The 72,089-nt window shown below is 40.6% G+C and overlaps 1 protein-coding gene across 1 annotated transcript; it reads left to right on the top strand.

Moving 5' to 3' along the window:
- The first annotated feature begins 12,047 nt into the window (after nt 1-12,047).
- On the top strand, nt 12,048-68,191 carry TMEM86A (transmembrane protein 86A). The gene is made up of 3 exons (XM_042476561.1): nt 12,048-12,172; nt 56,613-56,877; nt 64,705-68,191. Exons 1-3 carry the CDS (start codon nt 12,152-12,154, stop codon nt 65,130-65,132), a joined length of 714 nt encoding a protein of 237 aa, XP_042332495.1. The 5' UTR covers nt 12,048-12,151; the 3' UTR covers nt 65,133-68,191.
- Nucleotides 68,192-72,089: the final 3,898 nt, after the last annotated feature.

The following is a 72,089-nucleotide window of genomic DNA, read 5'->3' as shown; positions in this document are numbered from 1 at the left end:
GCACACAAATAAACAAATAATTCTATCAGAGTTCTTTGATTGCCAATAACAATCAGTAGGAGGTATGAACCTATAATTTTTGAATCTCAGCTCAAATTCATGACCTAGATTGAATCAGACAGTTGCCAACTCAGTTTGACCTGAATTAGGCTGTTTTCCAGGGCCTTAACTAAATCTTGTAGTCAGTGTGCAAATTTACTAGATATTGTTTCTTTATCAGGCGCACAAATCAGTTGTATTTCCACCTAGGCTATTCAAATTTGCTATAAAGTAATATTTGGGTTTAGGGTTATACAAGCCTCCCTAAGCCAAATTAATGTTTGGCTGACATTCAAATTAGGTCTAGCTCACTACTTTTTGCCAAATTAATTTAGTTGGTTTACAATACATGATCTTAATTTGGGATGTTCTGACGTGGCATCTGTTACCTTTTGGTTTCAAATGATCACCACATAGAATCTCTACGTTGTGTTCACAGGAGAGAGAAGCAGGGCAACAAAAGGAAATATCACTGTTGGGGCAAAGAACAATCACCTTAGCCAGCAAAAACCTTAATTACAGATATACCACAGTTATTGAAGTAGATGTGTTCCTGGATATTACTTCTTCAACAGAACATTTGGTACCAGAGGCAGACGTAATATGGAAAGAACATAGAGAGAGGTTCCTGCATTATAAAAAAAGAAGAGCCGTTCAATATGTATCAGCAAACTTTTTATTCCAAACTAACAATTGGCACTTGAATTTTTCTTCCAAAATGTATCCAAGGATAAAGTTTTCTTTATTTCCTAAGTCTCTATTTTTGTAATAGTTTTCATTTTGGTGCCCATACTTATAGAGCTCTGCTCTTTCAACATGCCAGGAGAAGCTGGTGAGATAGGCTTATCCATGTTCTTCTTTTGCTTCAGTTTTGCTGTTCACACATGCTTAGTAAGGTATTCTGGAAGCAGCTGCTGTTTACCTTGCCTGTTGTAGACAGGTCAACACAACTATAGTAGGGCCAGCTACAGTACAATCCCACTCTTTTCCAGCTCAAACTTTATTGTATGATTTACTGGAGACACACTGCTACACCAAATACTCAAAGTCTGTGTTGCGCCAGCCCTCCTTCACCCATCTCCTAGTGCCAATATTGCTAGAAAAACTTCCAAATAAATGCAGGATAAAGAGAAAAAGGTTGGGGCTGGACAGGTATAAAGAGACTTTCTAAAACATAGCTTCTTTGTCAGTCTTTGTTAAATGAGTTGTACTATGGTATCACTTTCCTAGAATAAATAAATTTATGAATAATTTTAGAATAAAATTAAATTTACAAGTAATAGACTTGATTGTCTTAGTAGCTTTATATTTGTGCAAATGAGACACAGACTGAATTAATACAACTTTGATCTGCAACCACCCAGCAGGCTGAAATCTACAGACTTAGCAAACCAGTCCATCCAACATTTTTCAGTGTATGCCATTTCACTCGTGCACTCTTGGGCACACTATACCAATGAACAGTGCAATTACTTGCATTGAAAAATGTGTGCATTATGTGTCCTGGTATTTCCTCAGCAAATCCATCATGCATAAAAAATGTCAAAGATATAATCACAGATGTAATCCCATTGCCACTTCTAGATAATCACTGCAGCTCTTCTGGAGCAATTGTTTCTAAGCTTTGAACTACAACTAGGTTAGAACTTTTTTATTTACTAGCTCAACAACTCTAGCTCAACAATACTTTAGAAGTTGCATATCATGACTGCTCTCCTCCCAGGTCTGTAATCAAATTTGATCTGATAAAAGTCTATGCCCCTTAACCTAAAAGGACATGCAACTACATCAGGTTACAACATATACAAGAATCCTGTAACAATACGAAGCATCTGTTTTGGCCGTGTGGCAACAAAAACCCAATCTGTGCCCTCATTTGTTTTTGTAACAGAAATGTCTTGATTTGCAATGATAAAAGTAGAGATGTCTTTGTGGTGTTGCAAAAACCTAGAATTGAGATTCTTTCTAAGTATAGACAGGACCTAGGTGTCTGAGTCGGCTAAGTCTGCTAAATGAATATGTAATGTGATTGGAGCCAGACTGTACTGAAGCTCTAGAATAGTGTCACAGTTCTCTGTTACTATGGAAACTAATCTGTGAGAAGACATTGATAAAAAAAATAAAACAAATTTAAAAGGAGATCTAAAGCACCAGTCTCCTTCCTTCCTTCCTTCCTTCCTTTCTTTCTTTTAGGTAGTGTTCCCATGGAGACAGTTGAAAGGCTTATGGATAGAATCATGAGAAAAGTCTAGAAGGGCTCCATTATATATATATATATAGAAAAAAGTATAGGATCTCACTTACCCACAGCTGAACAATCGGCAGTATTCTTTGATGACAGTGAAGAAAAATGTGTCACAAAAGCCATTAAATTAGCTGAGAAAGCTCTTCCATGCCAAAAACAATACTAATGCGGACAGTTGGGATACTAATAAACCTAGTTCTCCATAGTGCAGAAGGAACATGGTGCAGTTTGTTCCTGCATCAATTATCTGACTTAGCAGGAAATGGTACTCCCAGTAGATTTATGGTTAGTTACTAGGATGTCCTGGAAAAAAAAGTTTAAAGAAATGCAAGAAAAGCCATACTGTCTGTACTACTGATAGTGCTCACACTGTGTTACCATCTGTGAATGTTAAGTGACGGACTCAAAGTACTAAATGAATTACAATTAGTTAAAAGAAATTGTTGTTGTCATTGCTGTTATTCAGATGCTGGTGTTGGTAGGGACTGCTTTCTTAAGATTAGGTGGACTGCTGTTAAGGAGATCTGTATTTATGTCCATGTGCTTAGCAGGCTATCAATTCAAATCCAGCCAACACTGAAGTACTCAAAAGAGTTATTTTCCTCTTGACTGTGTGGCAATAAAGGGAATCTGTTGAAAATGCATTTCTTTCTTTCTTTCTTTCTTTCTTTCTTTTTGCCCATCACCTCTATTCCTACACAGCTGGAAGAATTAACATGATCTGCATGGACCACAAATTCTGGCTAGAATCCAAGAACTCAACTAAAAGACCCTATTTGCTGTGATCCCCTTAATTGCAAACCCTTGTTGCTGTTATGTTTTTCAAGTTGACTCAGACATATGGTTTCTGTAGGATTTTATTAGAAAGCGTATTTAGAGGAGGTTTACCATTGCCTTCCTTTAAGGCAGTGGTCCCCAAATGTTTTTGGGTTACCACCCACTTTCTTCTTGGGAGACAATTCTAGTGTCCCCTTACACATTTCTTCATATTAGGTCTACTCTTTGTGCATCAGCCATCCATCCATCCAACAGTACCTAACTCAGCCATGCCTAGCTCACCACTGCCTCTACCTCTCTCATGTAAATACAGTGGTGGTAATGGCCCACGCATGCTCTACCCTCTCACTTGCACTGGCCTTACATCAAAAGGAAGGATGGCTGGCTGGCTGCCTCGTTGCAGCTCACAGAATGATTGGGTGCATCATGAGCCAGGACCTGAGCATAGAGACTGAGAACAGGGGGTCTTGGAGAGATCTTATATATAGGGTCACCATGGGTTGAAGTCAACTGAAGGGCAGTAAACAACATAAATGAGCAAATACAGCAAAGGTCAGCATGGGCAAGAGGCTGGTCAACTGGCTGCTCAGTCACTGCTCTATTTGTTCTGCATGGGCAGTGTATAAGAATCTGTCATACAGTACCTGGACTGCTAGCATGGAACGAAAGCAAGTTGTTAAGAATCATAATCAGCATTATCAGGAACATCTGAACAATATGATACAACACTATGTATCATCATAATTGATTAAATGGATCAGCTCAATTATGAGTTCCATTTAACTGATGATGATAATGATGATGATAATTATATCATATAATAATGTAATAAACATATTATTATTATACTTTATATAGATATAGTTATACAATATATATATATATATATATATATATATATATATATATATATATATCTCATAGACACATTACTGGATTATATGCATCACAATTATGACGTAATTCATACAGAAGATTCTGATTTCTGAGGCACCTAGGCGATGGGACTGATAGATAGGGTTAGATATATGCTGATGTGTCACATCAGATGAAGTGAAGCATGATCCTTTCCAGAATATGGAACTGAACATCAGATGAAGGAAGGAAACTGATGTAAGTGATGGAGATAACAGGATGCCCAAAGTGTGGCTGAACTGAGATGTCAATTGTACAGAAGCTCCTGTAATCAGATAGCAGTTGTTATGTGCTTTCAAGTTGTTTCTCATTTATGGCAACCCTAAGGTGAACCTATCACCTTTGGGGATGAGAGTGTGTGACTCATCCAAGGTCACCCAGTCAGTTTCCATGGCGAGTGGGATATCAAACTGTGTTCTCCATAGTTGTAGCCCAATGCTCAAACCACTACTGCATGATAGCTCTTGAGTACTGAATGTGAAACCAGTTTCATTATTTTGAATTAAGGGGTTTCTGTGGAATTTGGTGGAACAGGATTTAGTTGCAATAGTTTCTTGAGCTTTATGACTGAATGTGACTCATTTGTCACTTAATATTCTTACTCAAAGTTTTCAATTACAGTGGTGCCTCGGGTTACGAAATTAATTCGTTCCGCGGCACCGTTCGTAACCCGAAAAGCCTTCGTAAGCCGAATTGCCATAGGCGCTAATGGGGAAAAGCCGCGGTTCCTTTTAAAATAGCGCCGAAGTTTTTTCGTAACCCGAAAAAACATTCGTAACCCGGAACAATTATTTCCAATGGCATTTTTTCGTATCCCGAAAAATTCGTAACCTGGGTATTTCGTATCCCGAGGTACCACTGTATATAACTAAGATGTTGACTAGGGATATACTAAAACTGAGTTTTAGTGGTGTAGAACTTATCCAGAATGAGACAAATATATGAAACTGGAATGCTAAAGGTACCAAAGATCAGAACTTATCAAGTCACTTTTTAAAAGCAGTTAGTTCCAAGTATGGTTCTACAAACCATCCTACCATATTCATCAGTTTCCATTATAGTTATGGGTTTAAAAAAGCAAATCTTTACATTCCAGTTTCTCAGACCTAACTAAAATAGATAGTTCTTGCTCCTTTAAAAAAAAAATCTGATTGCTAAAAGCCATTGTCCTATGATAACAAAATACACTATCTTCCCATTCTACACTGCCTCAACACAACAGAGTACTACAAGGCAGTAGCATCAAGTACACCATGGGCCAGTACTTGATCCATAAACCATGTAGGATTTCTCCTCTACCATTAACTAAGGCCACATCCCCAAAAAGTAACTAAAGTGAACTTGTCCCTCCTAAAGCACAATTATTTTCTAATATAAGTTGTACTTTTATTATTGGGAAAGAAGATTGTTTACAACTAACTAGTTATTTCTGACTCAATTACTAGTTATTTCTAACTAGTTATTGCTTACTGTTTTAAGCTAGTTACTTCCAAGCTCTGCATATGTGTTCTCTTTTATGAAAACTTTCTCATAGGCACTGTAACCTACCCCTCTATTTACCTTCTAAATCCCCGATTTGCCATTGCCATCACTTCTTCCCATGCCATTACCATCATCGTCATCGTCATCATCATCATCATCGTCATCGTCTTATCCTTCATTCAATTTTGTCTCATAAAATGTCTTGGCATTGAAGGCTTCCCTGAAGCCCAGATCAAATTGCACCTGATTATTTTTTTGTTGCAGGTATTTAATGAAACAAATGTAGAGGAGAGTTAGCTGCTGTATCTTGTCAAATTACACAATCATTTTTCTTTCTTTTTCAATGATTCATTTATTAGGAACTTTGATATTAACAATTACTGTCAATTTGTGAAACATACTCACTTCTCTTTGATGTCACATACCATAAGAAGGAATTGTCATGTTCTATCAAATGGCTGTGAAGCTATTCAGGTGATCTGCAGCAAGATGGTGTCATTCAAAAGTACAGAACACACAGGCAATACTAACTGTTGTTGTGTACCTTCACATCATTTCCCACTTATGGCAACCCTAACTATCCTAACTCTAACCCTAATCCTAATCCTAACTATCACAGGTTTCTCTTGACAAGATTTGTTCAGAGGAGGATTGCTTTTGCCTTCCTCTGAGGCAGAGACAGTGTGACTTGCTTAAGATAACCCACTGGTTTTCTATAGCTGACTGGGTTCAAACCCCGGTCTCGTAGAGTCTTACTTAGTCCAACACTGAAACTACTAAACCAAACTGGCTCTCCAGGCAATACTAGAGATATTGCCAATTTCATGTAATATGAAATTTAACTATAGAGTTGGGGATCCACTTGGGTAGGACCTGGTGCAGGATGAGTGGGCCATACTGGAATCTACGGAAGCATCCGTTTGGCAGCTCTGTCTACATTAGATGCTAAGTGCCTCTGCAAAGACTGCAACCTCCATAGGGTGGACTGCACTGTTTCTGCCATCCCTGTTGACTAATCCAGTGGAGAGAGATTAGAAAGGTGTGTCTTTGCCATTCAGGCCACAGGATTGTAAACACTAGTGTGCATATAGGCATTGTTCTGGGCAATGAAAACTTCACTTTCCCTTGAGCAAGGGTGGGAATCATTAAACCCTCCAAACAGTACTGAAGTCCCAGCATCTCTAGTCAGCACAACCTGTGTTGCAGAATGCTAGGAGGTGCCTCCAGCACCACCTGGAAGGCCACATGATGCCCACCCCAGTTTAGTATCACCACAAAATTCAGAATGAGGTTACCAGTAACTGCAATCTTCCAAATTCAGCTGCTTCCCCTTTGTGACAAATTCAGTTTTCAGAATTAATTCTGAATAACCCTGCTCTCTCGTTGTCTCTTCAGGGGCAGTCCTGTTGACTGTGCAACAAAATAAAATGAAATACAAAGTCCACAAGTAGTGATCCCTCTATTGGGCCAACTCTAAAGCATAAAATTCATTATGCAAGCTTCCAAAACTTCACTGGCTTCTTTGTCAGGCAAAGATGTTAAAAATCATACAGGAGAATAATGGAATAATGGTGATGATGTTAAGATTTACAGGCCTACATTCTGTTTGTTGTCAGCTATGATTTCAATGCAGGCAGAGTCCACTCCCCTTATTGGCCATGTAAGGACTAGAGACAAAAAAGAAATAAAAGAGAAATAATAACATTTCAGCTTCATTAGCAACAGAAGAGATCAAGATGTCCTTGTCCTGTGTGAAGCTAAATGATCATTTCTTAGGCAGAGAACATTAATTTCTCAAAGAGTCTCTGTACTGTTACATCTGAAAAACTTTGAGGTGATATATAGGTAAAATATGCCAAATTGTAATCCCAAATTATAGTCACATGAAAGGGTTTTTATCTTTTTTGGAGTAACCCCCCCCCCAAAGAGTTAAACGCCAGTCCTTTGGTTCCCTCTTGTTTAGGATCTTCTAGTCCTCACACAGCCAATATATGGAATGGCCTTTGCCTGCACTGAAATTCACCAATATCATCTTGACTGACAGCATCTCAGACAGAATGTAGTGATTTTAACATCATCACCATTTCTCTCCTGGGTGATTTTTAGCATCTTTGCTTAATGAAGAAGCCAGTGAAGCTTCAAAAGCTTGCATAGTATATTTTATGCTTTGGAGTTGGCCCAATAAAGGTATAGCTGTTTTTTAGTATCAAAAAGCAATATTGGGAAGGTCATGAGAATATTGTCATTTAACTTTTTTATTGGTTTGTTGACACAATTTATATTGCACATCTTCAAAATACATATATGTTCTGAGGAGAATAACAAACTAGCAAAAGGCACTAGCACTACAATTAAAAATGACACGGGTGACACTGGTGCATTCTCAGGGGTGTGGCTATGGAGTCGGAGGGACAAAATGGGGGGATTGCCCCCCTAAGAATTGTGCCCCCCCTCTCGAGTCTCTCCAGAAATGAGTTCCCACTATCTTTTACCTTGATCGGGGTAATTTACCCCTCCAAAGTTCACATTTGCGGTACCAGTTTAAAATGAAGGCTCCTTTGCTGTCAATCAAATTCACTTCCACTTTTGTCAAAGGTGACATATCCTACAGCCATTGGCCAACGGAATGGGTGCTTTCTCCCCTCCTTTTTAAAAAAGAAAAACTGGCAGCAGTGTGCACATATTCTGTCAAGTTATCAAATTTAAAAACCTCCAGGTGTGTGTGTGTGTTGTGTGCATTTGGGTCAATACAGATGATGGCAAACCTAAAACGACCCCATCCTGGGGTTTTCTCGGCAAGATTGGTTCCGAGGAAATTTGCCATTGCCTTTCCCCTGAGGCTGAGAGAGTGTGACTCCCCCAAAGTCATGGGTTTCCGCAGCCTTCCAGTCTCCGCTTCCAGCCCAATGCTCCAGCCCTTGCCTCCCCCCCATGCCATGCCATCCCGTTCCTATCACAACAATAATAATAATTCCTCACCTCAGAATGCCATCTCTGTATCCTCTTGCTTTGTTTTCCCTCCTTGCGATCCCAGAATGCACACACATACATATGTAGCACAAGCATTCACATATTGTATCAATTTGCCAAACTGAAAGGGAAACATTTGTAACATTCGCATTATAGCATTCGCATATTACAGCAAGCAGAAAGGGAAATGTAGCACAAGCAGACACATTCTATCAAAATGTATCACCCTGTAGCAAAAAGCATTTGCATAGTCTGTCAAAAATAAAATACACAAAAAGGGGGGGGGGAGAGAAAAAGCTGCCTGCGAGAGGGAGGCTAGTTCCATTCTCTGCCCTCCCTCTGACCTAATCCCTCCCCTGAACTTGACCCTTTGTCCTGCTCCTTCCTCCTCCTTCTCCTTCACCCCAATTCTGCCCTCCAAGGCTCCCTTCCTTCCTCCTCCTCCTCCTCCTTTGGCCCGATAAAGGGGAGGCATGTTCTGCCCTCTGCCCTCCACTGACCTAATCCCTCCCTTGAACTTGACCTGATCATGACTGGGGCGAAATTCATATTTGCCGGACTCGGTTTTTCTGAAAAGTTACAGCTTAAAGACAGGCGCCAAGGGGCCCTGAATGGGTGTGGAAGCCTCAATTTCGCTTGTGGAAGGATCGGGGCCAATATGAACTTCCTGTGGTCAATCCGGCTTCTGATCCAGTGTAAAAGGTAGTCTGAATGGCACCAAAGTGTGAATAACCCCTGAAGGTGAAAATAACCACAGTAGAATGTGGGTTTAATCTTTGTTGTTCCCAGGCATTTTCGAATGCACCCAAGTAAGTTTGGGTGTATGTGTGCGGCAAAACCCCCACTTAACCTGGAATAATCCTGTTTTTTCTCCTGAGTTTTCCTAAAAGATTCATATTTTCAGCTGAGTGAATAACTGATGCAAATAGACCTGGGATAAACCGGGATAAAACTCTGCATGCTTTGAATGTGTTTGGAATATATTGGCACCATTGTCTCCATCTTTATTCACAGTTCTGAGACATGTGAGCAACAGAACTTGCAGAGATGTGCATAGATGCGGTGTGTGTGTGTGTGTGTGTGTGTGTATATATATATATAGTGTGAACAACATAACCAGAATGTGTGAGTGAGATTAATTGGATAGTTGCACTAAAAAAACAGCAATGTCTGAATAACTCCAAAGTCATGTGTACCTTGCAAATCTTTTCCAGCTCCTCCTCTTAACCTCTTCTCCCAGGCTCTGTCAAATATGTCAAACCATGGATTGATTTTTTTCCTTTTCCTAGTGCCAAAGATGGAAGCTTCTTGTGATGCAATTTGCTGTTGTCAGAACAAAAGTATGTTGTGGAATGAGAACTGTGATTGCAGGGGCAGTGTTACATCAGAGTGTTTGTTATATGCACATTATAGGTGCTGGTGCTGAATATAACCTCTTCTAACTTTTCCCTATATAGCTGATATTTATTTTGAAGGCCTTTAAAGTGAGATTTAGGGTAAAGACAAGCAAACCCAAACCACTGCAATATTTCAGTGAAAACATTACTGTACATACAATTACTCAGAAGCAATTGCTCTGCTTTTGAAAGAGATCTTCCCCGGAAAGTGTGCCTGGGATTCCAACTTTAATACATAAATCACTGTGTGACATATTTTGTGACATTTCTAAACATATTTCCAGTTTTTAGGCAAAATGAAAGTATAATGATCAACTTGGTACCTATGTACAGTGTTAGGGCAGCATTTTCCAGGATGATGTGGGGAAGCAGCCATTATTTTCCCCTCTAATGTGCTAGAGGCTGGCACTATATTTGTGTCCATTTCTGAAAACTTGCTAGGGACCAGCAGCAGTCATGGAGCCACCATTTTGAGCAGCACTGGATTAGGGGAGGAGAAAGGCCTAAATATAATCTGAACTTGGAAGCTAAGCAAGGTTAGTCCTGGTTAGTACTTGGATGGGAGGCTGTAAACCAGGTGCTGTAGGCCTTAGTTCAGAGAAGGAACTGGCAAAATCACCTCTTGAGTATTCTTTGCTTAAGAAAATCCTATGAAATTCATAAGGCTGCTATAAGTCAACAGGTGACATGAAGACACATGCATACATACATCTATGCAGTGCCATTAAACACTTCTATTATGTGTTTCTTGAGAGTAAGCTCATTGAGCTCAGCAAACATGAATACAAGTGGTAGTAGTCCTGTGGTCCTTCAAATGTTGCTGGATTGCAAATGCCAGCATTTCTTAGCAATGCCACTGTCCAGGGCATGTGGGAATTACAGTCCAACAGTCTCTCCAGAGCGGCATGATTCCCATCCCCAAATTAGGCTGTTAAAATACTGGGCCATAATATTATCCTCTCCTCCTTCCTTCTCCTGGTCAAATGTAAATAAAAGATCTGCTTGGCTCAGAAACAGGAATGGAGATAGACCACCCAGCTCTAGGGGGAATGTGACCAGGTGGCTATCGAAATGTCTGGCTATCTTCTTTCTTGCTGTTGATTTTGCGAGGTGTTGGTACCAGACAACTGGTTTGCAAGCGAAAAGAAAATAACGCCAACAACATAGGAAACAAAATACTGTGCAAATTAAAAGGTGAGATTTGGAGCCTGGAGTAAAGAACCCAGAAGGTGGTTAGATCATCCATAGATGGCACTTATTATGTCTATGGCTCACTGGGGGTAGAGGGCTGCTTCCCTCCCCAGAGAGGGAGCTGAGCTTTACATGAGGATGTTCCCATAAATTTTTGTTGTTGTTGTTGTTGTTGTTGTTTTTGTTGTGTGCTTCCAAGTCATTTTTTAAAAAAACCTATGGCGATCCTCAAGTGAACCTATGATGGGGTTTTCCTGGCATGGGGGGGGGGGGGGGGTTGCCCTTTCCATCCCCTGGGGCTGAGAGAGTGTGACCGAGATTGTGTGACTGTCATAGGATTTTCTTGGCATGATTTGTTTGGGGGGGATTGCCATTGCCATTCTCAGGGGCTGAGAGAGTGGGGCTGAGTATGTGTGACTATGATGTTTCTTTGGGGGGGCATGATTTAATCAGAGAGGGTTGGGTGGTTTTTTTTTTTTTTTTTTGCCATTGCCACCCTCTTGGGCAGAGACAGCGAGCTTCAGAGCGCGTCGTTATCATGAGGATTTCTTGGCATGATTTGTTCAGAGAAGGGGGTTGCCCTTGCCATCCTCTGTGGCTGAGAGTGTGGCCGAGAGAGTGTGACTCTGATGGGGTTTTCTTGGCATGATTTGTTCAGGGAGAGTTGCAATTGCCATCCTTTGGAGCTGAGTGAGTGTGACCAAGACATCTTGGCTATCATGGGGTTATCTTGGCATGATTTGTTCAGAGGGGGACTGGCATCCTCTGGGGCTGAGAGAGTGTGACTGAGAGTGTGTGATTATCGTGGGGTAGTTTTCTTGACATGATTTGTTCAGAGGTGAAGTGTGCCCTTGCCATCTTCTGGGGCTGAGAGAGTGTCACCTCTCCCTCTCCAGAGAGCCAGCAGAGCAGGAGGAGAAGGAGGAGGAGGGCGAGAGGGGCGGGGACCCGGCGCCTCCAAGGGCCTCCTCCCATTCGCTCCGGCTATTGTGACGTCAGGGCGTTCTAAAAAAGAACGGAGAAAACAATCGGCATTGAGAAAAACAAAGCCACTCCGGAGGGAGCCCCGTTGCGCTGGGGCTGCAGGCAGGGAAGCAGCAGCCGCCGCCGCATCCGCATCCGCATCCGCATCACCATGGTGTCGCCGGTGACAGTGGTGAGTCCGGATGGGGCAGGGTGGGGGTCCTCACCGCAAAGGAGGACAAGGACCTCCCAGGGAAAAAATGGAGGACCTTCTATTAAACTCCCTCCCAGGCATATTCAACCCATGCTGCTGAGTCCTGCTGACAAGGGAGGAGGTTCTGGCATTTGGTGGAAATGGAGGACAGGTCTTGGAAAAAAAGGGCATGTCTCCTAACCCTCCTAAAAAGGAGGGCATTCCAATAAAATGGAGGACCCAGACACCAGGTAAAAGCTAAAAACACACTCATGTGAAATGTCAGTCCATGCTGCATAGCCAGGCTCCAAATGGAGGACATTTGGGAATTCCTCCTGGACAGGAGGTTGAAATGGAGGACGGGTCCTGGGAGGGGGAAAAACCCCAAAGCAGGAGGCCCTCTGTGCCACGGTGACCAGATGTGTCCTCACTGAAAAGGAGGGCAAGGCACCGCAGCATGTAGGACCTTGCAGAATAAATGGAGGACACGACCAAAGCGGAAAACACTCCTACGAAAAACATAGATGCTCAGCAGGGAGGGCATTTGGGAACTCCTCCTGGAGAGAAGGCTGGGATGGAGGACAGGCCCGGGAAAAGGAGGACGTGCCTGGTCGCCCTGCCTGTCTGAACCACGGCCCACCCTCCCCAGGCTTTCGTTCCTCCCCTTCCCCTTCCTGGGCTGCTTCTGCTGCTGCTGTTTCCCCCTCTCCTTCCTCCCAGATGGAAAATGTGGCGCCGGTGGCCTTGGAGGAGGGAGGAAGAGGAGGGGAGGAAGGCATCCCCCCATCGAGCGAGAGGGTTGCACTACGTCTCCCTTCCCTCGCGTGGGCCGGAGAAGGGGAAACCCCCCCATCCATGGGATGAAAACATTGGGGCATGTGACTGGGAAGCCTGACTTGGTTGATATCTCTCTCCTCCCATTGACAGATGGAGGCAGGAGGGAGGGAGAGAGGGAGGGAGGGAGGAGAAAAGGAGGAGAAAGGGGTTGGCTCTTCCCCAACCTGGGGCCCTCCAGAGGTTTGGGACTGCAACACTTCCCATCAACCCTTATCCCTTCAGATGGGAACTGGAGTCCAGCAACTTCTGGAACTGGAGGGAGAGGGAAGGAGGCTGTGTGTGTATATCCCTCAATCCCATCATCATCATCATCATCATCATCACCACTATCATTCAAAGATATAGTGTTAGATTGTAGAATCAGATGATCAGGGTGGATGATGGTGTAGAATCAGATGATGATGATGATGATCATTATCATCATCATCACTGTCATTCAAAGATATCGTCATGTTAGTCTGTAGAATCAGCATGTAGAGAGATCTTGCAGTACCTTTGAGACTAACTAAAGAAAGAAGTTGGCAGCATGAGCTTTCCTAGGCTTTAGTCTATGGACGCTCATGCTGCCAACTTCTTTCTTTAGTTAGTCTCAAAGCTGCAGGATTCCTCTACTACATAATATCACTATCATTATTATATTTATTTATATGGTCTCAACTTGGATTATTTCTGTAGTGTGTTTTGGATCTGGGACTCGGAGTGGTTTACAAGATTAAAACAGTACTATTAAAAACATAGGGAAGTGTTACACTGAAACAATTAAATTATTAAAATATTAAAACAGATTGCATGTCAAAGAATAAAATATAGTTACAAAGATAAGCATTTAAAATACTTTAAAAGAATATAGTTTTCCTCTCCCTTTCTTTCTTTCTTTCTTTCTTTGGGGCAGGGGTTCTTCACTCTTTACCTTTTTGGATCCCAAATGGTGAAGCTTGAGGGGACTCCTTCAGAGACTCATGTTTGTAAATGCATAAAATGCATAAAATAATAAAAATACATATTAGTATTGCCAAGGGAGCTAATTATACTGAAATACAGTTGAGGAAAAAAAAGAAATACAGTGATGTTGTTTTAAAAAACTAAATTTATGATCAATAGTGCATGCACATCTTTAGTAACTCATTAAATAATGCATTAATACATGCAATATCTATGATTTTGGTTGGCAACAAAGCCACAAGTCCTGTTACATGGTGGACTGTATTTATAACTGAAGGCTTGCCAAGTTTCAGTCAGAGAAGGCAGTGAAAATAAAAATGCCATTTTCTCCCCCCTCCATCCAAGTCCATTGTTGTTGTTAAGCATCCTCTAGTTGATCTCGACCTATGGTGACCCTGCGGATGAGACATCTCCAAGATCCCTTGCCCTCCACTGCTCTGCTTAGTCCTGCAAATTAATATCCCTGAGTCCATCCACCTACTGTGCAACAGCCTCTCTTTCTTCAAGTCCATGGACCTCCTGAAATCTATTCACAGATCCCTTGGGAGACTGTGGATCCCAGGTTAACCCCCCCTCTCCTACTTTAGCATCTCCCAAAATTTGCATTGCTTCAGGAAGGATTTCTCAGGAATGTTTTGGCAACAGTCAACAAACATCTCCATGCTTTGAGTGCCACACAGATGTATAAAGAGTATGCCATCTCCATTAAAAGATATCCCATTCTCAGGCAGGTGCCCTTTTGCTGCCATCAAGGGCAGGAAAATCAGCAAGGTTGGTTTTTTGGCTCTCTGCTGCCTTCCTCCTCCCTCAGTCCTGCAGCTGATAAACATCTTTAGAGTCTCAGTGTGTGTATGTGTGTATGTGTGTGTGTGTGTGTGTGTGTGTGTGTGTGTGTGTGTATATATATATATATATATATAATCTGAGAAGATGAGAGAAAGACTCTCTCTGAGGCAGCAAGTTCCTGAATAGCTGTTTAAAACAATAAATAATAATAATAATAGACATAAATGAATGTAGCTGTATTAGACAAATATGCCAGGAAATAATAACTGTTGACCAGTGTACCAGAGTAGGTAGAATAAAAGATGGACAAAGGAGACCCTGCGTTCAAAGCCTTGGTCACTTATGGAGCCGGTTGGCTTCTGCTTGACAGAACTCTAAGCTGCCTTGGCTCCCATATTGGGAGAAAGCCAGGATACGTGTATATATGAAATGAAATGAGCTATTGTGAGGCTGGGTTGAATTTGTGTAAGTCATTCTAAACTCCCTGGAGCATCAGACTTCACCCCTTCAAGTTTGTGTATCTTTACCATAGAAAGGTAGGAGGAGGAGTTCAGTTGAAGTTAAAATTGTATAGTTACAGAATTAACAGCAGTAATAGGGCAATTTGAGCAATTCATAGTTAATCCCCTTCCAAAGCTCCCTACCTCATCCTCTGATTTGGATGAGGAAAGTGGAGGTGGACAGGGAAAGTCTGTCTGCCCATTAAAAGAAACTCTTTTTTTTTTTGGTAAAAAATAATGACTTGCTTCAAAAAAGCAGCCTGAGGGGCTGAGATCTCATAAACCTGCTTCAAGTTACCTTGTAGGGTTGTTGTTGTTTGGTAAGTCACTGATGGACATTGTGTAGGCTCCTCGACAAGATTTCATTCCCAGTATTTTCACTTTGTTGATGGGAGTTGCAGTCCATCAATATTTGGAGCACTATGTGATTCCTACTCCTGGTGTAAATTCAGAATTGCACTATTGAATCTTCACTAGATCTTCTCCTTGTCCTTCTTCTGTGCAGATCTCCAAGCTTTCCATTTTCCAGCTTGCTGGAGCAGGTTTGGATGATGGATCCTGGTCCGGCTGATGGAAACCACTCCACTAGTGGAGTGAGAGTGTCCACCCATTATATTATTTTTCTTTCCCCAAAAAGATACAGTTGTATTTCTTTTTGCTTGCTGGCAGCCAGCAGCAGTGAAAGAGAACACTAGTTGCTTATTCATTTAATTAAACTCTGCATTTAATTTAAGATTCATTAGCATTGGTTTTACATAAGGAAGATAGAAGCAGCCAGTTTGAAATTCAGGAGATGTTTTGAAACTGAGAGAAACGATCTGATGAGCAGAACAGGTCAAGAGTGGGTGATTTTGGGCCCATGAGGTCTTGTTGAACTGCAACTCCTATCAGCCCTAATCAGCACAGCCAATAGTAAGGGGGGATGAAAGCAACTGCAGTCCAGCAACATCTGGTGGGCCACATTTTCCCCACCCATGCACTGAGTGGACAAATCAGTTTTCTAAGTACAATCTGGAATTTCCTTACCGAGTGTATCAAGAGAAAGCTGAACAGGCATTTTCTAGGTAGATTACCTATATATATATATGAGAGCAGGTTGGTGGGATAATGATAGTGGTTCATAAAATTTACCACCATTGACCATGAGAGACCTATTGCAGTAGTAGACCAACAATAATTCTTAACCTTTTAGTGTTCTAACCATATCACAAACATTATCTCAATAATTATTAGGACATCCATGCATGATGCATAAACATCACAGCAGATGGGGGTTGAATATGAAGAGATATGGAGCATAGGAAGTGTGAGTCAGTGTTGCACTATTGTATACATCATGGCTGAACAAAATTAGGCCCTTCAGATGTTGCTGGAATGTAGATCCTATCAGCCCTGTGGCAAGGAATATTGGGAGCAACAGACCTCCAGTATCTAGAAGGCTACACTTTGCCTACACCCCGATCTACAAAACCTTATCTACTTTGACTGGCCTCAACTTTCTTGAGTATCAGGCAGGGGCCTGTACTCTTCCTCAAAGCACCATTGTTCTATTCCGTTCAGAGACCTAGCCCTCTATCTGCAGTTATTAGAAGCCTGCCTAACAAGGTAGGAGCCAGTGTGGTGTAGTGGTTTGAGCATTGCACTACAGCTCTAGAGACCATGGTTTGAATCCTGGCTCAGCCATGAAACCCACTGGGTGACTTTGGGCAAGTCACACTCTGAGCCTAAGAGGATGACAATGACAAAACCCCTCTAAAGAAACTTGCCAAGAAAACTCCATGATAGGTTTGCCTTGAGGTCACCAAAAGTCAGAAACAACTTGAAGGCACACAACAACAACTAACAAAATATTTGCCTCTTATACTCTTAACCATGTGTCAGTGCTATAAGTGCTGTGATTCATGTATGTGATCTATTCTCAATCTATTATAATCGGAAGATCATAATAATAATAATAAAATAATAATAAATAATAATATAATAATAATAATATGTTTTATTTTATTACCGCTATTCCAAAGATCAGCGGTGAACAGCAAGTAAGCTAATTAGCAAGTAAGCTAATTTGCCCCCAACAGTCTGGGTACTCATTTTAGCGAACTCAGAAGGATGCAAAGCCTGAGTCGAGCTTGGGTCCTTTGCTGGTCTCTTGAACTCGCAACCTTGTGGTTTTGAGTGAATGGCTGCAGTAGGCATTTAAACCAACTGCGCACCAGTCAGTCTTTGGCTTATTCAGCATAGCCTCTATTCAACATGTGAATTGAATAGGCACACACAAACTTCAGTTACAAAATAGATGTGTTCCTGCCTGGATGTTACTTCTTAACAGGAAATTTGATACCAGGGAAGAAGAAACTAGGAAGAACAGAGATAGGGTTCTGCAAACAGAAAAGAAAAGCCCTTCCAACTGTTTTCAGCAAATGTTTAATTCAGAACTACAAATAAGCACATTGAAATGAAACAACCAGATCAGGTAAGCCTTCGTACGTAAAAGGAACAAAAACATTTTGAGCTTTCTACAGAAAAATTTGATGGCTTCTTCCAAAACGCATCCAGGATTGACTTACTTTCACCAGCCTACATTTATGGATTTCCAGTTCAGTGGCCAAATTTACAGATTTATGCTTTTTAAAAAACATAGTAGGAGGTAGGCTGGCAAGGCAGGCTTATCTGCTTTCCCTTTCCCTTTTCTATTTGTTGTTCATCCATGCTCAGTAAGGGATTTTGGAAGCAGTTGCTGCTTACCTTCCCTGTTTCTTGGCAGGGGCACAAGGCTAAAGTACTACTCTTTCCCAGCCCAATCTTTGTCTGTTGCATTGTTTATTGTGGATGTGGTGCTGCTGCAATGTGACACTGAAAGTCTGTATTTCTCCAGTCTTCCTTAACCATCTTTATCATTGCTACTAACAATCTTCCAGCCAGAATAGAGGATAAGAAAGAAAAGGGGGGTGAAGAGAGTATGAAAAAGACTTCTGTGCATTACAGTGTAGAATAATGCAGTTGAAAACCAGTTTTTGCTGTAGCACCAGCCTATGGAATCCTGGGGATTGTAGTTTTACAAAGTCTTCAGCCTTCTTTGCCACAAGGGTGCTGTGGCCTTACAAAACTTACAAATCCCAGGATTCAGTTGGATGGGAGCCATGACAGTTAAAGTAGTGTAAAACTGCATTATTTCTACATGTAGATGCACTTTAGTAAAAAGGAGCTTCACTGGCAGAGGCTTTGTTAACTGAGAATTATCTGTGGTGTGTGTGTGTGAAGAGAGAAAGAGAGACTGTATCGATATTACAAAAAAAATCCCATTTGAACACTCTGTCAGAGGACCTGGTCTGGTGTCAAGAAAACTACAGTTCCAGAATTCCATAGCACTGAGCCATGACAGTTAAAGTGGTGTCAAACTGTATTATTTTTGCAGTGCGGTGTGACCATATGCTAGAACTTGTGGAGACCCACTGAAGCTGAAGAGTAGGAGATAAGACAGATAAAAGGAAGTACTTTTTCACACAGCACATTGTTAACGTGTGGAATTCACAAACAGAAGGAACAGGGCCATCAGTGGGCTTACTTCATTTAAAAAAAAATCTGCCTAGCATCAGGAAGAAAACTGTTGAACAGTTCTTATAGTGGAAGAAATTCTGGTGCCACTCCAAACTACAGTTCTCAGTTCCATAGCATTAAGCCCTGACCGTTAAAATGATGTCGAACCAGATATTTTGTAATGTGATGTGGCCAGAGGGAATAAAATTTATATAGTTTCTTTAGCAAAGTTCCATTTTAACTAGCCTGTTTGGGTTGAAATCTGGGAAGTCAGGCCTGTGAACTCAGTGTTACTTCTAAGTAAACATTCACTGGATCCAGCTGCAAGGCTTTCATCTACCACCAGGTCAATATATACGATAGCCCTTTGACTTGTAGCTGGTCACTCTTGCCAACTAACCGCTGCCATTCTCTCTATGTATTCAAATACAGGACTGAGTTATTAAAAAATATGACAATAAAGGAAAACCTAACCTATTGAATGTTGAAAGCTCAGGGCTTGTTCAAAACTGGGACCATGTTAATCCTGCTAAGTCTTAGTCATTCAGGCATACTTATAATATTACCTGTTGGTTTTATTATCACATAGAAGACTCTACTAAGAAATACTGCCTTGTTGCTTTTATCTCTTTATTCTGTCTTGTTAAAGGAAAGGTACTGAGACAGATATCTCTGTTTTGAACTTTCACTGCACACTTGCTGGGAGCAGACTGAAGTTTTTTTTCCCTATCATTTGAAACTAATGTCAGATGATAAAACACTCTTTCCCCTGGACATATTAGGGTGGAATCAGATGTTTTGCCTCATTGCTTTTATGTCGTCTTCACTGTACTTTGCTTTCCATCCTGCTGATTATTTTATCTGCTAATGGATCACTTGTTGTATAATTTCCCCTGAGTATGACAGAATGCTTCCATCTAACATTTAAACTGCAATCTGAACAGATGTAGTAGGAGTAACTTTTCTCAACAAAGTGCAACTTACTTTGGAGTAAGCAAAGCTCCTTTACACATTTAGCATCCCATAAATTTATGGCAGTTTATGATGCCCGATCTCAAAGTTGTACAAATGGTTGCAGTGGGCATTCCAGCCCTGCAGAATGGCCACTTAGCTCCCTACCAACCAAGTCAATAGTGAAAGAGAGGCTGAGTGTGTGTCTGCTTTTGAAATGATTGGTTGCACTAGGGGTTGCATTGCATAACATCAGAAATAGAACTTGCACAACTACTTTTATACTAGTGTTAGTGCCCCCATAGGATTCCAACTACTGGATTGCACTCTGTATGTTATGTCAAAATGGCAGTGGGTCTATTTGTCCATAAATCCAAGAAGATAAACTGAAAAAAATGCATGTGAAAATTAAAGAAGTGTTGTGACAATTTAAAGGTACATTTTATTTGGTATAAGCTTGCACGAACAGCACCTTCCTTTATCAGATGCATGGTGTGATCCATGCCACTAACCAAATAGGCTGCTTTCTACAAAAGCTTAGGCCAAATAAAACTTGTAGTCTTTAAGATGCTACAACAGTTTTTGTTGGTTTGGCTACAGTGGGCTCCTGGGTTCTCAAACACCATTTATACTCAACTATATGTCAACCTCATGTACAGTATAGGTCAGGGCAGGTTTTGAGGCCAAAACTATGGATTTTGATATGACCCATATCAAAAGTCAAAGGAAGACTTAAGGGCATGTAACAAAGGATCTAGGATAAAGCAAAGGAAACAATGCCAAAGAAAAATTCAAGCAGGCATAACTGTTTGTGCTCACACTAAAAGCTGGATGGATGAGAGAGCAGAGGTCTGTTTTCAGGACAGATTACACTCTTGCCTTTCACCAGGGGATGGTTTCCTTTTTTTAACAGTTGAAGTACAGAACTTAGATTGACCTCTGTGTAAGTTGACTAGGTTTTGGGTCAAATTTTTGACTAAAATTTCTAGACTTATACATGAGTATGTACAGTACACTTGAGTAAGTAAATAGTTAACATTAACCCCCCTCCCCACAACAAGGATAATCTAGCCAAAGAAATAAAAGTTAACGTTAGATCATGTTAAAATGATAACAGCATCAATGACAGTTGTTGTCAGTGGTATTTGGGCATATTTGACATTATAGGAGGGGCATTCTTCTACTATTTACTAAAAAACAGGGTTGTTTTCACTGTAATATAATGACCTGAGACATTGCTCTTCTGGGCACAGTTGGATAATGGAGTTAAAAGATTGTTTGTCATGACATTTAATGTTAGTTTATTTTCCTAGAACTCTGGGCAATACCTTCCTCCTTGGGCAAGATCTGGCCAAAGTAAGTTCTTACATTCTCTCTGCCATTTTCCTTTCCTTTCCTTTTGGCTCTTATAATAAAAGAATCTCTTGCATCTGAAAAATAATGCTTGTCAGTTTATAATTTCATACTTGCAGTGATAAACACAGAATAAAATAAAATAAAAACTTACTGCTTTGTTTGCCAAGAGTATAAAACGGACAAATTAATAAGCCCTCTAGAGGCATAATACCCTAATGGTACCAGATCCCATCTGATCTTGGAAGCTAAGCATGGTCAGCCCTGATTAGTGTTTGGATGGGGAGCTGTTAACAATACCCGGTGCTGTCGGCTATATTTCAGAGGAAGGAACTGACAAAACCACTTCTGAGCATTCCTTGTCTAGAAAAAACAGGTGACAGGAGACTTGAAGGCATGTACATGCACACACACATATATAGAGGGCTGATTTATTAAGGGACAATTGAGTATGCCATGTAGCACACAGGATACACTAAATTAGGGGAGCAGAAGTTGTTTTATGGAAACAGATAAAGAGGAAGCTACATAGTAATGGGGCAGTAACCCTACCCCGCAAAAAAGCTTGACCGTATAAGACAGTGCCATGAAAAAACTACTGTGTTCCAAAGATTTCCATGTTGTATTCTTGTTCTTTTCAGACCTATTTGTATGTCTTCAATAGGTCTGAAAAGAACAAGAATACAACATGGAAATCTTTGGAACACAGTAGTTTTTCATCAATGCCATTGCAATCTCTATACAAAACAGAATGATGTTCATTGTGGAGTGGGGAGGTGAAGGTAATGCAGAAGTGATATTGGACTCTGTCAGGGAAAGGCAGTGCAGAAGCAATATTGGACTCTGTCAAGGAAAGATAAGAGAAAGGTCATAGATATGCTGTCCGAGTAGAAAATGGTTGGTATCAACCACTTCCCTCACCCACTGCACACTTAATTGAAACCTTAGATCTACTGCAGGGATGTCAGAAACAGTTTAGCTGATCTCTGTTCCCTTGAGGATGTTTGTGGAAACAAGAAATCTCCAAGGTCCCTTTAAATGCATTGCTCTAATTATTCTGAATGAAAGACTTATTTCTTAGATTCAGTAGACCAAGTTCTTCACATCACTTTTCCAGGATCTCTAAGAGTGATCTTGTCCAAGGATCAATCTAGGTGAAATATAAAGTGCATCAATTGGAGCATCATGCTTGTCTTCTTATTTAATAGCCACTCCTCTCTATGTGTGCTTGTGTACATGCATGCACATGCATGAGTATGTGTGCATGTGCAGCAGATGCACAGAGAGTGGAAGGTAAACCTTTTCTCTCCTAAAGTGATTGTGATGATTCCCTTTGGGCAGTGGCCTGGAAGGCAGGACAGTGTTACAGTTTTCATTAGGACAGCCACAGGACTTCATTTTCAGTAATGCATTTTGTGCAGTATCTCATCTGGTTCAGCCCCCAAGATGCTGTTTTCAGAAGCCAGCCTAGAGAGTTTGGATCCCTTTTCATCTTGTAGGTTTTTCCATTAATGTCTCTTTTCCCCCTTATTTTGAATCTGCAGACTTTAGTTCCCCATATTATCTAATTTCATTGAATTGACTGTGCCCTCCTTGCTTCACCAGCAGGCACTAGTGAGGATTCTGTATACTCTAAATGCTGCAGTCATATCTCAGAAGGATTCTTGTGACGCAAAGTGTCTACTTACTTCGGATGCCAAAAAAAGACAGCAGAACTATTCAGTACTGCAGTGTTCCTAGCCACAGTTAGAAAGATCACTGCACCTTTGTACTTCGGTATTTTTTTGAGATTATTAATGTCAAATTGAACAATCATTTATCTATAAAAATATCCAAGGTTGCAAACTTTGTAAATTGTGCACTTTAAAATGCATTTATTAATGTGAAACTTCTGCAAATTCCAAATGTTTCTGTTAGAAGAACCACATTCATTATGGACTCATTTGATAATGCACATTGCACATTGCTGCCTTTTGTTCCATTTGCAATATAATTGGAAAATTAAGCAATTTCAAGTCCCATTAATTTCAGCGGGGGAAGTATGAGTATATGCATATTGGCTATGGCTGTTAGGAAGATGTAGATCAGGGAGGACTTAACTATATGGAGTCTAATTAGTTAAAGTGTTGCACATTGCTAAAGATGTTGGTGTAATTAATTTGGGTGTTGATAGATCCCTTTTTGTAAAATTATCCAGAAAAGAATGGCAGTGGGCTGCAGTAATAGAATGATATTCACTTGAAAACCAGTAAGCTATCTTGGGAGGATTTCTAATCCAAACTGACACCAAACACTCCCTTTAAGTCCAGCTCTAGAAAGATACTAGATCCCATCTGATCTTGAAAGCTAAAAAAGGTCAGGGCTGGTTAGTACATGGATGGGGGAACACCAAGAAATACCAGGTACATGCTGTACTAGAGGAAGGTAATAACAAACCGTCTATGAATATTCCTTGCCTAAGAAATTTCATGGGATTTCCATAAGCCAAGAGCAATCTGAAGGCATGGCACAATAAAAATATTAGAGTAAGAAGATTTCAATTTACTTTCTTAAAGCTTTTTACATAACTTTGTGAGCTATCATTTGGACTCAAGGTAGCTTAAAACATAGTGAAAAGTTCAGTGAGCAATTTTAGAGGAGTGTCTTTGTAAACTAATGAAGCCAAATGCCAAATTGCAATAAATTGTTATTTAGGAATGGGATAGGGTGGAAGAAAAGAGTGCAGAATTTACATATAGAATTGCAAATAAAAGTCAGTAAAATATTGTTTGCTTGAGAGGACTCTTGGGTTTTGGAGCAAATGAGGAGTTCCTAGAAAGAAAGATGGTCTGAGAAGAACTTGGGATTCTGGATTTGAATGGTTGCAGAAAGGCTGAATACCAGAATGATGCCTTAAGGCATCTATCCAACATGCTGAGTCCAATAGGTTTATCACATTGGACAGCTCCTATAAATCTTTACTAAAAGCAGAGTGGATTCATCACTCATTGGCATGGGAGTGACCAGTCACCACTAGATCCAAGCGCAGCAGCAATACTTTTGAACTGGGGTCAGAAGTGAACTAGCTGCCAGTTCAGTTTTATTCATCTTGTGTTTGTCTGTGTCTGTCTGTCTCTCCTCACTCCGGATACAGACATAGATCTATTGATAGGTATTTTATAAGTACCTCTAATATCAGCTTCCTAGAGTAACTCTTTCCTATAAGGTACATAGCGAAGGATTCAGTAATATCACATAAGTAAATAAAATTAAATTATATACGTACTGTATTTACTTACTTACTTATTTATTAAGTAAATAAATACATTTTTTTTTAAAAGGACTATAGGATATCTGCAAAGATCATGCAGGAAATTACTAATGCTCTTACTGCGTTGTTTGTGGTAGGGGAAATTCATGCAAACCTTTAGGCTTCACCAAGCTTTTAACAGCCAATGGGACAATAACTCTCTTCCAACTATGTTGAGCACTGTTTCCAATGAAAGCTAGTTAATGCTTCCAGTTTTAAAGTTACCATTGTCTTAAAAGTATGAGGTCATACAGAGATAAACATCCTCCATCTGTCATGGCAGTCACTGGGGCAATGCTCCATTTTGCTAAGCCCCCTTTTTTCCTGCTCTAGAAAGGATCCTTTTACAGGGAATTTAAAAGCAAGTTTCCAGCTTACATACAGGAAACACGCAAAGATTCGTTCTAGGGCAGTGTTTGGCAAACCAGATGGTATGTGACTGGACCAGTGGTGTCAGCACACCATGGAAATATCAACCATTGATTATTGCACAGTGATTTCAGAGCTGTCAACAAGCTTTTATTGGTGCTGGCACTAAATCCATTTCTGCTTTTTGCAGAGTCTGCTGTTTGCTCTTTAGATGATTATCCTTTTAATAACAAAAATGGAAGGAAAGTAGATTTCCTCAGAGAGCTTTAAAAATAGTTAAAAGTGGAGATGGAATAGGACAGCCTGAAGGCCACTCTGCTGCTAAATCGAAAACAATGCACCTCTATACAAAGAAGGAGCATCTCTTTAGTAAAGGACTGATGCCTAATTCGGTCCTTCCTTGATAGCCATTACCTTGAGGTTTCATTGCAAGTGCCAACTGAATGGTATAGAAAAGGAATTACCCAGCACACCACATCATTGCTGAAAACCATTGTCCCTTCATACTGATATTTGATGGGGGGGGGGGGGAAGGCTTTCATTCCTCATAATTAGGACAGGTCTTTTAATTAAAAGGCACAATTGCATGCAGAATATCAATATTGCAATTTGTACTTATCCTGCAATAGTTTGAGATCAAAAAGCCAGCATTCACACCAGTTATTCCTAAGGTACACATGGCTTTTCAGATTTTGTTAGACTGTGTCTCCTATCATCCTTGCCGGTGTAGCCAATGGTGAGAGATGAAGGGAGATGTAGTCTAACAACATCTGGAGGATCACATGTGCCCTATCCCTGTATTATGTTTTGTTTAAAGTAACAGCTGATGCAACAAGTTATCAGAGATGGGATTGGTTACATGTCTTTCAGAGGTATTGAATTCATGATCTCTAGTCCATGGTCAAGGTTACACATCTAAAGAGCACCAAGTTGAGCAAAGCTGGGCTGAAGTGCTGGTTCCCAAAAGGAAACATGGATAGAATTTCTATTACGTTGTTGTTCAAGTCAATTGATGATATCCTTCTATGGTTCTTATTTTAAAAAACATAAAGAATGGTATGAAATGTGTATGTGGTGTCCCTAGATTAGAGGAGCTAATGCATCAGAACATTAGTTCACTCAACCCTGTCAGGTTTTTCACTCGGATAGTGGCTCTTCAGGGTGTCATGCAGTGGATTCACCCAGAAATCTCTCAGCTGGACATCTCAAGGCTGTCTTTATCATGCAAAGCTTGTGCTCTGCCATTTTGCCTGCTGAGGATACCATCTAAAGGCCAAACAAGATGTGGCACAGGAGATCTGTGATGACATATTTCATACTAATTAGCAGCTCTGCCTAGCTGTTGTGATGCACTTGGGTTTAACCCATTCCTCCTTCAAACTCCTGTGGTCCTCATGAATATAGGGTAAGATAGGAATACATTCATTCATTTTCCTTTTCTTCTGGAGGAACCAATGCAGCTTCAAGGATTAATTGAGAGCAGAAATAATAAAAAGAAGGGAAAGCCATAAGTAGGTATGGACTTGCTCTTTTAAACTGTGCTGCTTTCTTGGTTCTCACCTGTGCTATTTAATAATTTAAACACAATACTATAAAAACTCAAAACAACAGCAGACCAAACCTACAGGAGATACTTTCAGTATTAGCTGTATAGTTGAACAAACTGCCAGAGTTGCAGACCTCTCTCCCACACCCCAGTGAACTGATGAAAGTAGAAATGATAATGGTTAATTGATACAAGTTGTATCCTTATAATGAGATTCACCCCCATTAGGAAATTCAAGTGACATTTTAAGAGCCTTGGCAACATTCAGATGTCATGTGCTAACTGTACATTGGCTAAGATCCTACATCTGTGAGCAGCTCTGAATGATCAGGTCCCTGTCCTTCCACTGCCTAGCAGCTGTCAAGCACTGGGAGAAGGGCCTGCTGTCATCACTTATCAGTGCTGAAGAGGGGGAGGCATTATTCAAACCATAGAAGAGCAGCTGGTACCATCTCAGTCAGGGGAGAAGAAAGGAAGGTGCTCTCTCTATCGGAGTGCACCTGCCTTTTCTTTCCCTTGGGATCCCAGAGCAACTGGATCATCAGGGTCTGAATAACCTTACCTGTCCCCCATTCCTCACCAGTAAGCAACAGCAGTAGTGGCCCATCTTAGGGCTTGACAGCTGCCAGATAGTGAGAGGTTTTGGGGCAGAGTTGAAGGACAAGAGAAAAGTTCTCTGCATCCTTTCTCAAAAGAGCCTTAAGTACACATAGGCTGCACTTATCCATGTGTAAGGCCCTGTATACACCAGTCATTAAGGTTGGCATGGGAGCGGAGTCGATGTACAGTGTCCTCACGATGCATGCTTGACTCTACCCTCAGGGCTCAGTGACACTGCATGCCGCTCCACATGGCATGTAGCATCATGGCACTCCTCTAGCACTGTGTCCTTTCGACACAGTGCTGAAGAAGTGCCTATCGCTATTGCTCCTTTACCAGGATGCAAAAAAGACCCGCTTTTTGTGGTTCCTTTTTGCACCCTGAAAGTCTGGATTGGGGCTGCAATGTGCAGTTGCCATGGCCCCGATCTGGCTGAAGAAGGGGCGGCCTCCAGCTGCCCCTTTGGGGCTGTTTGTACAGCCTTTAAGTCAAAGACAGAATGCTGGCTTTTATGTGCCAATGTGGCTTCTACAGTGTTCTTGTTTAATTTAAAGAAAAGCAGCCTCAAAGACTGAATGAAAAAGTAGGAATCAGATTAGGAAATAAAATTAAAGTCTGAAAATTGCGCAGCAGTAGAACACCTTTTAGTATGTTTGACATAATGAACTATCACTCTTAAATATTAAAATAAATGTATGAGCAATTGCTCATAGAGGAATGTAATGGCATAGCATCCATTTTTAGAAAGAATCCTCTCATTCCCTGTAGTCACTCCCCATCTGACCAAAGGTCCGAGAGACCGTCTGAAACAGATTTAGGGGTGGTTGCAGGATAAATGGGGAAGGAAAAGTCCCATTGTGTAAGGGGAGTCTGCTTGCATAGTGTTGCATATTCCAACTAACTCCCACCTCATCTAGTTGAACTTAAAATCTAATTAATGTCTAGCACTGGAGGGGCAAAAAACTTGGAGAAATGGTAGACAGTACCCTCTTTCATAGAATTACAGCACTTTGATATCAGTTTAATTTCCAATGAGGCATGCTATGGAATCTTGGGATTTGTAATTTGATGAGACACTAGAGCTCTTGGGCACAGTGTTTCAAATACAGCACAAAGATACAAACCCCAGCATTCTGTAGGACAGAGTCATGACAGATGTAGTGCTATGAAAGTGCTATAATTGTCTAGCATGAAAGAGAACAGGGTAAAGAAAAAAAAAAGGACAAAGAAAAAACCACCACTTTAAGGCCCTCTTGTAGGTAGAATCGAAGTGATTGTTTACCAGTGCATATGGGAATGGTTGCTGCTGCAACTTCATGTTGAGTGTGTGTGTGTGTTTATAAATCAGGCCTGAGAAAAGATAATAATTAGAGGACAACACAATATGTGCCCTCCAAATAATTGGAGTGGAACACAGAAAACACTGGGATGCAGTAGAATGTCAGTGATGTCATCTGGAATCTCCATGAGGGCAGGATAAACCCATCATTGTGCTGGTGGCTGGTCACAACTGAATGTTTTCCCCTCTTCTGTGGCCCACTGTGTAGTCTAAAACCCTGTCTTGGAGAATTTTCCAGCCAGTTTTGGAGGTACACAGGGGAGAGAGAAATAACCCCTTCCAGTCCCACTGGACTCCACATTACACTTATGGAAATCTAGCACTGGATCATGTCCACCATGTCTTTTTCAGATAAACAAAAAATAAGAAGGTTAAGAACACTTGCTTTCCTCATAATAGGTGTGAGTGGAATGATGTAGGAAAAGGTCATGGGAAGCTGGCTGTGACATCATGCACTTGAGTCTTCTGGGTTGTTTAAAAAATCTCTACCTTAAATGAGAAGTTTTCAGCTATAAATAGCAATATACCAGCAATACAGACTCTTCATTAAATTACAGTGAAACCCTTTTAAATAATAACTTACTTCCTGTTACATATTTTTCTTATGATGTAAAAATTGTATTGGCCTTGGTGAAATGTAGCCTTTTAAAACATTCAGCCTCCTTGCCCCATTTTAAACAGGTAAGTGAAAAATGATTCCCGTGTTTTGCCACTTCCACTTTCAGTTTCATGCAGTTACAATGTGGATTGCAGTCGCAACCACTGATGGTAATATTATTCTTTTTGTTCCCAATTGTCTGTGATATATGGAGCTTTAAGGCTTCATGCTTTAAGTCCTAAGATACAATCAGTCAATCTGTCCTTTTGTTTTTCAGGAGATCACAATGACACAATTATTTCTTTTTTTAGCAAGACTCCAAATATATGTATCCATTTCACTTTTAATCCTGAAGTTCGAGGAGGATGATAGAGATTTGAAAGGAAATGTTGGTTATTTGTCAATGGATAAATTAATTTGGGCAACAGAACAGTAAAGAAAAAGTAATAGTAATATAGGAAACTATTGTAAAATTATATGTAATAATAAGATCAGGGCTTCCAAAAGACAAAAGCATTTTTAGTTGTTTGGCCATCTGCTTTTTAGAAGATTAATTGTGCTCACTTGTTATAACAACTCTGTTGGTTACCAATCTGTTTCTGACAAAATTCAAAGTGCTGCACAGCTTGGGTCAGGTTATCTGAAGGACTGTATTCTGCTTTTGTCCTTGAGATCTCCAAGGGAGGCTATTCAGTCTCTTCCAACACAGGCACATTTGGTGGGAACATGGGAAAAGGTCTTCTGGGTGGCTGCTCCCAGGCTGTGGAGCTCCTTTTCTAGAAAGATTAGAATAGCACCTTCCACGTTTGGGCTCTATAGGCAGGTGAAGAGGATAGTTTTTTTTTGTTTTGTTTTTTGTTTTGCTTTAAAAGACTTTTAAAAGGTAAGGGTTTTCCCTTTGACATGATTATCTGGTTGTGTCTGACTACAGGGGGTGGTGCTTCATTATTAAGCCAAGAGAACCAGCGTTGTCAAAGACGACTCTAATCATGTGGCCAGCATGACTGCACAGAATGCTGTTATCTTCCCACCAAAGTAGTACTATTTATCTACTTGCACTTTTACATGTTTTCGAACTCCTAGGTTGGCAGAAGCTGGGACTAGTGAGGGGAGCTCACTCTGTCACGCGGCACTTGGATCTCGAACTGCTGACCTGCTGATCTTGCAATCACTAGAGACAGCATTTTAACCACTGAGCCACCATGTCCCATTATTAGACTTTAAGGAACTAAAAAAGGCTTTTAAATAATATGCTGTATTTTTTGTATTTATGTTGTTTTTAAAATGGGTATATTTTAAATTGCTTTTAATTTTTCTTATAGTTTAATTATATCTTAAATTTGGTATGTTTTCATGATGCAGACTTTTATTGGCACTGGTTTTAATCTTGTAAGCCTCTTTGAGTTCCAGTGCTAGGGAAAAGACAGGAAATTAAAACAACAACAACAACAACAACCAATAATGACCTTGAATCTTTTGTGTATTATCAAAACCTCAGTAAGTACTTCTTAAAGAATGTAAAGCTACTTAAACATCTACTATCATTCATTATCAAGTGGAAGGGTTACAGTTACCATTTTAAATACTAAATTTAATTAAGATCATTTATTTAGTATTTAAAATTTATTTTTTATTATTTGCTATTTTCAATACTAAATACAAAAACTTATTTGAAAATAGTTTACTATGTTTATAGAATATTTAAATTATTTAAAAATTGTCCTAAATTTTAAATTATTTTATATTATATAGCATAGTTTTATAGTAAGCTGTCCAGAGATCCTTTGGTATAGGGTACCATATTTTGATAAATATTCAAATATCCCAACCAAAGCAGTATATTAGTCAATTATGGAGTCAGCTAGGGCCCTTTCACATTGCTTAGTTATAGCACTATGATTGCACTTTAACTACCATGGCTACATTTTGTGTATTCCTAGGGTTTGTAGTTTGCTCCAAGGAAGAGCTCTTGGATTAGAATTGTAAATGCCTCTCCCTAAATTGCAAATCCGAGTATTCCATATAATTAGGGTTGCCATAAGTCAGTTTGTTTCTTAAGCATGAACAAAATGGAGGACATTTTGGAATTATTCCTAGACAGATGGCAGAAATGTACTTCCCTTGGACTCCGAGCACACTATCTCTGAGGCCGAGAGAGTGCGCCTTTCCAACCCAAAGTGTATTTCTATGCTTTTCAGACTTCTGTTAGCCTGAAAAGCATAAAAAATACACTTTGGACTTGAAAGGCCAGAAATGGCGCCAGGAAAGTGCCCTTTCTGGGGCCCAGGAAGTCCAAAACGGCCCCCCCTGGCCCAGAAGCCTACCCTTGGTCCTCCGCCGCTGCCTTGCTCCGTCGCTGCTGCCCTGGCCCACCGCCACCTCAGTCCTCCGCCGCTGCTGTCCTCCACCGCCATCTGCTGCCGCCACCGCCGCCATTGCTGCCTCGCCGCCTACATGGAGACTAAAGAGGAGAGGAGGAGCTGCTCTCCTCTTGAGGCTGGCCGGCCAATGGGGGCCAGCAGCAGGGGCGTGCTGTTTAGCCATTGACCAGCCAGCTTCAGGAGGAGGAATTCCCCCTGCTTAGCCCTGCATGCGGCCGTGCAAGAGTGCGCAGGGCAAGCAGAAGGACTGGCAGGCGGCGCATGTGCGCAATGGCCACTGCAGCGGCCGCTAGCAAGGGCCGCTGGAGGCAGAGGCTGCTTGCAAGGGCCGCTGAGTGGCCAGCACGGCGCATGTGCGCAAGGGCTGCAGAAGCAGCTAGTGTGGTGCATGCGCACAGTGGCCACAGGAGCGGTCGCTCGCTAGGGCCACTGGAGCGGCCAGCGTGGTGTGCGGCGGATGCGTGCAACAGGAGGAGCGGCTGTGTGTAACGGCCGCAGCAGCAGCTGCTAGTAAGGGCTGCTGGAGTGGCCGCACGCAGCAGCCACTCGCAAGAGCAGCCACCACAGTGTCAGCCTACGACCCGGGGCAAACCCGGGTCAAATTAAAAAACGGGATGGGACCGGACGGACCTGTTAAAAAGCATGAATGTCCCACCCCAGGCGGGATATGGCAACCTACATATAATGGCTGTTAAAATAGATATGCAAAGTGATGTCGCACCTACCAGCTTCTTTCTTTCCTTTAGTCTCAAAGGTGTTATAAGATTCCTTTGCATATTGATTTTCCTGATTAACATAGCTATCTCTGTGAGTTAAAATGGAATAATAGCTCTATAATTATATACTCTGAATGGGCCTAAAGATTGAAAGTAAATGTTGGGTTTGCATTTCTATAGAAACACCTAGGTTCTGCATTCATTCAGACCCTGTTTGGGCTCTGCAGACTAGCATGGGAGTGGGACAAGCTTACTGCTATCTTCTCTGGCCATGTCTAGAGGATGGTACACTTGCGTTGGCTGTCAGGAGCATCGCACCATAAGAGCTACATGGATATCCTAATAGCTTGTGTTGGGAGAGGGGATGCAATAAATGGACTTGAATGAAAATATTCTTTCTCTGGTGTGTCCTTGCATATTTAAGCAGGCTTGATCCACCCCACATTGCCAGACTGGGCTATTTTGTATCTCCCAGAACTGCTAACAGAAGCAAGAGTAATTTGCCTTGGGAATCTGTAAATGTCTGAGGGTTGTGCTAGATTTTAGAGGTGAGAAGGAATGTCTCATTGGAAAAGGTAGTGATACTAGGAGAAGTGGAAGGCAACAGAAAGTGAGAAAGACTGCGTGCTAGACGGCTATAGTCAGGAAGGCCAAGGGCCTGAGGCTTGAACCAATAATGCTTGAGAAGAGCAAAAATGACTGGGTCTACAGACTAGATGCCTTGACACTGTATGGCCTTAGAGAATGATAGTACTCTTGTCTCCAACATTGTTCTTTTACTCCCATGCCATGACACTGGGAATTCTATGACTGCCATGGGATGTTTACCTCTCCCGCTTCAGTAGCATCATGACAAGGCAGAAGCAGAAATGTTTTATGCTTTTGACAAACAGTCATTCTAAATAATTTTATATAACTTTTTAAAGTCAATTTCAGATTTTATAATTTTCTTTAGGGATCCAGGTTTTACCTGAAGACATTGCTATTACATACTTTTTCATAGTGTGTGTTTGTGTCATCATAAGCATTTTTTCAACTATAAAAAGAAGAGCTTTTAAGCAACTGTTTTTGAGTCTGCATCAACAGCTGTTCAGTTTCTGGCTCCTGAATCTTGAGCTTCCCTTTCCTTGAGGCAGTTAAGGAACCATGAAGTATCTTGGAAAGTGCCTTGTAAATCTTTAATGGGAATGTCATTGCTGGATTGCAGGGAGAGATGTAGCCTTGCAGCTGAATCATTTTGTTTATTTTTGTTGCACTTTTGTTAGCATGGTGGGTGGAAAGGGGACGGGGAGAAGAATACAGTACAAGGCAAGGAGAGGGTGATCACGATCCTCTAGCCTGGACTGAATTTTTAAAAATTCTGTCAGATGCCAGACCCTGTAGTCTTTTAATTCATCTCTCCATATAAAACTGACATTTTCAGGGAATAATTTATCAGAGAGCCTAATGGAACTCTCCTGTTTGCTCCTTACAGCTGAAAAAGAAAAAAGGAACATCTCCCCTGTTTAGCAGGTTAAGAAACTATCCCAATCCCTTCTCAGATGGGTTTGGCTGCTTAAGGGTCATACATGAAAGCAGTCAGTTCCTTGGTCGTGTGGGCAGCCTTTACCATGTCCTTTCAAACAAAATTCCACCAAACAGTGATACCTTTATTGGCCAACTGAAATGCACAGTATGCTTGTTGCAAGCTTTTGAAGCTCCATGGCTTCTTCTTCAAGCAAGGTGTTACAAACAAAACCAGAGAAAAGCAATTGGAGATGTTAGTCAGATGCTTGCATTATGTTGCTTCTCTCCTTACTTAAGATGGTATGGGAAGGGTATCTTTTGCAGGCTGGCCCTTCCCCATCTGACCATGTGGCAATTAGAAGATTTTCAAAGTCCAGGAAATTTAAAATCCATTCGGATCTCATCAGGGACTCCTCTCTAGCAATCCAGCATGTCTCCATTCCTATGAGGCCGCAGGCCTCTTTGTAGATACAGGACAATGGATTTCTCAAGAAGTCTCCATGTTTTTGCATCATGTTGGATTGCAAGAGCTTTCAGTTTTCTTCACTGTGTAACTTTCACAAGCATATGAAGAAATTAGAAATGCTATGGCATAAACAATTTTGACTTTACTTAATGACATATGTAGGATTAGAAATGGACCCCTATAAAATTCCATAAATGAAGAAGGGTTAAAACTTTCATCTTGGAATATCATAGAGATAATCCAAGAATGTGTCTGAGATTGGGTTACATATTTTTCCTTGCAACTAAGTGTGTAATGATACAAGGAAATAGCTGGTAGATAGTGAAAAGTTCCCAATCCTGCCTCATAATGTTCAGGACAGAACTTGGGGAAGTTACTTTTCTGGACTCTTAATCATAGTAGAAACCATCAGTTAGCTCCAAAAAATAATTTATCTAAGATGTAGTCAGGATCTCCTCCTTGTCCAGAAGGTACAAAACCACTTCTGGGAGATTGTGAAAAACTCTGAGACAACAACATCTGCAGCAATAGCATTTAATCTTTTCAGAAGAATGGTGACCCCAAAGACTGATGTTGTGTCTATAATTGAAAAATTAGTTCTTTTTTCTTGGGGGAGCGAAATGCTAGAACATGAGCTTGCTCTAAATTGTGTTTTATGTTTATTTGTAGGATATGTTTCTCCCTTGGCAGTCATTTGTAATTGCCCTCATGTGAATCTCTTGAGAGGTTCTTGGAGAAATAAAGGCAGTTCTAAGCATAATAATAAAAATAGTAATAAAAAGAGTGTTCAACAATGGCTCTTTTTCATCCTGGAGAGAAGTGACCAGTGGGGTCCCACAGGGCTTTGTCCTGGGCCCTGTGCTATTCAACATCTTTATTAATGACTTGGAGGACAAAATTGGGGGCATACTTATCAAATTTGCAGATGACACCAAATTAGGAGGAGTAGCTAATACCCCAGAGGACAGGATCAAGATTCAAAATGACCTGAACAGACTAGAAAACTGGGCCAAAGCTAACAAAATGAAATTCTACACGGAGAAATGTAAGGTACTGCACTTAGGGAGGAAAAATGAAATGCACAGATATAGGATGGGGGACACCTGGCTGAATGAAACTACGTGTGAAAGGGATCTTGGAGTCCAAGTAGACCATAAGTTGAATATGAGTCAACAGTGCGATGCGGCAGCTAACAAGGCCAATGCAATTTTAGGCTGCATCAATAGAAGTATAGTGTCTAGATCAAGGGAAGTAATAGTGCCACTCTATTCTGCTTTGATCAGGCCCCACCTTGAATAGTGTGTCCAGTTCTGGGCACCACAGTTCAAAAAGGACATTGAGAAACTGGAGCGTGTCCAAAGGAGGGCAACTAAAATGGTGAGGGGTCTGGAAACCATGCCCAATGAGGAACGACTTAGGGAGTTGGGGATGTTTAGCCTGGAGAAGAGAAGGTTAAGAGGTGATATGATAGCCCTATTTAAATATTTGAAGGGATGTCATGTTGAGGAGGGAGCAAGCTTGTTTTCTGCTGCTCCAGAGACTAGAACACGGAACAATGGATACAAGCTCCAGGAAAAGAGATTCCACCTCAACATTAGGAGGAACTTCCTGACAGTGAGGGCTGTTCAACAGTGGAACAAACTCCCTCTGTGTATAGTGGAGCTTGAAAAACCATGAATAGACCTGGGATTATACGATGCATGCCTGGAATGCATTTAGAATACATTTACATCATTGACTCCATGTTTATTCGCGTACTTGCACATGTGAGCATCCAAACTCCCAGAGCTGCAAACAAATCTGGTTCTATGGTGTGAATAACAAACTTTGACTTCATGAGTGTGGTTACTTGCACTGCCCCACTTAAAAAAAAGACACCTGAATGACCTGGCTGAGCATTTTAGGAGTTATAGTCCAAAAAAGTAATTTATCAAGCTCTGGTGTAGAGCAGTACAAGGAGGCTGTGCATACATTGCTTTGTTTCCCTATATCATCCTGGACAGCAAGCACACCCATTTTTATCTGATTTCAGATGCTAAGTAGGATCAAGCTTGCTTAATATTTAGATGCTGGAACCAAACAGGAAATAGTATCTCCAGGCAGGGCTACAAAAAAATCTTGCCTAAAACTCTGACAGAGCTGCTGCCAGTTAGAGTTGATCGAACTGGCCCAGATGGACCAAATATCAGCAGAAAGTAGCTTCCTCTGCTCCTGTATCAGTTTTCATTGACACTAAAGTCATAGTAAACCAGTCAGTCTTTTAGCTATGAAGTTGACCTGTTTTGCAATATTATTTGGAAGAGGATTATATGCATGAGTGCTTAATTCCAGACAGTATACCAGTAGATTTGAAAAGAACAGACCCTGTCAATGGGCTTACAGTGGGGGCAGTTGCAACTATTTATTTAAAAGAAAAGTTACTTATTTATTAAAATATTTATACCCCCACCCAACAGCAAAGATCTCAGGGCAGCCTTCAGAAAACATTAAAACAAGTTATACAGTTTAAAACAATAAAATAATTAAATTTTAACTAAAACATATTAATCTTCAGTAATAAGTTAAAAGCAGATTTAAAAGATTTTAAAGTTTTAAACCTATGTACACTGTATTTAGGATGAGTTAATGAGGCCCAAAGGCTTTAATGAACATCCAAGTTTTAACTCGGTGTCTAAATGACATGGGTGTGAGTCAGGCCTCCAGGAAGAGATCATTCCACAATTATGGTGCCAAAAAGGCCCTCTGCCATGTCCCAACACCATGTATTAATCTCACTGGTGGGAAACAGAGGAGCCCCCCCCACTCCCAGCAGATCTTAATCTTTGGGGTACAGGCATATATTGGAGAAAGTATTTCCTCAATTATCGAGATCCCAAATTGTTTAGGGCTTTAAATGCACCTTGATTTCAGACTCGAAATGTATTGGCAGCCAGTGCAATTCTTTTAAAACGAAGATGATATGCTGTTGATATGGTACTCTGCTCCGAAGTAAAGTGGCTGTATTTTGCACTAACTGCAGCTTCCAGACCTTCTTTAAGGGCAGCCCTGCATAAAGCACAGTTATGTGTCCACTTGAGGATTATGCATGCCAAAAAACAGTTATGTTGCCACCACATATAGTTTGGTCCCAGGAGCATTACTGCCCTATAAGTTTATAGACCATAACATATTGCGAGTCATACAGCAAATGTGATATTGGATGAGATTACAGTGAAGCCAGCAGTAGATTATATACTAACAAGTGACTTTTATAAAGATTTTGCTACTTGGAATTAAGCTCCCATCCCACTTCCTTAGTTCCCTGAAGCCTGTGACAGCAAAGGCCCATTCCCACTTGGCAGATAAAACGGCTTATATTGGCGCGATTCTGACTTGGATTATTTTCCGAGTCTAATTAGAATTTTTTCCATCATTTCCATTAGGAAAGGGGGTAAATTACCTCGATTTATTTAGACCCTGTTTTCGTTCCCATTTATTTTAAATCACTGTATTTTAAAGCGGAGTAATTTGCTCCCCATTCTCATTTGTATCTGCAAGCTGTCAATCAAGCGCATAGGCTTCAGACGTCACAAGTGTCGTCACCTGATTCGAAACACTTTGACACGGTTTATTTTGCTTCCCGTTCCCATTTCTGTTTGTTTGTTGTTGTTGTTTGTTGGGCAGCCAATGAATAGCAGTTGCACCCAGATTCCCTTTGGGAAAGAGAGAAGAGAAGCTCTATTCCCCCTCAGATCCCTTCTTGGCATCCAGGCTCTCCTGTGTCTCCCCAGATCCCTTTGAGAAAGAGAGAAGAGAAGCCTCTATTCCCCCTCAGATCCCTGGGCATCCAGGCTCTTCTGTGTCTCCCCAGATTCCCTTTGGGAAAGAGAGAAGAGAAGCTCTATTCCCCCTCAGATCCCTTCTTGGCATCCAGGCTCTCCTGTGTCTCCCCAGATCCCTTTGAGAAAGAGAGAAGAGAAGCCTCTATTTCCCCTCAGAACCCTGGGCGTCCAGGCTCTTCTGTGTCTCCCCAGACTCCCTTTGGGAAAGAGAGAAAAGGAGCCTCTAATCACCCCAAATCCCTTTGCCTGCCCCATTGCTGCCTAGGCTGTCTGGGGGGGGGTGATCAAGCAGGCATTTACTGCAAAGCCCATCTGCTGCCTCAGGCAGAGGCAAAAAAAAAGTTTACAATGGTGTTCAATGGCTCTCCTCACACATCGGTCTATGAATGTGGAGCAGAGGGGAGGATGCAGGGGGAGCAATGTGTTTACTGCGTTTGGAGCTCAATGTAGTGTGATCACCTTACCCTGCTTCCCAATCCACTGGGGGAAAGGCTGTGCAAACGGAAGAAAATGGTGCCGGCCATGCAGAAAGAGAACAAAGAGGGTGACATCCCCAGGCCAGCCCCTTGAGTGCCGTTCCTCCCATCTCCAGGTTCCCAAATCAGACACCCTTTCGTTCCCATTCATTTGCCCTGAATCAGACTCCAGAGGCACAGGAAAATTCGCTAAAAAGCCACTATTTTTTACAACCGGTTTATCGACCTAAAATTCGGATTTTTCAGGATAATTCGATTCAGATTCGAATCCCAATGGGAACGATATCAGAGCAATGCGGATCAAATGTGTGCTCTAATGGAAATGATGCACCCATGATTCGCATCCTGATCTGCGTTATAGGCCAGTGGGAATGGGGCCATAGTTTTTTTTCCTTCCTGCCAATGAGATGTGAATCTGGCTCTTCCTAATAACAGCTTAATAGCTTCCAGTTCTGAATGTCATGTGAAGAAAGGAATGTGCAGAGTTTGGAAATAATTTGTTAAAATTAGTTCAAAATCCACCCACCCCAATTTCAGCAGTCATCTTTAACAGTTAATTTAATCACTAAATTCCAAAACTCTTGTTTTCCAGTAATGAGTAACACTTCTCATTAATTTAATTGTCTGCTGGTCATTTCTAGTACTTTTAAATGCTATTTTCAGATCTACTTATTTAATGGATTAAACAAAAAACCAATTCTATATTATTTTCTTAAGACGGTAATCTGGATACATTATTTCCCCTCTAGCAATGCAACTGCCAATGTGTCCATGCCAAGCATAATGTTTCCAGGCTTTCGAATTTGACATTGCAAACTGGTGTTGTGATTGTGGAAGCAACCTGTTGTGTGTCTTCTATGAAACAGTTAGTGGCCTGCAGAACATGTTGTTTGTAATTTTGTCTCTGAAAATGGACATCATATCTTTCCTGTTTTACACAAATTATGAGGGCTTGTTTTTTGTTTTTGTTTTTTTACAAAAGGAAATAAATACCATTTAAAAATGTTTGGATTCCTAAACTTTAGAACTTGAATGCACCATCTCAGTTTCTGGTTTCTAAAGATAAAAATTAATGGTTTCTAAAGATAAATGTTTATTTTTTTCTACTTTATTTTTTTTAATTTGAAAAAGGTATATTTTAACATTACATATTTGTTATTGCCATAAACTTTTCATGAAGTTTAATGAATATACAAACTTAATAACCGTTATATGTTATCTACTCAGTGAACAGAAGCTATTAAAGACATTAAAATATTTATGACTATTCTTTTTCTTCTATCTTCTACCTTCTATTGTATCTTCTAAACTGACTTCCATATGTTCCTTTACTTAATGTTAACTAATTATTTAAGCTTAGCTACTTCTCTTAAAGTAAATGTTGTCTTTTCAGTTATTATTTCCTTTCTTATTTTCATTTGAAAGTTCGTATTCTATATTACCTCTTTAGATGTTGGACTGTTAATCTGTTCTTTCCACTCTTTCTCAGTTGTATATGCAGATTTTCAATTTAATATTTGTGTTAACTTTTTTGTAAAGCTAATCCTAGCTGTAGGAATTATGTATAAGATTTGTTTCCGTTTCTTTCTTGCTTGATGGTCTGATATTTTGTCTGTCATATTTAACAGATATATTTCTGATATTAATTTAAAGTTTACTTTTAAGATTTTACATATATATGAATGTATATTTTCCCAGACGTCTTTTGTTTTTTGACAATGCCACTATACATGGATCCAAGATCCTTTTGTGGTTTCACATTTCCAACAATTATGATTGTTGTTCTTATATATTTTCACTATTTTTTCTGGCATTAAATGCAAATGATAGACCATTTTTGGGTAATTTTTGTGGATACTCTGAGATTTTGTAAACTGTGAAGTTTTCTTTCTAGCTAAATGCCAGCTTTGTAGTTCTAAAGGCTTTCCTATATCTTGTGCCCACAGGATCATTAAATGTTTTATGATGTTTTGTTCTAGCTTTCTTTCTAATAATAGTTTATAGAGTTTTCAAGTTGTTTTTTTTTTCACTTTCTTTTAATATTTGTCCCATTCATTTTGTTTTATTGTGGAGCCTCCTTTTTAAAAGTCTTTTAAAAATCTGTCTTGCAGTTGTTTTAACAAGAACCAACAGTGTTTGATATCCAGACTTTCTATTTCTTGTATTGGTTTTAGTTCCCATTGATTCTGAGTATTTTTTCTGATGATATCTTTCTATTTCTCCCAAGCATTACCTTTGCTGCTTCTTCCAAAGAAGGCTTCCTGTAGGGAAACCCATCCTGGTATTTTCCTATAAAATTAATGTTTAGTCTCTTCCCATGTTTTCAACATGCTTTACAAACAAAATGGTAGATGAAATATTTATGTACAGTTGATTTTCCATACCATACATAAGTGTGCCTACCAAAGCGAAGATTAAATCCTTTTAAATTCACCATTTTATTTTATTTTTTGCTTTTTAATTTAATCAGATCTGCCACATATGAAAGAAAATTTGCCTGGTAATATGTCTCTAAATCAGGAAGGTCACATCCATCATTGTCTCTAGTATCTATCAATGTCTTCCACCTCACACAAGGTTCCCCCCCAAAAATAATTATTTTCAGTTCTATGTTCCACATATTAAAAGGCTTTTTGTTCACAATGATCAGTAAGTTAGTGAACAAAAAAACTAAACTTAGGAAATATGGACATTTTTATGGCAGTGACTCTTTCTGAAAATGATAGTTTTAATTTTGTCCTTTTTTCCATTTTTTAATGTGCTTCCATGTTGCATGATAATTGCTATCAAATAAATTGGTATTCTTTTTTGATATCCATATTCCTAAATATTTGACTTTGCTTCCTAGTTTGAATTCCATAATATTTTGTAGTTTATCATCTTCTTTTTAAATATTTCTTGTCAAAATCATAAATTTTTCCTTGTTGATTTTAATAGCAGAGATAGTGCCAAATTGATGTATTGTTTGTAACAAAGAGTTTATGTTATCATTTGCAAAGGATTTTCTAAGAATATGGCTAGGTCATCTGCATATGCTTTTATAGTATATTTGTAATTTTTGATTCTAGGTCATCTGCTTTTGGGATTATCTCTTATTTTAATTAAGTCTCTTAGGCCTGTTACAGACTGCCAAAATAAAGCTGCTTTGGGTCTCTTTGGAGGTATGCTATTTAAATGATGCGTGCTTCCTAAGAATCCGGAAGCTGTACCAAAGCTGCACTCTGGTGCTTAGGAATGGAGTGTGGCTTTGGCACGACCTCCGGACTCTTAGGACCCATGCATCATTTAAATAGCATACCTCCAAAGAGACCTGAAGCAGCTTTATTTTGGCAATCTGTAACAGGCCTTAGTTAATATAATTGTGAATAGTTTATCATCGTTATTGAGAAGTGAAATTGGTCTATAGTTCTCCATTTTTGTTTTATCTTTTCCCTCCTTATGTATGAGGACGATATTGGCTCTCTTCCAAGACTCTGGAACCCCTTCTTTTAATATGAGATTCATAGTATCTCTTAATGGTATTTTAATTTTATTTACTAATTTTTTTAAATAAAAGATTGCAGCAAAACCATCTGGCCCTGGGGCCTTGTCTGCCTTCCAGTCCTGAATGACACTTATTATTTCATTCAAGGTGATGTCTGCATTTAATTTCTTTCATTGTTCTGTGTCAATTTTTTGCCATTTTTGTTTTTAATAAATGCTTATTTCTCTGACATTCATAACAAAGAAATCAAACAACTGTTAATCACCCACTAAACTAATGATCTTCCAGAATTTGGGGACTGCTGTCAATTTAAATAGTTAGGTCAAAAGCCCTTTAAAAATAGTTATAGGAGAAAATAACAGAAATTTGAGATCTTCAGAGAGGCCCTAATTGCATGTCTCAACAACATGTGAGGTTAGTTTGATGGATAAATGGAACAGGCTTTTCTGTAACATCATCTCAACTGTTTAACTCCCTACTCAGAGAAATTAGGCTGGCCCCATCTCTTTTAAGCTTGTAGTGGGCAGCCAAAACAGTGTTGTTTTGCATGGCATTTAGCATTTTAAATTGCTGTTTTAACTGTTTTAAAACTGGATTCTAGAATTGTTTTTAGACTTCTTTCAGAAGTTTTTAAAGCAGTGTTTTGATTGTTTGTATTGTTTTAATTGATTTTTATTTGTTCATTGCCTTTGTGGGCTGGGAGCTTATACAGAAATAGAATAACTAACTAGTTAACCAAGTCAAGAGTTATGTACATCATAGGCCAAAAACAGGGATAGATCCATGAGATATGTCAGTAGAATTCTCCTGTAAACAGTTTACAAAATAATCTCTGCTAATCTCCCTCCATCTGCACATGATATATCAGATTTCGCAGTGTTCAGTTTGTGAAATGCCAAGGATTATTTTTCATTACATATGACTGTTATGCTCATTCATGTTAGAAATATGAAGCCGTGAGTAGGGTAGTGAATCTGGCTTTTAGTACAAAAATGAGAGGAGCTAATGCTGGACCAGTTTTGGAAATAGTGTCAGCACCTTAGATGGCAGTTTAGCCTAAAATCTGAAGTAGATTCACTCTCCTGATGACATGGAAGCCACGATTTCCTACTGACTGGCATATTTATAGAGGGTTTTCCTCTTCTATCTATGTATCACATTGTCCAGAACCTGTGAGATTTAGTGGCTCCAGTCAGAAGCAATCTTAGAACTCTTGGTCTGGTCCCAGCCTAAGTCCCTTCTCCAGAATGGAAAAATTGTATATGAGCAGTTAAACCAATGTGAGACTGAGAAACAGGTTTGATTTCCCATGATTGATAAGATCTTTCAAATAGCACTGTAAGGCCCAGACTTCCTTGTGCATAACCAAGAACAAGGGATAACTAACAGGTCATTAAGAGCAAAGTACCATAAGACAGTGGGAGTAGGCACTCCTAATTTTTCTAGTGGGATTTGCAGGCCATTGAGTAAGTGCCTAATTCACTCACATAGTTTTGATGCAGCTTGGTCAGTTTCGTGTTCTAATACAGATTCAAAATTACCAGTAACACTTACGTTACATTCCATCCCATCCTGAAATAAATAATACTAGAGCTTGCATAACTAAAAGGAGCTTTTAAATGTCTAATTCACAAGTATTCCACAGAGTTTTGAGAATTTTCCTTCTGAATGGTTGCACCTGGAAAAAAAAGTTGTCTTCTTCTAGTAAAGAATGTCCACACATACATTGTTTAATGAAATATAGAGGAAACTACTGCAGTTAATTTTGAGTGAAGTGTCTTTAACCCTATGGATTTTTTTACACATTGCCTGTGATTGGGGCAGAAACTGACAGAAGGCTAGGATTCATCCCAAACTGCAGCCATTCAGCAGCAGGGCAAGAACAGTTAAACCATCTTCTCTTGAGTGTGAAATTGACTCTGGGGTGAATTCATAATTTTGCAGTTTAAAAGACCATAAGAATGAAGCTTTAGGTTAGCAGCCATTAGAAGAAGAAGAAAAACCAGTCAAGACTTTGATTGTAGGAGAATCATCCTTAATTAGTTACCATACAGTTACAAAATAGTTGGCACCCAATCAGGCTGGGTGTTATCAAACAAAAGGAGCAAAGGCAGACAAATCCAGAGCGTACAAGAGTAATTGTGAGAATTAAAATGAAGATTTCACATAGTTCGGGATTGTATGTATGAGGGACTGTGAGTCAATTTGTGAAAGGGGGGGGGGGGGGAGCACATTTATATGTATATAGTAGATCCCCACCATGCTTGGTTCCTGGATAGAACCCATATGATCCTTCTTCTTTCCTCTCCCATTGCTCAGACAGTCAGCACCCCCTCCCTGCAATGAGTAACAGGCAGACAACCCATTCCTTTTGCATTGAAAAGTAATCAGTTACAGCCATGGTTGACAACAGGAAAAAAAAAAGAATATGCTACTGAAGTAACTTGTTGGAAAAAATAGTTATTTCTTAGTTGTGGTTTGGAGAGGAGAAGGGAATGTCTCCTACATCAGTCTCACTCTCCCTTCATGTTGAGCAAACTGATAGTAAAGGAATGGATCTAGCTATACATGGGCTGAAGGATGCCCTGTTTTCTTGACAGAATGTAACCTTCTGGTATTCTCTGAGGACACTTCATAATTACAGCTGTGGAGGCTGTGTTGCAAGAAACCACAACATAGGCAGTTGAAATCATAATATAGACCATTGAGTAACTGGTACTTCATTAGTTTCTATAAATAAGACAGCGAGACTGGGATATGTTTTGGATGTCTTTGTTTTAGCCTCAGGACTACAACCACCTTTCCTTTTGATTTTGCTCATTTGTGTACATGGTACATTTGTAACTCCCAGTTAAATTGCAACAGTAGGTCAGTATCAACCTTCATAACATTATTTAAGCAGGGAAACAGCTCTTTTTCTCTTGTACATGGCTATGTTGCAGGCATTTAAGGCGACTTATATGAAAGGCAACCTAAGTATCCCAGTTTCATCTTTAACTCTTCTCTAAGAGCGAAGCCAGAAGTAACATTTGTAAAACAGTGGGGATAGTTTGGAAGTGCTTACACTGCATTAAGTAGCTGATAGAGAAATGTACATTTTCCTTCAAACTCAGGCTGGGTTTGCAAAACCTGTGGATAGTACTAATTGTCTGGCACCAGTGACTTCATCAGGAATCCCCTGATCAATTTTGCAACTGTTCATCAAATGTTTCAATTGTTTTAAATAAGACAAAGGATGACTGTATAATGACCTTGTGATGTGACAGTTAAGAGATTATATAGAATGATGATTTGCCTTTTGTGTTTGGAAAAGTTACTTTTGGGCCATGCTGGCTAGGGAGACTCTGGGCATCATAGTCTTAAAAGTAACATCTCCAAATTCTGCTTTCCTTCTGCATGGGCAGAGCGGTAGGGCTGACAAGCAGGGTAACATTCAATAATAATAATAATAATAATTTTTATTTATATCCCGCCTTTCCAATTGTATGATCAAGGCGGCTTACAAGACAAGAAACAATAAAATACAGATAAAACATCACAATATAAAAAGTTTAAAAACATCATTACTAGGGGTAGGAACGGGAATCTATACAAATCACAATTCACTAGGGGCAAGAAAAAGACAATATATTGCACTAATCTGGGGTCGAAAAACAACAACAAGGAGCAGAGAAAGAACACTATTACCTAGAGTGAAAAAGCCAGCTGGAATAGATGCGTTTTTAATTGTTTCTTAAAAGAAACTAAAGATGCAGAGGAACGGAGCTCTATAGGGAGCTATTCAATTGAATAGGATCCCTGTCTGTTATGGAAATTAAATCTGAGTGGAAGCGCATCCCACTCAATTGGGAACTGAAATTTGGAACAATACTGTTTGGATGGGACATGTTTCAACAGCAATGCACAGACTTCACAGATCCATCAAACACTGTCAGCATCTGCAATTTATAATGTCAATCTGACACAGCTCTTATAGTCTCCTTTTATAGATGCTTTTGAGACCGATGCTTCTCCCACAAATTCTCCCATTTGTCTAGTGGACAAATGATGTGAGAATTCAGTCTAGTGTGGTTGTAAAATAGACCCTTAAGCAGAATTGTCACACCTCTGAAGGCAATTCACAGGGATCAGAAAGGTGGGTCTTTACCCAGGGAAAATAATCTTGTTGGGATTTTAAAATGGAGCCACAGTTTCCTCCTAGCAAGACAGCACAGCTGCTATTTTTAGTTTTCACAGTCTTACACAATATTCACATGCAAACCATTAGGAGCAAAATAAATTAGTAAGATGTAGGATTGCCTCACACCTTGGGAAGTCCCTGTTGATTCTTATATTAAACCTTTAGTCCTAGGGTGAATATAGAAAAACTGTGGCTGCAACATCATCTGTATTCTGACAGGGGAATCATAAATGCTCTTTGCCGCTCATTCTTACTGTAAATACTCATGTATAAGTCTAGAAATTATAGTCAAAAAATTGACCCCTAAAACCTGGGTTGACTTATCCATGAGTCAATGTAAATACTATACCTTAACTCTTATCAAAAAGGAACCATCTCCTTCTCTGAGTGGCAAAAGGCAAGAGCTTAGTCCACCTTGGAAGAAACTAAAAGAAGCACCACCTTTCTCTAGTTTTTCCAATGTGGTGCCACTTCTGGCCTTTTTGAATGTCTGGGTAGGAAAACAGCAGTGTGCTTTGGCATCATTTTTCTTTCCTTCATCCTTTGTGACATGCTCTTAAGTTTTACCCTCGACTTATACATCAGTTATATAAAAACCCATAACTTCGGTCTCAAAACCTGCTCTTGATTTATACATGAGGTCAATTTATAGTCAAGTATATATAGTAATTACAGTTCTAAATTGGCCACAACCTATGATGATTTGGTGTATTCACACCTTATTCACACCTGAAACATAAAATATAATCACACTGGCTTACTTCCATCTGTTGTCCTTGCCTCTCTCTCTCTCCCATCTAAAATTAGGGGGCGGTGGGACTTGACTTAAGGTACTGTAAATTGTAAACTTGACTTAAGGTAACTTAATGTAACCTGACTTAAGGTCTGTAATATCCTGTGATGGAATTACTTTAATAAACCCATAAGCAGCTAATTAGCTAACTGAGAGCTGGAAACTGAAGGGCTCTGTGGATACAAGAGGCCCTTTCTGCTATAACCATCATGCCAGTGGAAAGGTAGCCACTCATGATGTTCAGGCAATTCTGTGGATTGGGGACAAACAGTTATACACACCATTATGAGTGTGAGCTCTAGATCTCTCCATTAGGAGAGACGCTACAAAAATCAGGTTGGAGTAACAGTAAGAGAGGGGAAAGCCATTATAATGCTGACACTCTGAGGCCTGCATGGTCAGAGTCTATTGTTGCCACGTCAGGATTATCCCAGGCCCTGAGATTTCAGGACTTGAACCTAAGGATAAACCTTGATGATGTCACAGGTGGTGTCACAGTTGGTGTCACAGGTGGTGACCACTGGTGATACTACAATGAGTGGCCCTGGCAATGCCATTTAGCGTGAAACAGTAGGCACCAATCACATAGGCTCAGAGTGCATCCTTCAATTTTTTGTTTAAAAAAGAAGTCTAAAAAAGTAGACCATATGTGCACAAACCTTTTCAAAGAAGAGCTGTTGTTCTAAGATTTCTCTTCCTTCCTTGGAGAAGCACCAGGCCCCGAGAACTGGGAACCTTATGAGAGTCTTAAGATGGTGCAGACATCAATGTCATGCAAGATTTCGGTTACACCTAAATATGCAAAAGGCACTGGATCCTGTTTGATTTTGAAAGCTAAGCAGGGTGAGCTCTGGTTAGTACTTTGATTGGAGACTGCCTATGAATACCAGCTGCTGTAGGCTTTATTTTAGAGGAAGGACACCTCTGCATAAGAAAAACCTATGAAATGCATGGAGTTGCCATTAGTTGACAGGCAACTTGAAGGCACATACGCACACATGATTGCTGAGGCAGACAAACATGCCATGTCTGATTCTCCCATTCTTAAATATACAAAAGTTGTCGTGTAAAAAAAAGTTGTTGTTTTACCATGTATCACATTTGGCTTTGGTCTGAAGAACAATCAACACAAAATATAAATGACCTTGGTTTTATTATGGGATAGATATAACCCTGTCTTTGTCAAGGATGCAGGTCTCATCACTGTCCTTCATTTCATTACACAGACACCCTGCAAAGTTCAATATCAGACTAATGGAAGCTGTGACCTAGAATCTCTGTATCTCATTACCCAGTCCTTCAGCTTGCTAGTCTCTGTGAGGCAGAATTTAGAATGTCATGTAACCCGAGAAAACAGTGCCTTTTTCTTTTCCCTTGGTAATGTACAATCTGTGTTCTTTTCACAGATGATTGTGATATGAATAATGAAGTGTCTCTGGAGAATGTGTGCTTTGAAGCTTGAAAATCTTCATTAAGATCAGTCACAGAGCCTTTCTTTCAGCTATAGAAGATGCCTGTGTATGTGTGCACGCGTGCCAGTTTGGATCATTAAACTAAAAACAGGGCCTGGAGAAGTTACTTCTTGGACTCTCAAACTGCCTCCCCCATCAGAAAGGATGAGTGGCTGGGGGAAAGAGTAGTAGAGATGCTTTCAGACAATTTTTTTTTTGTTTACCTGCGGCAGAAAACCCAAACCTGATTTTAAAAATATAGTTGTCAATTAAATCATTCCTGATTTGTGTGTGTCATGCACCTTCAAGTCTTTTCCAAGTTAAGGCGACCCAAAGGGGAACCTATCATGTAGTTTTCTTGGCATGATTTGTTCAGAGGACGTTTGCCATTGCTTTCCCCAGAGGCTGAAAGAATGTGACTTGCCTAAGGTCACTCTTTTAAAGTCAAACCTGTGCCCAAGATGGACTGCCTGCCTTCCCAGGTTTGGAAGAAGATTTTTCACATGCAGAACAGAATGATGAGCCAGCATGGTGTAGTGGTTTGAGTGCTGGATTCAGGCCCTGTCAGCCATGGAAACCCACTGGTTGAACTTGGATAAGTCACACTTTGTCCCTCTGAGGAAAGCAATGGCAAGCCTCCTCTGAATAAATCTTGGCAGAATATGGTAGGATCAACATATGTCAGTCAGCTTGAAGGCACACAACAAGAACAGAATATAAGATATTTCATTAGTACCTTTATCTCTCTCTCTCTCTCTCTCTGTCACATACACACACTCCACACACTTCAGTTAACGAAGTACATGTGTTCCTGCACATTATTTCTTCAACAGAAAATCTGGTACCAGAGGCAAAAATATCCCAGAAAGAAAAGGGTAGATTATTGCACCAGAAAAAAGATGAGCAGTTTAAAATGTTTTAGTAAACTTTTTATCCAGAGCTAACATGCATATGAGAAATGAAGCAAACATGTTAGGTGGGGCTTGCAGAAGCAAATAAAAACATTTTGTATCTTCTAGAGATCATTTAAAGGCCTCTTCCAAAACATACCCAGGGATGACTTTCTCTTTCTTCAGCCTCCATTTTTCTTACATTTGCCCTCTTGGTGGCCACATTTATAGGGCTATGATATTTTTTGGTGAGGCATCTTCTCCCATTTTCTCTCCATTTTGCTATTCATGTTGGCTTGGTAACGGATTCTTGAGGCAGCTACTGTTTACCTTGCCCGCTGTAAGAAAGCACCCACAGCTGCAGTAAGACTGGCTACAACAGAATCTGGTTCTGTCCAGCTCAAGCTTTACTGCATTGCTTCCTGAATTCTGTGCTGTGAGAAAGGTGGAATATAAAATACATACATACATACATACATACATACATACATACATACATAATGCAGACACTCTGCTACAAGCCAACACCAAAAACTCTGGGTTTCTCCAACCCTACTTCACTATTCTCCCAATATGAATGCCACTAAAAAGTCCAGCCAGAGAGAAAACAAGGAGGTAAATGGGGAAGGGATGTCTGGACAGTCTTAAAGTGACTTTGTGAGAGGCTTTGTTAACAGAGGTACATACAGTACACGTACACATGATTTTGAAATAAACAGCACTTTTGACAAGTTTGTTCTGGATTCCAAAAAGGATGTAGTTAATCACAATATGCACACACATGTATATATATGCACATGTGTGTGTTTTAAATGATTATTAACTTTAAATAAATTAGCAAAATATTTCAGCTTCTGTCTTCTTCAGCTGGAGGCATCTTGCTTTTGTTTTTAGCAATGGAAGAAGGCAGAAGCCAAAACATTTTGCCAATTTATTTACATTCTGTTTGTTATTAATCTTCCAAACTAAATGAGCTTGTGTGCCTTCTGCAGAGCTATCTGTTTTATCGTTTTATTTTTGTACAGTGCCATGTACATTTGATGGTGCTATATAAATAAATGAACAATAATATCTGTAGGAACTACAAGTATTAGGAAAACAGTAAAGCCATTCAAGAAAACTTGTTCACCTATACTCATCACTGACCTTGAAGTGTTGGCACAGTATCTCAGTACTATGTAGTGTGCTCAGTATCTAATAACTCATTTCAACAGTGACAGAGTGATTTTTAAAATGGGTTCTTCTCCTCTCCTTTTTCAATATAATTGAATAATTTTACGAGGCACTGCTAAGTTAGCCAGTTGTGTTTGCATCATTAAAAGTTCTATTCTGATCATGGCCAAAGAATGGTAGGGATCTGGAGCCAAGGCCTTTAACCCTTATTCCACCGATATTTCAGTGGCAGGTGAAACATCCTGTGTGAAATCCCTTTAATGTCCTAATAACCTATTAATTTAATAACCAGAACATGGCCTCACCTGGTGCAGAGAAACGGGATCTTAGAAAGAGATGATATGTATGTTTGTCTCCTATAATAAAGGTAAAAGTATTCTCCATTGTCAAGGTTGTCATGTCCAACCATAGGTGTAAGTGCTTATCTCCATTACTAAGCCAAAGAGCCAGCGTTGTCAGAGACTGCTCTGTGATCATGTGGCCAGCATGATTGCAGAGTACGCTGTTTACCTTCCCACCAGAGTGATACCTATTCATCTACTTGTATTTGCATGCTTTCGAATTGCTAAGTTGGCAGAAGCTGGGACTAGTGATGGGAGCTCATCCCATCATGTGGCACCTGGGCCTTGAACTGCCAACCTACCAATCTTGCAATCAAAAGAGTCAGTGTCTTAATCAATTTTCACATTTGTTTTTTAATTAAAACTGCATCTCTGTGAGTTTGGTTGCTCACGTGTGTCAGCACATGAATAAACATGGAGTCTTATCCTGTTTTATCCCAGATCTATTTGCATTAACTATTCACACAGCCAACAATTAGGAAACCCTCTTGAGATCGATTATCCTAGGTTAAGTGAGTTTCTTTGGCCATCTCCCTCAACTTAATCAGATGCATTTGAAATGCATGTTGTGAACAACAAAGATTCAACCCACATTTTATCTGGATTATTTTCACTGTCTGAACAACTCCTAAATCTTTAAATGTGACTCATGCTAGAATACTGTTGCTAGTTACCAAGAAAGTGACTGACAGTAGAATTTGTGTATTATCGTTATGTGACATTAAGGTGGGTTACAAACCGCCAGAAAGTACGCGTGGAGCACGTACTAGAGTTAGGAAGGGGTGGTACTTCCGCACCCCCCTAACCCTAGTACGCACTCTGCGCGCACAAAATGGCGGCGGCCCCGGAAGTGGCTTTGCAGAGCCACTTCCGGGGCCCAGGAAGGAGCGTGATTTCCGCGCTCCTTTCTAGGAGCGTCTGGGAGCCCCGCAGTATGTCAGCTGCAGCTCCCGGACGCTGCAAGCAGCGGCGGTGGGAGACTGCCACAACCCGGCGGTTTGTAACCCGCCTACGTCATTTTAAATTTATGGTGGCCCTAAGGTGAATCTATTATGGGTTTTCTTGGCAAGATTTGTTTGGGGTTTTTTTTGGGGGGGTGCTTTTGTTTTCCTCTGAAGCTGAGAGAGTGTGACTTGACTAAGGTCACCCAGTGGGTTTCCATAGTTGATCAGGGATTTGGACCTGTGCTCCAGAGTTGTAGGACAGTGTCCAGATGACTATAGTACACTGGTTCCCAACCTGGGCATGTCTACTCTGAATTCAGTTATTTAGCTCAATGGGACCTACTCCCAGGTAAATGTCTGCAGGATTGCAGTTTAAATCAATGGCAGGGCATGAAAAACTCCTCATATCTGATTTGCATGATTAACTGCAAGCTTTTTATTATTGCATAAGATCCCAACAAGCAGGGTTATGAAGTATACTCTTTTTTAAGCTGATACCATATCATTGTCTTGAACTTCTGAGAATCATTTTTTAGAAGCAGAATAGATACACGTGTATATTTAGACTTTTTCCTCTGTGTTCTACAAAGGAGTATCAGAATCTTTAGATAAGATTTAAAAGTCTCTCTCTCTCTCTCTCTCTCTCTCTCACACACACACACACACACTGATGGCACTTTCTCTTAACTTTGTGTGTTCAAAAAAAGAACTTGGAAAGAATAAGGTCTCTTTAAGTGATGAGTTGCAGTGCTAGACATTTTCTCTTCCTCCTTAGGACAGGAAATGGCATTTTTACGGTAAGAAAATGCTGATGCTTTTGAATAGTCACACTTGTAGTATGTCTGTGTCTGAATCTTGAGCTTGCAAAACTTTCCCATTCCCTGTAGTCTAAACTCCTACAGTGGAGATTAAGTCTCTTTGAGCTCAGTTCCAGGTAGATCTGTAGAAGACTGAACTTTTAGGCAATTCCTAGAACCCTGCTTTTCCTAAATAATATTAGTAATATTTTCCTAAGTAACTAAGGCCCAGGACAGACTGCCTCAAAAGGGTGGCCTACCGGTGGCCTATTTCCCTTTGGAAGGACGCTGCAGCTGCCAAACCATGTGGCATTCCTCTGGAGTAAAAAGAATCTGGAAAAAACGGGTTCTTTTTGAGCTGCCAGGTGGACGTCACAAGTGCATCAATGGCGCACTCGTGATGTAAGCGATGCGCAGCTATGTGTATATGCTGCATGTCACTTACATAAAAATATTGGTGCCCGTAGACACGGAACGCTGCCATTAGTCCACCGCCGCGCCATGCTAGGGTTAGGGACCATGTGGTTGGTGCACGGTCCCTAACCCTAGAATCGGCTGCAGCACAGCGCTTTGGGACAGTCTGTCCTGCACCTTAGAACAGTTTCTTGTGCCCTTGAATGAGAAAATAGCTTTTTCTCTCATTGAGAGGGCTCAATCGCTCTTCCAGTTTTACATGCCCTTCCCACTCTTTGGTGATGTAGGGAATTGGTTGGCAGGGAGTACAGTCTGGGGGCAAAAACAGGGAAACTGATTTCTTGTTTCCTGCTTGAAGTTAGACGCACCATGGTGTAGTGGTTTGAGTGTTGAAATAGACACAAGGAGACCAGGGTTCAAATCTCTGATCAGCCATGAAAATCCATGGTCACATTCTCTCAGCCTTAGAGGAAGGCAATGGCAAACCTCTGAGTAATCTGGCCAAGAAAAGCCTGTGATAGGGGGCAGACAATCACAACAGCTTTAAGTTAGGGTAGAAAAGAGTGGCCTGGTGCTCTACTTCAGCTCTACTTCACTGTTCCCACAGTAAGATAAGGCAATTCATTTGTTTGTAGAAGCTGCTGTATCACATTGTATTTACTACACTTATATGCAATATGAAAAAAAATCTTTTGGGGAATACACCTCAAATTCCTCAGCCATCATGGCTCCCAAAAGTTATGGTCCAAGAAACCAATTTTTCCAGGCTTTGCATTTTGATTATGTCTCTTTTGTAATGCGACTTTTTGTACAGTCCATCAGTTTTGCAATGGGGCCTCATCCAGGTCAGACTTGCATCTAGCTTTGGCAAAGTTGCTGCAGTAGTCCGTATGGAGGAGCTAAGAAAAATAAAATATTTTTGCCCTTTGCCAAGTATATTCTTATTTTAAATAAATAAATAAATAAGTATCTAGAATCCCCCAAGAATTCAAACCAGAATAATACCTTACTTCGTAATTCCCCAAATAGGCTTATCTTTTAAGTATTTGGCTATAACAACATATCCCAGTGTGCAGCTATGAAGGAATTCGCTCTCCCCCTTGATAGACCCTGTTTTGCTGCCAGGCCCTTTTTAATTCTACTTTGATTAATTCTCTTTCATTCTTTCACTCTTTCTTTCTGCACCGCCACTATTAGGCCAAGTTTCTATTTGGATGCCAAATAAAGTAAAATAGGAATGCATTGCCAAGAGTTTAATTATATTCTTCTGGCAAATGGTCATGGTTTGCTCTTCAAAAAGTCAAATGTTACTGGCTGCTAAATCTACTGTTACACACAGCTGTAGAGGGAGACCTTGAAGTCTTGCAAAAGGCATTTATTTATGCTGAGCTTGGGAACAGTAATGCCACAGAGCCAGTTGTGGGTTGAGGACATGCACAAATCCCAGACGAAGGGACGGTTGTCTTGTGACCTAACCAGCTGGAAAATTTCAAATGATAGAAATTTCCTCGCAGTTCAGTAGGGTAAATGAACTCTCACAGGCACTGCTGATACAGGGAAACAATGGCCTCAGCTTATCAAATCTTTCACATGTTTTACTATGTCTACAGTTCTTACTGACAGCCATATTAAAGTGAGGAGGGTCGATGTACAGGACCAGCTATACTTTGGAAAGAAGGGTCTGGATGAATTCAGGTGGCCAGTGCCACCAGGACTGGATTGAAAACAGGCTTCTGAGAAATGAGTCAAAAGAATCTGCTTATTTGGGAGAAACCCAAGGTGGATGATGATAATGATACAGTCATAATATTTCTTACCCGCCTCTCCTCATGGATCGAGGTGGGGAACAACAACAAATCAACATGTTTTCCTGGTTTTTGTATACCACAAGGAACAACAAAACATTAATAGTAAAAAAAAGTTTAAAAAATAAATAAATTACCATTAATGTTTTAAGTTATTTAATTAAAACAATTTAATTTAAAATAATTCTAACAATGATAAAAGTACAGCACTTTGCAGCTCAACTTCCCTCTGCCCCCCAAACTTTCCACAGAAACCAGGTAATGGTTAGAAGTCTGTATAAATAAAATGGTCTTTTCCTGCTGGTGAGACAGGAGAAGAGAGGAGTCCAGTGTGGGCTTCCTAGGAAGGCAATTCAAGAGACTTGAAGCAAGCACTGACAAGGCCCTGTTACATATCCTTACCAAACATGTCTACTATGGTGGTGGGACTGAAAGAAACCTCTTAGCATATCAGTCATCTTGGAAACCTTACTTTTTGGGCTGAAACTATATGCCCAAAGAGATTCCCGCCCCCACCACCCAAGCTCTGTTTTTTTTAAAAAAATAAAGTTTATTGGATATTAAAAAAGACAAAGAACAAAACAAAAAATGTACACATATCAGCACTGATATCCATTCAACAACTAACAATCATATTGGTGAACGATCTGATACATAAAGATTTATGGGGAGCTGTTCATCTTGAAATCAGAGATATCACTTTCAATAATTTCTGGCATACCACTCCTTAACCCATCTTTAAGTTAGCTACTCACTTCTTTTAGCTTTCTTCTCATCTCACAACCAAACCTCAAAATCCACTCTACAATTCCCTCTCTCCTACCTATTCTAACCTATTCTAACCTACTCTGACCTTCTTCACTTGCTTACCTCCATCCTCCTTTTCTCTTTCTCTCACCCTCTTCTGACTCTTCCTCTTCTATAAATCTTTCCAGTTCTACCAATCTAACAGCCATTCCCTCTAACATTCTCTCTTCCCACAATAAAACTGACTTCCACCACCATTGATTATTTACACTTATTACTCTCTTATAATCCATTACCCTCTGTCCTTTTTTAAAACATATTAAACGTCAGTTCTAAAGGATAAGTGTTAATTCAAAAATTAGGTTTACTTAGACACATATTTACTCCAGATTAAACTTAAATAAAAAGGCTAATCATTTCCAACAGCAGAGCTGACAAATAAAATGTATACAACTTATTTTCAATTTTCCCAGATTTAAAGAGAACAAAGGATTTTAAAAGTATTATGTCTGATTTCCACGTTTTCCCTAAGCTACTATATTCACGATATCCCTTTCTAGCATAATTAACCCATACCAAACCGGTGTTATCCTAAGACTATTTCACCCCATTTCTTCAAGCTCTGTTTTTTTAAACAACAACAAAAACCAGAAATCACATATGGGCACTTTGTAATTGGTCACAGGAAACCCAAGCTAAATACCCAGCACAATAACCATGTCTGCATGCAGTCTTCAGAAATTAAACTGTGCAGCTGCACAACTGGGTCTTCCTACACTCATATTAGGGAGAGGGAGAAATCCCATGTGTGAAAAAGCAGCTAAGCACTGTGACTCCTTTAATTCTGCATAATGAATCAGATTGATTTCCAAGGCTTTTGTACTTTAGAGGGAATAAGCCCAAATCTCTTAAGCCCTTATTTTTGGCATGGAAAAGTCCAGCAAGGCTTGTGCAGCTGGTGACAAGGGCGGTAGGGGAAGGTGGAAGTATGAGAAAGTTTGAGAAGACTTTGTGTTTGCCATTGGTTTTGATCAGAGAGATTCTTGAACAAAGGGGAAAATGCACTTTTGAATCTGAGGCTGTATTCACACTGCAGAAATAATCCAGATTGACACTTTAACTGCCATGGCTCAATTGTATGGAATTCTGGGAATTGTAGTTTGTTGAGGCACCCAAACCCCTTAACACAGAAGGCTAAATATCTTACAAAACTATAGTTCCCAGAATTCCATAGCATTGAGACATGACAGTTAAAGTGATATCAAGGTGGATTATTTCTGCAGTGCAGATGCAGTCCAAGAGGAAGACTTTAGTACTGTTTTCTTTTCTGCATGGCTTCTACATATGTTTGCTGATGTGTGTGAGAAAGATGAGAGGAACTTACAAGCCACCTTCTTATTTCCTCTAGGTGAAGAGCGAAGGTCCTAAACTGGTGCCCTTCTTCAAAGCCACTTGTGTCTACTTTGTCCTCTGGCTACCAACCTCCAGCCCTTCGTGGTTCAGTGCCCTTATCAAGTGTTTGCCTATCTTCTGCTTATGGGTTTTCTTGCTAGCTCATGGAATCAACTTCCTGGTGGCTCACCAGAGCGCATGCAGAATCTTTGCTGGCTTGATATTCTCAGCGATAGGAGACGCTTTCCTCATCTGGCAAGAGCAAGGCTACTTTGTTCACGGTCAGTATGGTCTTCCAGTTTTGAAGGGCACGTGCCTTGGCAACTAAGCCTTCGGGGCACTTACTGGGTACTGTCAATGATTAAGCACACACCACTGATGTTTGCACAGAAACCCAATCTTAGGTTTCAGCAAACCTTGGGAAAGTTATGCTTTGAACTACAGGTCTCAGAATCCCCAAGCCAGCACAGGCACTGGTCAAACTGGGGGATTTGGGGACCATTGGCAAGAAAAAGTAACTCTCCCAAGCTCTGGGCTGGAGACAGGCCATATTTAACAGGAACTGAAGGTACTGTGACATAGGTCCCACCACACATGATACAAACACAACACTAATTTATTTACTGTTTCTGCAATCTACAAATCCTTTGAACAAATGGCCCCAACTACAGAAGATATAGGGCAGTTGCTGAAAATTAGATGAAATTAAAACATTACTATCATAATATCATAGTGAATATTTTGCTAGGGTTTGTGGGATAGTACACAAATACCCATTTAGGTAGCAAGCATTCATTTCCCTTTAATATTAATTCTGTCCAGACAATAGTGAAATGAGTGCATAAAGGACATCTTTTAAAGCTGTCTGAATCAGGGGACTGTCAGGTTCTGTTTTTTTTTTAACCCAGCATGCCATTTTTGACACATGGATTGATGCCATATTTGTGCTTTTTGGCTACATCAGTTTCTTTCCTAGAGAATTATCATGGAACAGTAGCCGATAACTTGTGGTCCAGTACCAATCCATGGACCACCACTTTTGAGTACCACTAGCCTAAAGGACAGATAATAATATGGGTTAATCCTCTGCCATCCCACTTTCTCAGCTTCTTATAAAATATCCCAGTTTCTCTCTCCTCTTCCTACATTACTTCTTTGTCCTCAGCTTACTTCAGTTGCTACAAACTGAGTTGAAAGTGCAAAAGGGGTCCTGCATTCAGTTAACTTAGCAGGAAGGAGTGGAGTCTTGTCCTTATCAGTAGACTGAGACAAAAGCAAACTGCTCAAGCCTCTTCTTGCTTTGGAATAGAACTGTGTGCTTTTGGAGGTAAGCAAAAGGAATAAACCTTATAAAAAGCAGGGAAGTGGGGACCCCTGCCAATTAAGAGGGGCTTTCTCTGATAGGTTTCTCTGTGAATAACAGCACCCCAGATCTGTACACACCTCTCTCGGTTTTCATCTGTGCAACATTGGAAGGAATGTTACTCCATGCCTCTAACCTGAGTGAATACTCAACTTTAGTTGGTTGTTACTGTGGGGCCATTCACACTGGTGGCATTGCTCTGGAAGGAACTGGGCAGATTCGGGGGAGGGGGCATCCCGAATCTCTCCGTTAGAAGTGCCCACTATGATTTGAGGGGCATTTAAAGCTGAATGCCTTACTCAGAAATCGGGTTTAACTTGAAGGTGCCTGCTGTCAATCAAGCGATCGTCACAGGTGACGTTTGCAGCACTCATTGGGGCATGTTCCCCCCTACTTTTTTTTAAAGAGCCAGGCACAAAATGCACCAAAATGCACACATTTTGTCAAATAAACCTCTTTTGTGTGTATGTGTGTGTGTTGTGGGCATCTGGGTCAGTGCAGGTTATTATTATTATTATTATTTTTATTATTATTAACTTTTATTTATAAAGCGCTGTAAATTTACACAGCGCTGTACATACAATCTTTTTAATTGGACGGTTCCCTGCCCTCAGGCTTACAATCTAAAAAGACAAAAGACACGACACAAAAGGAGAAGGGAGTGGTGGTGGGGAAGGGGCCTTGGCCCCATTTTCAACCCCAAAATGCAAGCTAATGCATCCTGTATCCCCCACTCCTTGCCACCTCAGAATGCCTCTTACACATGTAATAATAATAATAATAATAATAATAATAATAATAATTTCCTCACCTCGGAAATGCCAGAAAAGGATGTGATTGTCATACATTGTTTTTTGCTTTTAAAAGGCTACCCCTGAATTCCTTAGAGACAGTAGCAAAAGCATGTATCATTTTGCCAGTTTGAAGAGCAACAAATGTAACATTCAAATTGTTACATTCATTCTCAATTCTAGCCCTTTGCAACATTGCCCCTTTCATTCTCAATTCTAGCCCTTTGCAACATTGCCCCTTTGCTGGAAGCCAGCAAATGAAAGGGAAAGTTAACAAGCTGCTAGCCACGTTCTATCCATTTATATATCTGCCTCAAGAAAAAAAAACATGCGGATATTTTGTCAAAAATAATTTTAAAAAATAAAAAAGGGGGGAAGGTGTCTGATGGGAGCTCTGTTTGTGCCCTGCCTTTGACCTGGCCTGAACTGACTCTTTTCCTCCTGCTACATTCTCTTCAGAGGAGCTTTGCCATTGCCTTCCACTGAGGCTGAGAGAGAGTGACCTATCAGTCACCCAAAAAATCATGCGCATAAATTGTCAAAAATAAAAGAGGCTGCTTCTGTTGCAGCCTGATTTCCCTACATCCCCCGGCTTAGCCCTGCAGCCCAATTTCCCTTGGCAATCCTCCTCCTCCTCCTTCCTTCCGACCCTCCCCTCCCTTTGAGGTGCCCTGAATTTACCCTTCTCCCCCCTCCTTCATCCTCCTCCTGCTGCTCTGTTAGAGAATGCCCTCCATGGTTCCCTTCTTCCCACAGTTCCTTCATCCTCCTCCTCCTCCTCCTCCTCCATCCCCTCCTCCCCCCCCCCTCCCCCCCCCCCCCCCCCCGCCAGCCCTTTGCAGCCCAGTCACCCTGATTTCCCCTTTTGCCTCCTGTCACCCTTTGCATCCAGATTCCCCTTTTTCCTTCGGCTCTTTCCTCCTCCCCCTCCCCTCGGATGAGGGGAAGGAATGCTCTGACCTCTGCCCGCCCTCTGACCTTAATCCCTCCCTGAATTTGCCCAATCAGGATCGAGGGCAAGTTCATATTTCGCAGAACCCAGGTCTTTTCAGAAAAGATGGATTTTAGCCCGATTCCCAATAACTCGCACTTGTGCAAGCCTCGCCATGGATTGTGACAGAATCGGGCCCAATATGAACCTCATGTGGAAGAATCGATTTCAAAACTGGGTTAAAAGGTAATGTGAATGGGCCCGGTGTGTCTTCTGAGTCTTTTCTAACATATGGGGACCCTATAATGGGGTTTTCTTGGCAAGATTTGTTCAGAGGAGGCTTGCCATTGCCTTCTCCTGAGGCTGAAAGCATATAACGTGCCCAATGTCATTCAGAGGGTTTCATGGCTGAGCAGAGAATTGAACCCTGGTCTCCAGATTAGGCCTCCAAAATTAGCATCCCCCCTGTGTGTGTGTGTTTAACAGTGTGGATGTATGCCTGGAGGATGAAAAACCTCTTTGTGCCTTGATGCCTTCTCTTTGGTTAGAGCCTGAGGTTTTCTCCAGCAAATAAGCTAGTAAGCAAGCCTCCTTTGCAAGGAGATGGACTGTGACACATTGCCCAAAGCAGAGCATGAGTCAGAAAACTAGGGAAAGAAATCCTTTCTGTACTCTGACAGAAACACACTGCTTCACCTTGTAACCAAAAGAAGAGTGAGTAGCTGCTGTGATCAGCAGGAGGCCTTGGGTACTGTGACTGTTGTACATATTTTGCTAACCCAGCACTTCTTGGCTGCTTTGCAAAACCAATCTGGTTTGGCAAGCTGTGCTCAATCTGGAGAGTCAGAGCTAAATCCCAGGAAGACAGGTGTTGTTCTTTTGCAGGTGTGAGAAACCATTTTACTGATGGGACTTTCTAAAGGCTCTGCCAGAAATTTAAAATAATTCCAGTTTGATATGCTCCCCCCCTCTCTCTCTAGCTTCAGGGCACTTTTCAAAACTTGGCCATTTATTCCCCAAACCCTGCCACCAATTTACACTGATTGGATGATCTTCAGATGCTTTGGAGGTCACTACTGCAGCAGTAGCAAACAACAGCTAAGATTGTCTTTTACTCACTGAAGTGCTGGAAGTTATAATTATAATGTTTTTATCCTCACTGTGGATGCCTCTCCACAGTGCAGTAGAATAAGAGAGCGCCTAACCATTGCAACAGAGGGCCTCTGGCTTTCTCCCAGCAGTCCCTTACAGAGTGAGGGCAAGAAAGATGGGGAGTGAGTAAGACAGCCAGCATGGTGTAGTGGTCAGAGGAGTTTAACACACAGAAGGAATTTCTCTTAATTTTGAATGAAAAGAAAGTGGGGCCAGAACACATTCATGTGAATTCGCTAGTTCAGTGAATTTACGTGAATTCGAATTGCATTCGAACTGACTTCCCATTGCCCAAAAATAGCTTGCCATGGCCCGAAATTGTGTGTAGTAGTTTATCATGCAATAAGGTGATTGCGTTCGGACTGACTTCCCATTGCCCGAAATTGCATGTGGTAGTGTATAACACAATAACGTTAAACCCCATGATTGCATTCGGATTGCCATTGGATTATACTTCCCATTTCCCTTGTCTGATAACATCCAGAGTGTTGGACTAGGACTCCAGACTTAGTGTCTGACTGAGCATTAATCAAGCAGACACTAAGTCCCTACTCAGCCATGGGAATGCACTAGGTGGCCTTAGAGGAATGCAATAGCAAATGTCTTTTGAAAAAAATGTTGCCATGAAAATCTTAGGAGAGAGTCTCCAAAAATTGGAGTTGACTTGAAGGCTCAGAACAGCAACAACAGAGTATACATGGTGGCCCTGCCCATGGATGATTCTTGTCCTGGTTGTCACTTGCTTCAGTGATACCCCAGCCAAGATTCTCCCCATTTATGGCCAGAGAATGTCCTCTAGTGACAGCCCATTGTCCCTCTGTATGTCAGGTGCCAAAGGTGATGGATCAGAGGCATCATTTTAAAGTTCAGCCTGGGAGGATGCAAAAAAAGATTCCAATGGGTAACACTGAGCAAAAAGAAACCAACCATGGTGCCAGTGGTCATAGGTTTTCTGGGAGCTATCTCACATGGATTGACCAAACATCAGAATGGCATCACAGAAGATAGCATTACTACAGTAGAAATTACAAAAAAAATATACTATGTGGAACATACCATATTATCTGATGACACTTACCTGATTCCTACATTCTTGGATGAAATTTGAATCACTGATGGCCCAGAACTCCAGTGAATAACATCTGGCAGACTGTGAAACCAAGATCATACTAATAATAACAACAATGACAATGTGATCAGCACAGATTGCTAGTCACAGTTGTTTTTGAAGGAGAGGGGTTAATGACTGATATCCATAGCTGGGTCATGCAGTTATGCATAACAAAAGCGAGTCATCATATAAAATCTGTGAGCTGGCTGAAGATAAGGGTATTCTGGGTATAAACATGTGCATAAAATAGAGGCAATAGTGGGTGGACTGTGCCACTTTCCTCCCTAAACTGTACATTTGCCATTATTCCTCTTGTATCAGCATGATCTTAAATCAACAGAATGTTTATTTTTGCTGAGTTGTTCAAATAATATTGCAATCTGGAAGCACATAAATATATTGTAGAAGTTGCCATAGCTAAAATCCTGTTTTTGGTCCTTCTGTTACAGAACTCCCATGAATAGACTGTTCTCATGAGTAATGAATGTGACTGAGGGACAAAGATCTTTGGAACATGATGAGATGAAAGGGCAGAAAGGGATTAAGTAATCTCCCCAAATACGTTTTCTGCCAGGGTTTTATTATACGCACATGTATAGTAGTGATAACAGTAATAGTACTATTACCAGTAATAACACCCCTCTACTACTTTAGGGGAGCCAGTGTGGTGTAGTGGTTGGACTAGGACACTGGAGACCAGAGTTTGAATCCCTACTTAGCCATGGAAACCCTCTGGGTGACCTTGGGAAAGTCACATCATCTCAGCCTCAGAGAAAGACAAAGGCAAACTTCTCTGAACAAATCTTTCCAAGAAACCCTCATGATAGGTTTGCCTTAGACTGAGGCATCGTAAGCCAGAAATGACTTGAAGGCACACAACAACAAATACATGCATTTACAAATTGGGTGGAGAATCCTGTGGCCCTTCAGATGTTTTGGACTGTAATTCCCATGATGCCTCATCATTGACCATGCTGGGTGAAGTTGATGGAAACTGTAGGCCAAAACATCAAAAGGACCCAAGGTTCTCTACACTTGATTTATTCAGCATCACCAATCTGCATGGCACTTTATGAAGTGCACAATATAGTTAGGCCCTGAGGAATAGCCTCTTCCCTGAAAGATGAGAAGGGTTATTAGTCTTATGGATGACAAGCAGTGCTTTTATCATAATGTGTTCAGACTGAAATGGAGTGAAAGAAATAATGTAGGACAATCTAAGTTAATAGTGTATACTTCAATTTGTTTTAAATTGTACACTAAAGTTGATCACGTGTGAAAGTTGGGTTAGCTAAAAAGTGCTTGTAATTCCAGTAAAAGAATTTATGTTAGACCAGACTTAGAGCATTAGATGGACTTTGTATTTTCACAGTGACTTTGTATTTGACTTTCTATTTTCTTTTCAGAAGCTTCAAATCTTCTCAGCTGTTTCCCCCACTATGTTAATTATGGCTAAAAAGGAAATGGCAGTTACAAAGTTTATTAGAATCCTCCAGGGACCTTGACAGCCTATTGGTCATGTTCTGAAGCAAGCATTGAAATAAAGCCTTAGATGTCTTGTCAGTTCTGGGGCATTTTCATCTCTGAAATCCACAAGTAGTAATTCACACATTAGGATCTAAATATTCTAACGGCACTAGAACTCATCTGATCTTGGAAGCTAACCAGGGTCTGCCCTGGTTAGTACTTGGATAGGAGATGGGAGAATAGGAAATAAACTAGACTATATTAATCACTTAAAACAAAACAAAATCAACTAAAGCTATTTGAAACAATTTAAAACCATAGTGCATATGCAAATTTGAATTAAATCAAATTGGCCCCAAAGGTTATATAGTCACCCCTCCTTTTTCATGGGGGATCCGTTCCAGACTCCCTTGCGAAAACGGAATTTTGCCTATATTCAAGCCCTATTGGTGCGCACCTCATTCATTCTCCGTCCCTTATGCATAAGTGAGGGATGTAGATCTGAAGACCGCAAGAAAGGAGGGAGGACTGTAATAAGAAAGCTATGTTTTGGCTTGATGCCACAGGAACACCAGGGTTTATGCCAATCAGTTTTCTAAGGGTAGGTTATTCCACAACAGGTACCACAGTGGAGAAGCCTCTTTCCCACATCATCCCACAGTGTATCACTCATGGTGGTAGTCAGGATGCACAGGGAAGCCATTGAAATCCACAAACACCTGGACAAATTCAACAGGAAAGAGGAAAACCTTAAAGTAAACAAGGTTTGGCTACCAGTCCTGAAAAATAGCCAGATGAAGACTCAACAAATGCAAATGAGAAATCTCCCAGGGTCAGGGGTTTCCCAACAGACAATGAGCATTAATCAAGCAGACACTAATCCTCTTTTGCAGACCCTCCCACCCTGAGGCCTGCCATTTGCAACAGAACAATCCACATGCAAATCACTCCTGCCTTTCCAGGGTCACACAGTACACACACACACACACACACACACCCCTCTCCTTTCCAGGCAAGCATTCTCTGAAGATGCCAGCCACAGATGTTTGCAAAATGTCAGGAACAAATTTTTCAATTTTGTTCTTTTGCAAACTTCAGGGCTATTCTCAGTCTACTTACACTTGCCTGTTATACACAGGCAGTATCATATTTGGTACAGCACTCAGGGAATTAAACCAGACATAGAATACAAAATTCTCAGTTAAATTATTTTGTTTTGTATTGTAAAATTGCCACTGTGATTTCAATTAGTCCCTGTTCATTCAATCTTTATTTGATTTCTCCTTTCCCCAGGTTTACTGATGTTTGCCATCACACACATCCTGTATTCCTCAGCATTTGGGATAAAGCCGTTAGACCTGAAAGCTGGCCTGGTGATGGCGCTCATGTCCAGTTTCTGCTACACTTTCCTGTATAGCTACCTCTCAGGCCCATTCACCTATCTAGTGGCTGTCTATGTTGCCTTGATTGGCTTCATGGGCTGGCGGGCCATAGCCGGTGTGCAGCTGTGCAACGATCTGTGGACTTGGACCAAGCTCTCCGCTTGCATTGGCTCAGTGCTCTTCATGGTGTCAGATCTGACCATTGCTGTCAATAAGTTCTGCTTTCCAGTGCCCTACTCACGGGTCATCATCATGGCCACTTACTATGCAGCTCAAATGCTCATTGCACTTTCTGCTGTGGAGAGCCGGGATGAGGAGGTGTTCAAGAAGCAGAAGTAGATGATGACGTCCATCCCAAACTCAGCTGAGGGGCACTGTAGCTGCATTCATCCATACCTGAGGACGGTTCTGATTCTTTAGGTGAAACGGTGATTCCTTTGCTTCCTCAAAGTGTTTTCTTTAGTGTTTAGCTGGCTTTCCTCCAGGCTGATTTGCTGGTGTGTGGATCTCACACTGGAAATTTAGATTGTTCTCGCAGAACTTACTCTCTGACCTTTCCCCCTGCCCCTACCTTGGAAGCTGTAGGAGTCTTCTCAAATAATTCATGGTATTTGTATAATGCTGAACATTCCAGAAGGAGAAGACTAATTTCAGAAGGAGGTGGGCAGGGGGAGAATATACAACATGTTGGGGATCAAGAGCCTTACTGTCAACACTGAATGTGCAAAATCATGTGAAAAGGAGCCCTGGTGCTGTTTGACTGAGCCCTGTTTTTGTGTGCATTGCAGTACAACTGTGAAATTACTGTGTTTCTACACAAGGAACCCCCAGGGCCTGAACAGCATGCAGGAGCATTGAATGGGAGTTTGTATGAGTAGTACAGCTTGTGCTGTCCCTGTGAGAAATCAGTCTGAATTCCAGATTCATACAACCATTTATTTATAGGCCATTGAAAGCCTTTCTTCTGAATGTGAATTCTGTTGAGCCTCTGGCATTCTTCAGACTTAAAAGCAACAACAAAATGCAACAATAATCTCAGGCATGGAGTGGGGAGATGGGAAATGCGTTCTTCTTATCCCTTTCTTCTTTAAAAAGGAAGTCATGATATACCATTAATTGGCTTTTTCAAGCAGAAACCTTTCGCTATGTGTAATCTCTGCTTAGAGCAACCAAATGTGGAACTGAAGAATAATTCAAGTATCTTCAAAAGTCTCTGTCACCAGATGAGTTGCAATTGAATGGGCCGGCTGATGAAGCTACCTGCTTTTCAGATCTGCTATCGTCACAGTTAGATGGCCTGGGAAGAACTGGGAGCCAACTTCTCTACCCTGTCATACCCATCTCCAAAATCCCAAACAAAGCCAGTGGATGGAAAGAGGGCACAACAGCGATGATGCAGACATGATTGCTTAGTGGTACTCTGATCACTGTGAATGAAGGCTGTGTTATGGATCACTAACAAGTATTAGCAAGTTATTGTTTCTACAATGAGCTTGGACTATCAGGGAACAATATTCATTCAGTGAAGCCAATGGGCTTCCATGGATTTGTGCATGTGGAATTTGTATGTACCAGTTCCTATGGACACATGCACATCAATGTTGAGTTGACTTTCTCATCCTCTTCAACTAGAATTCTAGAGTCTGCAGATGCCTTCATGCATACAGTTGCAATGCAGGTCATGTCAGCAGGCACAGCAGCCCTGTCACTAAAGTGCTGAGAGAGTTAGTCAATGCACCACTTTTCTAAGCCATTTATCCATCTTCACAGGGCAGCACTAAGGTGCTATAGATCAGTCTGGGAGAGTTTTCAGTTGACCTGCCCTGCAGCAGTCTGCATGAAGACCCCTCTGTGCATGTCCTCTTTGTTACTCATGGAACTTTTGGGGACAGAGGGAGAATGCCTCTTCCTTACACACTGTATTTGACTTGGTTCACTACTCTTTACAGTCTAGAAAATGGAAGATCTTGAAGCCTTTCTTTCTTTCTTTCTTTCTTTCTTTCTTTCTTTCTTTCTTTCTTTTGTCTGAACAGTTATTAGATGCCACTTACAGTTAGATAATTCCTCTCTTGTGTTCTGTCATTAGAATTCTGTCTTTTCTTGCACTGTGTGGACAGGCAACTTTTAAATTAGTATTTTGATTTTATCTGTCAAACCAGAGAGCATGTAGCTTATAAAAGACCCCCCCACACCCTTTTTAAAAAAAGTTAATTCTTAGGTAGGGGTATCTCTAAAGCAGTGCTCAACATATTCCAGATTGTTTCTTCTCCCTCCCCTCAGTAAATATTATTTGATAAAATCTGCACATGGCCGCATCCTTGTATTAGAAGTGACATGCAACATACTCTAGTCCTCAGGATCTAGCAATGAACCATTGCTCTCTAGAAGAACTTGTAGAAGAATTTACATTTGCCAAGGTGTGCCCAGCGCCATAAAGGAATATCTATCTGTTCAGTTATGAACATGGAAAGTGCCTCAGTGATTTGCATTATAGCTCCAGCAGGCACTGGAAATCAGTTGTGGAAATATGCTAGAGATCCTAATTGTGCTATAAATGTACATCGCTCTTATACCACTTCCACAGCATTTCCCAAGGGAATTTCTGAATATTTAAGTAGGTGAATGTGCTGAGAATTCTCTACGGTGTACCTCTAGCTTGTCTCCTTGCCACAGTGCCAGGGCTTCCAGTACATCTTGAATGACTATTACATTTAATCTCTGGTATAGTGTAATTCTAAGTCAAACCATTTCGAAAGCATAGATTGAAAACAGACTAGAGCAATATAACCCTGCACTTCAGGTAAATGCTGAAAGCTGCTGTTTGCTGTAGTTTTATATTGCAAAGGGTAGGATTTATGCTGCTGACAAGATATTCATAGAATTGTAGAACTAGAAGAGTCCACAAGGGCCATCTAGTCCAATCCCTGCCATACAGGAAGATATAGTCAAAGCACTCCCAACAGATGGCCATCCAGCCTCTGTTTCAAAACCTCCACCACACTCGGAGGCAATGTGTGCTTACTGTCAGGAAGTTCTTCCTAATGTTTAGATGGAATCTCTGCAAGTCCCATTAGCTCCAGCCAGCAGAGCCAATGGTGAGGAATGATGGGAGCTGCAGATCGACTACATCCCTATCCTTTCTCCATGGATTTGAGAGTGCTGGCATCTGTATGGTGAAATTTTTATATAGTTTATACTGAAAGTCAGACAGAAAAAAACTGATTCAGTTTGGGCTATGAGTGCCAATAAGGATTGCAGTGTTATTTCAGTCTAGACTCTCTTTCTCTTTCTCTCTCATTCTGACTCTGAAAGTAATAATTAAATTTGTTTTATTTATATACCGCTATTCCAAAGATCATAGCGGTGAACAGCAAGTAAGCTAATTTGCCCCCAACTGGGTACTCATTTTAGCGACCTCGGAAGGATGCAAGCCTGAGTCGAGCTTGGGCCCTTTTGCTGGTCTTGAACTAGCAACCTTGTGGTTTTGAGTGAATGGCTGCAGTACAGGCATTTAACCACTGCACCACCAGGGCTGAGTACTGAGCCCATATTGCACAAATAACTGTGCTGCAAAGCTTGGAATGGAAATAGAGTAGAGGGGAGCTTGTGCCTATTTGGTCTATCAGACTGTAATTGATGCTTTGGAATAACAACAACAATAACAACATTTATTTATGACACCCTTTCCACCAAAGGGTGGAACATCAAACATATATAATCAAAAACAGACAATAAAACACAACAATATAACAGGCAAAAATACTAAGATACTAAAATAATACACAAATATACTAAAACAAACTCTTTATTCTGTTAAGTTTCCTTTTGCAGACACATGCATCCACCTAAATTCCTGAATGCTTCTACACTATGTCAGTAGACTCTAATTAGGGTTACTTTCTAACCCAGTACCCCATTGGAAGCAGCAGTGGTAACAGCTCAGCATTTCTGCTGTGGAATATTTGACAGGGAATAAGGCAACCTTTTTAGAACTATTCAAAGAGATAGTCATGTTTTAGGAAAATGAATCTAGTAGCACCTTTTTGGCTAACTGGGAAGAAGAAATTTCTAACATAACAAAGATTTCTAGCTACAATCCACTTTATCAGATGCAACACTCTTAAGAGTGCTAGAATCCAGGACTCAGTCAGTTATACTTTGTGCTGTGTGTCACAGGGATGCAATTTAACTTGTAGAAGATCTTGTTTTAGGGTAGTATGTTGGTCAGAATCAGGATGGCAGTATGGTTTGTTTGTCTGGAGTTCTCATGTGGTGAGTCATAAATCTTATAATGCTTAATGAAAAGACTTTTTTTTTTAAAAAAAATCATGATCAAGGGAAGATTTCTTGACTGACTAATTGTGTTCTGTTCTAAACTGTCTGGGCCTGGTTGATCATATGATCTGGACTGAACATTTTTATGGGTAAATCTAAATTATCTTTGGGGGTATTTCGTTGTGTGAAAAGCTGATTGTTGTGAATGTAAAAGAGAAAAGGAAGGAGAGGCATTTGAAATGCAAATGAGCATTTTGGCCAAATTTAGGTTTTGCTTTCTCCACAGGCTCAAGAAGCAAGTCACACCTTATGTGTGAATAAAACATCTGAGCAGCCTTTGTGCAGCTTGCCTGTTCACAAGACCTTCTAGGTCTGAGCTGCATAGATTGTTCCCAATGAGATCCAAGGAGGCAAGAATCCTGTTGGTTATTTGCATAGAACCACTGGATCAATTATTGACTGGTGAGTGAACTCATAAGTAAATCATAGTGATACAGTGAGTATACTCTAGTTGGGACTAGTGATATGCCTTAGGCTGTTGGCTTGATACTAACTCCTGTATCTGTTCTTCTGGAATCCCCTGCTGTAAGTCTACAGTTTGTGAAAAAGGGGGGGGGGCAGGGGACTCACAATGTACAATCTAGATATAGCCATTGGGGGCCATAAAGTTTGAAGAAAACATAGAGTTGGTCTCAAAAGCAAAAAGGGAGCAGTGGTGAGTCACTGTTACAGCTATGTTTTAAAAATAAAACTAATTGTTTTAACATTTCTCAAAAGTAAAACAATTCATTACTTTTGTTTCCTTTTGGGGGAAGAATACACCCATCTGAATACTCGTGGGTGGCTGGAGAAATAAAATACCTTCACCTCCCATCTACCTCATTGTCACCTCAGCACCACAATTTACTGTAAGTCACCTCGGGTCCTGTACCAGGAGAAAACTGAGATGTAAATTAAACAAACAGAGAATGAGGTAGCAGCTCAAACCAGTGCTTCAATCTTGTCATATGTCTCCTCTACCATTTAGTGATGACATGCCCCATATTACTAGAAAAATAACAGAAAGGTTACTTGTACCACAGGAGTAGTAAATTTACCCTTCATGAAACCAAAGGAACTATTTAGATGTAACTAGATACATTTGGAAGCTCTCAACAACCCACTCACTTCTTTGGTGTTCTTGATAGGTGGACATCCATTTTCTGCTGAAAAACATTGCAACAAAGGAGACCCTGGCACTCTTCTTGGCAGCCAGTTTTACTGTTGCTCACAGCGTCATAAAACCCTTGCTAATATTTAGCTGTGATCCACTTTCTGGTAATTTAAGCCCATTAGCTTGGGTCTTGTGCTCTGAAGCAACAGAAAACAAATTTACTCCGTCAGCTTCACACAGCTTTTCCAGTCATCAAGATCATGCTCATATAACTTCCTAACTGCCTTTTCCAGGAAAAAAACATCCAATTTTGGAGAAGGACCATAGCTCAGAGGAAGAGCATATGTTATGTAGATTATGTGTAGAATGTTCAAAGTTCAACCCAGGTAGGGATGGAAAATACCTCTGCCTGGAGCTCTGGGGAGCTGCTTCCAAACAGTGCCAACAGTACAGAGCTAGATAGATTAATGGTTTGACTTGGTCAAACCATGGTCTGAGATAGCTCACACCAGAGGCTCAGTGCAGAAGGTCCCATGTCTAATCCCTGGCATTTTGAGGTAAAAATACAGGAACAATTCCTGCTGAAAACTACTGCCAGTCAACCCGTAGGCCAGGATTAGGCAACTTGTGACCCTCCAAAAGATGCTGGACTGCTGTGCACATCCTTCCTTGCCAGCACAGTTGATGGTGAAAGATGGTAGCAGTTGCAGTGTCCAACAACATCAGGAGGGCCACAAGTTGCTCACCTGAGTGTAAATGGTGCTGGGTCATGATCTATGAAATAACTTCCTGTGTAAAATAACTTTCCTACTTTTCCATCATTTTCATTCAAATTTGGTTTTCAGCACCTTCACCATCTTCTATGACAATTGTCCAGTTTGCATCCAGTCTTAATTTTGCTCAAGAAAATCACTTGTTTCCAACTGGCACCAAAATCACAAAGCAAAGGAAGAGCATTTCTGCTTGAGTCAAAGTTGAGTAAATGGTTCTCTGGATTAGGGCTTGCTGGGGAAAAAAATTAAGCCCTAACTTTACTCTTGGTTCTATTTAGTCTGAGATCTTTTCAGCTTGCCCACTCACTCCAGTCTTAAGTGCCATGTAATATATCACAAATGGGCATAAAAGCACCATGAGCTGCTCCTTAATTGTCTGCTAGCTACAAGCACTCATTTCTTCATCCAGATGCTAAGCAGATTTCATACCCATGTCTTCCCTTGCAGTCATTGCTGAGGACGTATTTTCTCTCTTAGAAGAGTCACCAGGAACACTTTCCTTTAATGTGTGTCTTTTTTGTGTGTGGGCAAGATTTTATTTGTACATAGTGGGTCTACACTGGGTGCATCCAGAGAGAGATCTTTGTTTTTATTTGCTTTAAAGTAAATTCTGAGTTATGGTGACCCTATCATTGGGTTTTCTTGGCATTATTTGTTCAGAGGAGGTTTACAATTCCCTGCCCCTGAGTCTGAGAATGTGTGACTTCTCCAAAGTCAGCCAGTGGTTTCCCATGGTTGAGTGAGGACTCAAACCCTGGTTTCTTGGAGACTTAGTTCAACACTCAAACCACTACAGAATGGTGGCTCTCTTACTGTACACTATTAACATGCAGCTATTCCATCTTCCCCCCACCCATTTTTTTTTTTTTTTTTTGGTAAGAGAAAAAAGTTGGAAGAAACAGTGGAAAATGAATTACATCTGCCAATTGAAAATGCCATCCCCTCCCTCCTTTGAACTTGTATGAATGAGACAATGCCAATGTATAGTAAAGACGTCATCTGGAATCTCCGTCTACCACCAGTGGCTGGTGGCTTCCATGTCAGTGGGGGTGGAATCTGTTTCAGGTTTTAATTATAACTTGAAAGGAATTAGTC

This window comes from Sceloporus undulatus, chromosome 1, assembly GCF_019175285.1.
Source record: "Sceloporus undulatus isolate JIND9_A2432 ecotype Alabama chromosome 1, SceUnd_v1.1, whole genome shotgun sequence".
NCBI lineage: Eukaryota > Metazoa > Chordata > Lepidosauria > Squamata > Phrynosomatidae > Sceloporus > Sceloporus undulatus.
The sequence above is the reverse complement of the archived record's forward strand: the minus strand, read 5'-3'. Positions and strand labels throughout refer to the sequence as shown.

Bases quoted from the DNA above. Each gene is read 5' to 3' on its own strand.
- TMEM86A (XM_042476561.1), top strand. From the start codon at position 12,152: ATGGTGTCGCCGGTGACAGTG. The intron at 12,173-56,612 runs GTGAGTCCGGAT...TATTTCCTCTAG, and splicing joins TGGTGTCGCCGGTGACAGTG to GTGAAGAGCGAAGGTCCTAA. The intron at 56,878-64,704 runs GTCAGTATGGTC...TCCTTTCCCCAG, and splicing joins GCAAGGCTACTTTGTTCACG to GTTTACTGATGTTTGCCATC.